Source organism: Sabethes cyaneus, chromosome 2, assembly GCF_943734655.1.
Source record: "Sabethes cyaneus chromosome 2, idSabCyanKW18_F2, whole genome shotgun sequence".
Taxonomy (NCBI): Eukaryota; Metazoa; Arthropoda; class Insecta; order Diptera; family Culicidae; genus Sabethes; species Sabethes cyaneus.
The window spans coordinates 173,139,071-173,210,980 of NC_071354.1; the positions used below are offsets into that span (position 1 = coordinate 173,139,071).

The 71,910-nt window shown below is 40.1% G+C and overlaps 6 protein-coding genes across 6 annotated transcripts; 3 read left to right on the top strand and 3 right to left on the bottom strand.

Annotated features, from left to right (window-relative positions):
- The first annotated feature begins 2,988 nt into the window (after positions 1 to 2,988).
- Positions 2,989 to 5,716, top strand: LOC128738768 (chitotriosidase-1). The gene is made up of 5 exons (XM_053834122.1): positions 2,989 to 3,990; positions 4,050 to 4,161; positions 4,219 to 5,189; positions 5,248 to 5,449; positions 5,514 to 5,716. The coding sequence occupies exons 1-5, from the start codon at positions 3,004 to 3,006 to the stop codon at positions 5,714 to 5,716; spliced, it is 2,475 nt and encodes an 824-aa protein (XP_053690097.1). The 5' UTR covers positions 2,989 to 3,003.
- Positions 5,717 to 26,216: 20,500 nt separating this feature from the next.
- LOC128736359 (mucin-5AC-like) lies at positions 26,217 to 33,082 on the top strand. Its single transcript, XM_053830835.1, has 2 exons — positions 26,217 to 26,460; positions 28,098 to 33,082. The coding sequence occupies exons 1-2, from the start codon at positions 26,217 to 26,219 to the stop codon at positions 33,080 to 33,082; spliced, it is 5,229 nt and encodes a 1,742-aa protein (XP_053686810.1).
- A 6,553-nt stretch (positions 33,083 to 39,635) lies between these two features.
- LOC128736360 (uncharacterized) lies at positions 39,636 to 40,351 on the bottom strand. Its single transcript, XM_053830836.1, has 4 exons — positions 40,288 to 40,351; positions 40,065 to 40,217; positions 39,841 to 39,995; positions 39,636 to 39,752 (listed from the first exon to the last, which is right to left on the bottom strand). The coding sequence occupies exons 1-4, from the start codon at positions 40,349 to 40,351 to the stop codon at positions 39,636 to 39,638; spliced, it is 489 nt and encodes a 162-aa protein (XP_053686811.1).
- A 12,840-nt stretch (positions 40,352 to 53,191) lies between these two features.
- LOC128737139 (signal recognition particle 19 kDa protein) lies at positions 53,192 to 53,907 on the bottom strand. Its single transcript, XM_053831704.1, has 2 exons — positions 53,586 to 53,907; positions 53,192 to 53,526 (listed from the first exon to the last, which is right to left on the bottom strand). The coding sequence occupies exons 1-2, from the start codon at positions 53,826 to 53,828 to the stop codon at positions 53,302 to 53,304; spliced, it is 468 nt and encodes a 155-aa protein (XP_053687679.1). The 5' UTR covers positions 53,829 to 53,907; the 3' UTR covers positions 53,192 to 53,301.
- An 11,048-nt stretch (positions 53,908 to 64,955) lies between these two features.
- LOC128733639 (terpene synthase) lies at positions 64,956 to 68,325 on the top strand. The gene is made up of 6 exons (XM_053827366.1): positions 64,956 to 65,214; positions 65,290 to 65,444; positions 66,791 to 66,935; positions 66,996 to 67,356; positions 67,425 to 67,552; positions 67,622 to 68,325. Exons 1-6 carry the CDS (start codon positions 65,134 to 65,136, stop codon positions 67,709 to 67,711), a joined length of 960 nt encoding a protein of 319 aa, XP_053683341.1. The 5' UTR covers positions 64,956 to 65,133; the 3' UTR covers positions 67,712 to 68,325.
- A 408-nt stretch (positions 68,326 to 68,733) lies between these two features.
- Positions 68,734 to 69,808, bottom strand: LOC128737862 (EGFR adapter protein-like). The gene is made up of 3 exons (XM_053832595.1): positions 69,563 to 69,808; positions 68,972 to 69,499; positions 68,734 to 68,907 (listed from the first exon to the last, which is right to left on the bottom strand). The coding sequence occupies exons 1-3, from the start codon at positions 69,806 to 69,808 to the stop codon at positions 68,734 to 68,736; spliced, it is 948 nt and encodes a 315-aa protein (XP_053688570.1).
- Between the last annotated feature and the right edge of the window lie 2,102 nt (positions 69,809 to 71,910).

Below are 71,910 nucleotides of genomic sequence, written 5' to 3' on the forward strand. Positions count from 1 at the left end.
CGAGGCTGTTCAGCGCAGGTTTGGGCGCTTTGCTCTTCGACGCCTTCCACGGAGGGCTTCCATTGTAACCGGAACCTCCTACGAAAGTCGTTGTCAACTAATCAATTTGGATACATTAGTTGTCCATCGCAATGCTGTCCATGCTATTCTCGTGTCGGGACGTCCTGACTGCTAGAACAGAGTGCCCAGCATTGCTCAACAGTATTCGCCTACAAATGCCACCAAGAACTCTGAGAAGTCAAAAATCGGCAAAATCGAAGCGAAAAGTGCATACCAAGCCCTGCCTGTTGAAAATAAATAAAAGATAACGATGACATATGCAAAGCCAAGAAGTAGGCTGCCCTTGGTGAAAATCATGCCTCTCGTTTTGATGCCGGCTCGTCAGATCAGCGATGTTGAACAGCATGCAGAATAAGTCGTCACCTTATTGCAACCCTCACCGCGCTTCGAAGCAGTGTTGAAAAATTCATAGCAGCAAAAAACTCAATGAGATTTCAAGCACCATGAAATTTCAACCTTGATCAGAAGCGCCGAACTCACATATGAATTTCTCTCGCTATTATACGCGATGTCTCTGTTGCTATGCGATGTGAACCAAATTCAGCTGTGAGCATTTTGCTTACTTCTTCCACAGCTGGCATTTCACACAACGAACTAGAGAGCGAAAGAGAATTAACCACCAGAGAAAACATCAGCAGCGAAAAAAGCTAACACACATTCATGAATTAAGACGGCAAACATATTGGCGGAATTTACATTTTCCCTTCGCGGGACTCGTCATTTTCTTAACTAGAAAGTAAAAAGCCTAATAAGAATTAGATAAACATGTAGTTTAAATGTGTGTTTTAGTTTAACTTTACGATTTATTTAGAGATTTATTCTCTCACGCTGCCTCGAAGCGACTTGAGCGTGTCCCTGAGATGCGCACTAAACACATCACTCGATCCAATGTAGCTTTGATCAGTCGCCTCAGTTTATTCGACAAACCGTGTTCGTGCATGATCTGCTATACCTAATCTCGTTTGACTGTATCGTATGCTGCATTAAAGTCAATAAAGATGTGAAGCGTGGGTACGCTGTGCCTCTGATATTTCTGCAAGATCCCGTGGATGGTAAGAATTTGGTCCGTAGTTGCGCGAGCCTCCATGAAGTTCGCCTGGTAATTCCTTACGAAACCTTGTGCTATCGGTGACAGTAACTTTTGAACCATCAACCGAATTGGCGGCGTATGCTCCTTGATCGAGGCGTCTTACGGAGGAAAAAGTCGGTTCAACTTCCAACTAGAATAAGTCGTTGAATCTGCTTACTCGTATTACTGTCGATGGTGGCCAGAGATCACAAATAGGTATTTATATGAACTCATCAACCACTTCATCGCTGTCAATAGTCCATTGCCCGGGAAACGTTGTTTTTACTCAAATATCCTCTTACTATAGATTTGATTCTCGACCCATTGATTTTTAGCGCAATCCTTCTAGTTTCCGTATTTAGTCTGGCGTAGATTGAATCATCCCAAAGTTTCTATTGATAATGTCGGGGTCGTTTGCGAAAGCGAAAAGTTGGGTACTCTTGTTGAAAATCGTTCCTCGTGTTTCGATTCCCAATCGCCACAACCATCTTTGCAAATCGAAGGGACTCGGGAATGTGCACATAACTCTTCACTCGGTCCAGGGTAGCTTTAATCAGCTCATACGTTATTTGGAAATCCATAATCGAGCATTAGCTGCTACCAAGCTGTTCAAATGATGCATGAGCACGTTGTACTTCCAATATTTCTAATCCGTAGTACCATGGGCCCCATAAAATCCGAAATAGACAACGTAACAAGATCTATGAGAGCAACTTGTAGCTTGCGTTAATTAGCGCTTTGTCGCGATGATTACAGCCCTTTTTGTAAATGGCACAAACCACACCTTCCCTCTACACCACCGGTAGTTTCTCTTTCTTCATGTCCTGGAAATTATCCAATGAAGGTCCGTTGCTGGTAGTACCTTACTATTTTTACAATTTAAGTATAGGTACGAAAAGTACTTTAAATTGATCATAACATGTCGCCCGTCTAGAAAGATCAAATGTCAAATACCGGTTTATGATTCATATCGAGTTCACACGTTTCCTTTTAGTTGATATAACACTGGTTTCCAAGCAAAGATATGGGTTTCTTTATTTCCTACTTCAATGCAAAGGTGTAATCAAGGCTGGTCGTTTTGTAATACAACTACAGTTGAAATTGCATCTTTACTACTATAATGATTAAAGATAATGAGTGTTACGTCTTTTACAGTTTAGAAAATTATTCAATGACAAGCTTTGTCATTTCGACCCTTCTAAGGAAGAAAAAGAAACAAATTATCAATAGGTTTGATCAAAGCAAGATGTAAAGCAATGTAATACTATGACGCAATGAATGTCTACTTTAGATTAAAAAAAAACTGTTGAATTACTTAACAGCGATAAACTGAAAACAAAACTCTTTTTTTCTCCTTCTTAGCAAAACGAAGAATACGACGGCCAACCAGTCTCAAGTCTTCGAACGCAGCAGCCAAACAGCCGGTTGAGGATAATCAGATTGCCACCAAGAAGGTCGCACAAGACCGGTCCGACCAGGCCCCTGCCTCGGCAACGAACCGCTTCCGGGTGCGGTCAAAGACACGCGGTGGTACGTCACTCGCCGCAGGAGCCGGAGCCGCCGTCTTGGCTGGTGCCGCCACCAATTCGCTAATCAGCAAGAAGGTGCAGGATAAGGATGGCTATAAGGTGGGTGACTAACTCAATAAGTGGTATGTTACACCATTATATTTTTTTCACTGCCCACAGATCGTTTGCTATTACACCAATTGGTCTCAGTATCGGACCAAAATCGGTAAATTCGTTCCGGAGGACATTCCGGCCGATCTGTGCACGCACATCATTTTCGCGTTCGGTTGGCTGAAGAAGGGTAAGCTGAGCTCGTTCGAGACTAATGATGAAACCAAGGACGGTAAAACGGGTCTGTACGACCGAATGATGACACTGAAAAAAGCGAATCCAAAGCTGAAGGTTCTGCTAGCCATTGGTGGATGGTCGTTCGGTACTCAAAAGTTTAAGGAAATGTCGGCTACACGATACGCTCGGCAGACCTTTATCTACTCAGCCATACCGTTCCTGCGCCAGCGAGGATTCGACGGATTGGACATGGATTGGGAATACCCGAAGGGTTCGGATGACAAGAAAAACTTTGTGCTGCTGCTGAAGGAACTGAGAGAGGCATTCGAAGCTGAATCGCAGGAGATCCGACAAACGCGATTGCTTTTGACCGCTGCCGTTCCTGTTGGTCCGGATAATGTACGAGGAGGCTACGATGTTCCAGCTGTGGCTAGTTACTTGGACTTTATCAATCTGATGGCTTATGATTTCCACGGAAAATGGGAACGAGAAACGGGACATAATGCTCCGCTGTATGCTCCTTCGTCGGATTCCGAATGGCGCAAACAATTATCGGTAGACTTTGCTGCCAATCTGTGGGTCAAAATGGGAGCTCCAAAGGAAAAATTGGTAATTGGTATGCCGACCTACGGTCGGTCATTTACTTTAGCTAATACAGATAGATACAAGGTCAATTCGCCAGCAAGCGGCGGTGGAAAGGCCGGAGAATACACGAAAGAGTCTGGATTTTTGGCTTATTACGAAATTTGCGAGTTGCTGTTGAATGGAGCTGCCTATATCTGGGACGATGAAATGAAGGTTCCGTACATGGTTGATGGCGATCAATGGTGCGGTTTCGATGATGAACGTTCGATTCGAAACAAGATGAACTGGGTGAAGACGAATGGTTATGCCGGAGCAATGGTTTGGACAGTCGATATGGACGATTTCAGCGGAACGGTGTGCGGTGGAAACGTCAAATATCCATTGATTGGAGCTATGCGTGAGGAATTGCTAGGAGTCAGTCGTGGCAAGGAAGCCAAGGACGTCGACTGGTCGACGGTGGCCGCTACTATTCAGGAGAAGGTATTATCTGTAATCGAATACCATGGAATGCGACGGTTAGTATTGAATTTTATTTGCAGGAAATTGAGAAACCAGCACCCATCAAGATCCCAGTCTCGGAGCTGCTCAGCAAGGTCCAGAAACCACAGAAAAAGATAATCAAACAAGGACTGGCTACCATCGAGAAAAATTGTGAGTATAATCAACATTATGTGAGGATACAATTTTAAACGATGCATTATTTCACAGCTCGCCCAGGTCAAGTATTCTGTTATTTAACCAGCTGGTCGGCTAAGCGACCGGGAGCTGGCAAGTTCGAGCCTAAAGATATTGATCCGAAGTTGTGCACCCATGTTGTGTATGCGTTTGCCACTCTGAAGGACCACAAGTTAACCGAAGCAAACGATAACGATCCGGATATGTACGACGAAGTGATCGCACTCCGTGAGAAGAATCCCGATCTCCAGGTTCTGCTGGCCATTGGAGGTTGGGCCTTCGGATCAACACCTTTCAAAGAGCTGACCTCCAACGTGTTCCGAATGAACCAGTTTGTTTATGAAGCAATCGAGTTTCTGCGTGAGTTCCAATTCAACGGGCTGGACGTAGATTGGGAATATCCACGAGGAGCTGACGATCGTAAAGCTTATGTAGATCTGCTTCGTGAACTGCGCATTGCTTTCGAAGGGGAAACTAAGACTTCTGGTCAACCGAGACTGCTGCTAACTGCTGCTGTACCTGCGTCTTTCGAAGCCATAGCTGCCGGCTATGACGTTCCGGAGATTTCCAAATATCTCGACTTCATCAATGTAATGACCTACGATTTCCACGGTCAATGGGAACGCCAAGTCGGCCATAATTCACCACTTTTCCCGTTGGACACTGCGTCAGCCTACCAGAAGAAACTGACCGTTGATTTCAGTGCTCGCGAATGGGTTAAACAGGGAGCTCCGAAGGAAAAACTGTTAATCGGTATGCCAACATACGGCCGTTCCTTCACGCTGGTCAATCAAACGCAGTTCGATATTGGAGCACCTGCTTCTGGAGGCGGAATGCCGGGCAAATTCACCAACGAAGCTGGTTTCCTCAGCTATTACGAAATTTGTGCCTTCCTTGGTGTTGATAATACTACCTTGGTATGGGATTCGGAGCAACAAGTGCCATTCGCTTATCGAAAGGATCAATGGGTTGGATTCGACGATGAGCGATCGCTGAAGACTAAGGTTAGTTGCTTAGAATCTTGTTTAGTTAACATCAGGTTAACATTTCAAATTCTCACAGATGGATTGGCTGAAAGAGATGGGATTCGGTGGAATAATGGTGTGGTCTATCGATATGGATGACTTCTCGGGACGATGTGGAAGTGGTAAGTTCCCCTTACTCAACGTACTCAATAGCGAGCTAAAAGACTACAAAGTTCTGCTGGAATATGATGGACCGTATGAGTCCTCCGGACCACGTGGCGCTTACACTACAAAAGATCGTAAGTATTTTGGCCAAATTAAATTTTATTCTGACTTGTCTAATTAAACCCAATTCTTATCCAGCCAACGAAGTTGTCTGTGCCGAGGAAGACGGCCACATCAGTTATCATCCGGATAAGAGCGATTGTACTCATTACTTCATGTGTGAAGGAGAACGCAAACATCATATGCCTTGCCCAGCCCAGCTAGTATTCAACCCGAACGAGAATGTGTGCGATTGGCCGGAAAATGTCGAGGGCTGCCAAAATCCGCAGACTTCAACCTAAAAATAAGTACTTTATTTTCTCCCAGGGTAATTCAGAAATTGCTAATCCACACATCGAAATATCAGAATTGACACCGTTGTTTTAGCGTCCGGGATGAAAAGTTTATTGCTGTAAAGAAAATTCTTCATGCGCAAAATACTCCTAATTTTGGTCGCTCTTAAACACTACCCCTTTGTGAAGTCAACTGCTTCAATTCCTCTGTTGTAAATATATTCTATGGCAGCCTAACTTGCATATTATGTTCAATTGACGCGATTAGATTTTTCCAACCGATACAAGAAAAAATGGAAACTTCGCCAACCCTAATCAAGTTTGCTAAATCAAATGGGGAGCGAATCACTGCCATCATTAAGTGTCCAGTTGGAGTTTGTTTTCTATCCAACCATTCCATTATATGTGTTCTAGATCTAGCACACTCAAACATAAACCAGCAAGAGCGACGCAAACTATTCGTAGAGCAAATCTTATTATTATTCTTTTTTATAATTTCTACGTTTAAAGAGTACTATTTATAAACAAAATAAGTAAGGAAAACAATTCCTTCCCTAATGTTAAGTAATGTATGTACGAATAATAAACACGAAACAAGTGAAAAAAGAGTAAAAGCACTGTAAGTAAAAGATGAATAGCGCTATTCATCAAATTATATAAATACAAGGATTTGAAGAGGGAATATCGTGACGAGAAAAAAAAGATAATCCAAGAGACGAACAAACAGCTTCTTAAGTTTTTTTCCTCTCAAGAGTTTTGTTTTCTAATTTGCAATGTCTCACAAACAGCTGATTCGTAAACTCTATGTAAATGTGTTTTTGAATAGATGTATAAAATCTGTGATAATTAAGTGTATATAAAAGCAAAAACAATCAACACCATCGAAAGAGAAGCGATCAAAACCTGCTAAAAACAAAAACAAAAAATGTCAAGATCAAAAGAAAGAGAGAGAGACAACACCGCAAAACACGGACTAAGAATCGATCTAACATTTGTCAAAAGTAGGAAGATGAATGAACTGCTCATTTTCTATTGGTAAGAAAATGGAGTAAGTAGTTGCATTAAATCTTCCGAAATACGACATTTTGTTAGACAGACAAATAATTAGGCAATAGATAATGTTAAAGGGTAAAAAATGGTGACAAAACGTGTTGGTATGATTTATTAAAGAATGAACACTGAATGAACAAACACTGCCCGTGGTGAGCAACAACAAAAACAATAATAATATATCAGATTGACCGAAGCACAAACAAACTGACTCAGCATGCAATGAAACGTTTGTAGTTTATAAAAAAATAACGCTACGATATTTTTTTCGAAATAAACATTTATTTAAAGTTAAGTGTTACTTAGCTTTGGTCATGATGACTTCCACCAAACATCGGAAGATTAGTCTAATTACCGACATTCATAGCCCATGCATTAAAGGGAAATTAATTTGAATGTTAATCAAATCACTGGCCATAATAATTAGTTTCATTCAATTAGGCATAACATTCGTTACGAATTTCACAACAGTCTTGACAGTACACCCCTAACGTGCGTAAAATCTGTCTCGAAATCGACCGGCCAGTTAGCTTCGGGGCACGATGCTGGCCTAACAAGCCAGTCGTCGTATGTTCTAATCTCGGTTGGGAGGTGCTTCTTAGAGAGTCAGTAGGATCGTTGCACTAGCCCCGTAATTGTCCTGTACTCTAATAGCCGGCTGCGAAATCTGTCAATAAAGAAGAGTTAAGTTCTCAACAGGACGTTTCTACCCTTGGCTTTGCTTTTTTGTCTCGAAATCGTCGGCTAATGTCAATAGCAAAATAATGGGGAATATCATCTCTCCTGATTGTTCCTCCGTTCACATTCAAAGGCCTCCCATGAATTTTATTTGAATCTTGCAAAATTACCAATAAAATCACAATAGCGAATAACAATCGGAGAATGAAATATTCGCTGCTTTCAACTGCCAATTGAATCAAACCACCAAAACAATAACAAAGAACAGGGCAGCCAGTTCATACAAGTTCCAGCATATTTAGGGTTACCAGTTGTTCAAATTAAAAACCAACCCATTGCCAAGATGCCGACCCGTACACGAGCAAGTACGAGAAGTATAACAACCAACCCTACGCATACAGTGTATCCCCGTTCGTTTGAACGATTCCTCATGCAAGCTAACGGGGTTGGTTTTTAATTTGAACAACTGGTAACCCTAAATATGCTGGAACTTGTATGAACTGGCTGCCCTGTTCTTTGTTATTGTTTTGGTGGTTTGATTCAATTGGCAGTTGAAAGCAGCGAATATTTCATTCTCCGATTGGATTTCTACACTAATCGTTGGGAAAACGCAATGTGAAACAGATTAAACACGCTAGATCAGTACAAACAAACGTGTTTATGTGCATTGTCTGCATAAGCAAATGATGTCATATTGAGAATGACATTTGAACCATTTTTAATTTGCACGTCGTGCATACCAACGGGGTTCAAACTAAAAAGTGTTCAGATTAAAAACGGTCAAACGAACAGGAGTCCACGGTACTACCCTGGCACAAGCATACGATAAACAACCGCCGTTGCAGTGTGCATACTTTCTGCTACCGACACACTCGCGAGCACACAGCCTCGTAGCGTCGTTTTGCGCAGTTCGCTCACGAAATCAACAGCTCGTGAGCTGTCAACAGCCTGCGAGCGCAAATAAGATGTATGGCTGCAGATTTTGCTTTACTTCTTCTTTTCTTCTCCATCTTACGCTCTCGTTTCACACGCGGATGTGAATGCGAGCCCTCGTGAGCATTCGGTATCAACTGCTCAGCCTGCAATGACGAGCGAGAGCGACAACCGCGGTTGATAGCTAAATACCAAAAAACTCGGCGCTGGGCATGAAAAAATAAGAATATGTTTATGCTAGCGTACACGTTAGAACAAGAAAGCGTGTATGAGAAAATTAGATCACACGAGCGCGGGCTTCGCAACACTGTAAAATAAAATACCAATTTATTTTTGAACTTTTAATGATTAGATAGAGCTTGAAACACATCATTCACAAATATTCGTAACTGTGGTTAAAAATTACGTTTACAGCAGCGAAAAGAAGTTGACACAGCGACACACGTTGGTTTCTTTTGATTAAACATCATTGGCCGATCCTTCTTATTTTCTAGCATCCGACTGCTTTTAGTTCTCATTGTTGCTGTATAGTATACAGCGAGACTGTTGTCTCTATTCTATTCATTACTATTATTCTGTAGTAATTAGAGATGTCTGTTAATCGTTCGATTAATTCAACTAATCGAGCAACATAAAAAAAAATAATCGTATAATTTGTAATCTAATACTGCCAGCACGAGTAGTAGAACTAATCGAATAGTTCAAAGGGAATAATATGGATGTGAATAATACCCATTAAAGCTTGCTTCATTTAGAATTGGAACAAACTTTGGCTCATTTTGTGGCGATCTTGGCGGAAGGATTTGGAAGTTCTTTGGGCCCATGTATCGGAAATTTTGTTAGCTTCACCTATGTATTTTTGACATTCCGCAAAAGGACTGTATTTTGTAAATAAACAACATGGAAGCCGAAAGAAGGGAAAAAATTGTGCGCAGCTATTTGGAAAATCCATTGTGGTCTGCATCTAGGCTAGCTAAACAGCTGAAATTCGCCAGGAATACCGTATGGCGCGTTATCAAACGGTATAAGGAACCGTTGATGACGATTTGGAAGCCTCAAGCTAATCATCGGAGTGGAATTGTCGGCCGGAAACTGCGTGGCAAGATTTTGAGACCATCAAGAGGAATCCCAATCTGTCGGACCGTGATTTGACCAGAAAATTACCCGGTGCTGCCCATGCCCATAGTACCGTGAGAATTCGACTCCGGGAAGGAATCAAGTCGTATCGAGCTAGCAAACAGCCAAACCGAACCATAAAACAGCATAATGTGGCCAAAATCCGTGCTCGAAAGCTATACGACCGGGTGCTAACCAAGTTCGACGGGTGTCTTCTGATGGACGATGAAACCTATGTCAAGACTGACTTCGGGCAAATGCCAAGTCAAAAATTCTACTTGGCAACGGCTCAGGGGGATGTTCCAAGTATAATTAAATTTGTTTTTGCGAAAAAATTTGCACGAAAATTGATGATTTGGCAAGGCGTTTGCAGTTGTGGCAGAAAAACGAAAATTTTCTTTACAAATAAGACAATGACGTCGGAACTATACCAAAAGGATTGTCTCCAAAAACGAATTTTGCCGTTCATTCGATCCCACTACCATCCCGTGATGTTTTGGCCAGATTTGGCAAGCTGTCATTACAGCAAAGTCGTTCAAAAAAGGTATGCAGACAAAGAGGTCCAGTTTGTTCCGAAAGACCTTAACCCACCCAATTGCCCCCAGTTCCGCCCTATTGAGAAATACTGGGGAATCATGAAGAGGAGACTCAAGGCAAAGGGAAAAGTTGTCAAAGAAATCAATGAAGACTTGGTGGAAAACGATCGACGAAGAAAGTGTACCCCGGCTAATGAGCCATATTATTACAGGAAAAGTTCGAGAATTCCTTCGAAACCGTGACAACTAATTTTTTCCATATTTTCTCTTAAAAATACGAAGAAAATGCTACATTTGTGTAAGAAAAGATCTTGTATTCAATAATAAATAACTGAAATACACGCAATGGTTTTCGTTCCAATACTATCTGAAGCATACTATCTGAATCGTTCATAATCATCCGACTAATCGAATTAATTACTCCAATATTTTTTAATCGAATACTATTAGGATGATTATTTGAATAATCGATTAGTGCAGATAACGCTCACCGATTGATCGATAAAAGAATAATTGAAAGTTTAGAACATCACTAATAGAGATTAACCTGATTATGAAATCCTTGTAACTTATCATTATAAAAATGTATCATTATAAAAAATTATCAAATATCTGACTTCATTAATAAGTCAATACGAAAACGAAAAAAAATGAGGTTGATCTAAAGCTCATTTGTGCTACTGAGAAGGAGTAAGATTACGAATTTGGCATTCCCAGATTTTGACTCGAGTAAAAATATTTATCTTTGGCAATATAATATACCACTCTTTCCTTAATCACGGTAATATGCTGACCACGTTCAACATCTGTGTTATTGAGGACTCAATGATTTTATGATAAGGATGAAGCGATGTTTCTAAGATGGTCGATTTTATAGCAAAGAGCTTGCATTTAATTTTGCATTTCAAAAAAAAAATAACGCAACAAAAACGTTTGGAATGTTGCAAAAAACCTTCAGAGATAATTATATGTCACGTTCGAATACTCTCGAATGCAGCCTCAAAGACGACACGAGACCAAAAAGAGTGCGTCAAAGTCGCTCGAAAATCAAGCTTATTTTCTTTAATTATCGCGGAGTTGTACATTAAGAATTCCTTTCGATTGGTCAAAGAGACAATATAGAATATTGTTTGACTGTTATGCGTCGTTTGAGAGAGAATATTGGGAAAAAACAACCAGAATTTATCACCGTGCGACCTCTTCCTGGTCCCGAAACTGAAATTATCACTTAGAGAGAACTGTTTCGAGACCCTAGCCGAGATAAAAACAGAATCTCTGTGCAACCGGAAGGACACACCAACAGCTGCTTCTAACAAATGTTTCCAAGAGTGGGAGAAACGTTGGCATAACTGCAAGAGCGATCTACTTTGAATCGGATACATTTAATTTTGATAATGAGTAAAACTTCTTCCTGATTTGAACACAGTACTGGAACTATCTGACTGCAGTAGTATCTCATTGAGTCACGTCAATCAACGCCTTTACGGGTCATGATGAAGTCTAATTAGTTTACGCAGTAAACATTACTATAATAAAATCTGGCAAGATTTGTATTTAAAAATCATTCCAAACTAATTGATCCACAAAGTCATCACACATTTTTCATTAATAGCGAAGATATGGTAAAATAAATGAGACTTCGATCAATATTAAATACTGGTTAAGGTCAACAAAAAAAATCTTCAGCAAACCTCCAATTAGTTTAAGGTAGCATTAATCGAAGCGCAAATAATGATATGTAAAACTATTCTCAATCATAGTATAATGAACATCACGTTGAAACCATCTTATAGATGCAAGTGTGAAAATTTGCCTCTATCACTGGCTAGAAGCCAGCAATTACAATTGAACGACTATAACTGCAACTAAAAATTATTAGATAAGTACAAGTTCTTAGGATTGCAATTTTGTGTTAGCAACGAAACGGTCGACATTCCGCACATACCAGCAATTCCCAAAACACCGAAAGGTGACCTCAAAAAGTGCAACTGTTTTGAAAAAGCCGCCAATGCAAACGACAACTGTCAACAAACAACAAGTGTAACACCGAAAATCGCCATGGCCCCAACGACGCTGGGTGCACGCTGGGTTGCACTGCGCCGTGCAGGAAACCTTCAGTCGATGCTGAGGGTGCAAACATGCGGCTGAACATTCCGCATCAAGGCATTGTGCACTCAGTTGGGTCCGACAGATTGTTTCCTTTGATATAAAACGTTACACTAGAAAAGTGCCCTGCATATCAGTACAGTTCTCGGAAAGATACGGATACGTCTCCAGCGAGTGCAGTGTTACGAAGCCTAGCAAGTGGTGCGACTTTGCGATGAAAGATCGCAATTGGTTGCTGCTGATAGTGGCCGCCTTCACGGCAACCCTCTCGGTAAGCACGGCCAACGTTGTGTACTATCCGCTGTACGATGTTCAAAATGTTCTAAGTCCTGCGAACCTCTGCGAACAATTATGCAGCCAGTGCGGGTGTTTGGGAATGTTTGTGGCAGAGGATGTATGCCAGTGCAGTTGTGGTTCGATGGATTACGACCCTGCCTGTGAGTATTGAAGTGTTTGATAGTTTTTCAAAATGTTCACTAACCGCCGTAAATCCTCAGATACGAACTGCACTCTTGGGATGATGGAGATGTGTGACGCATCCGATGTGGATTGTGAGTTTCCGGAACTCCCGGAAGTTGGCGAACGAGTCAGAGAACGCAGAAAGCACTGCTGCATGGAGTGCCACGAAGAGCACCACGATGACTGCGACCACGATCATTGTCATGATGATTGCCATCACGAGAAAAAAATGTTTTGCTGTAAAAAGAAGAAGTGTAAAAAACACAAATGTTGCAAAAAAGGCAAAAAATGCAGGAAAATTAAGCTAAAAATTGTGAGTATTATAAAATAATTAAATGGCTGGCAATCAATTGTAAAACATACTTTTTTTGTATTTTCAGAAAGGAAAACTACCCGACTGTTGCTATTTTAACCAGCATCATCACGAACCATGTTGCCATCCAGCTCCAGCACCAGAGCCTGAACCAGCTCCAGAACCGTCTTATGAACCACCACCACCGCCGCCGTCATACGAACCACCACCACCTCCTCCTCCGCCACCACCACCTCCACCACCGCCTCCACCACCAGCACCAGAGCCTTATCCAGAGCCAGCACCTCCCCCACCTCCACCACCATATGAGGAAAAACCAGCAGAATGCTGTGCTCCAATGAATCAATTCCATTGCGACAATTGCTATCTACAATCGCATCCTCCGTGTAAACCGGCGTATGGTGGTCCATCAGGTGGTTATCATCAAGGTCCGAGCAAGCCGGCCTATGGTAGCAAATCAGGTGGTTACCGTGCAGCAACCGATGAGCTAGATCCATCGCCACCTCCAGCTCCTGCGAAGCCAATCGAATCGACTCCAATGATTCCTGTTCATGTTCCGCTTCAACCTATCCACATTCATCTCCCTTCCCATGCATCCCCTTCTTCCGATCAAAACGAAGTACCAGCTTCGATATCTAAGCCAACTTTTTCTAAAAGTCCCAGCTCGCAGTCAGCTGCAGATGCTCCTAAGCTCAGAAGCATGAGCAATTACGGATATGTCGAACCTCATCCAGTTTACGAAAGTAGCAGTCACGGCGCAGACTACGGCGGGCATGGCGTTTTTAGCGGACACAACAGCGGCCACAGTTATGGATGTATGCATTGCGGATGTGGCGGTGGCTATCATAGCCAACCGGCAACTCATCATGGAGGTTACAACATGGAACACCAAGGCAGCTCTTACGATTGCCACTGCAGTCATCCTGTCCCCGAAGTTCATAAGGTCAGTATGCGTGCTGTAGATCTGACACCTCTCCCCACCGATAAAGTTCTCGATCGTTCAGATTCCGTGCTGCACCCGGTAGATCTTACCATCTACAATCAACTCGTATCTCGGGCTCTATACGAAGAATGGAAACGTGAGTTATACAGCACACCGCCGTTTCAACCTACTAAACGACCTCTAAGAGATCAACTTGAACCACCAGCGGAAGATACTGCTCCGATCGCTTTCGAAACAGTTGCGCAGCCTGACGGCTCTGATCAACCGTGCTGTACACCACCGAAGAAGGAAGAGGAAAACCTCTTGCCCATTACCCCAGAGCCAGGACTTCAAGTTGAACCAGTTTCGCAGATTATACCGTTTGCAAGTGAGGATAGTGGCCCCCATACCTTCGAAACAGTACCGAAAGAACCCGAACCTACGACACCACCTCCCCCGATGCACTATCTCTCGTTACAGGACGAATGGGGAAATCCGATCAAACGCCGGAAGTATCAAAACCACCAAATGAAAATAGAGCAACCACCAGTCGCGTATTTTGCCAAATAGGCAGAAGAATCAAAAAAGCAGAAATAGATGTACATATTGTTAAATAATTTAAACATTTTAGTCAATCGATTAATTGAAAGAAATTGCCGGCAATGGATTACGGTTAAGAGAGGAGACTTGTTTTCGTTTATGTTTCGAAAGTTTAACTTCATCGCTCTCAAAGTTAGTGCAGTTAGATAAAAACCGTAAAAGTATGGTAGCATTCAACATTTTGCATTACATTTTATCAACATCATATTAAAAAAAAATTTATTCCAGGAACATGTGCAGTTTTTAAAAGTGTGTTGATACCTATGGGACAAAAGTACAAAACCATTATCAGATTAATTTCTATTTCGTAATTTTTAATTACGCGGTTGTACAGTGTACAGGATACAAAACACTAAAACTGAAGTTATTTTTACAAGACGACTAATAGTTTAGTTCACCATGTTTGTTGTTAAAATAAATAAGAGAAAATATTGAGTATTTAATATTCGACAAGAAACATTGTAGTTGATTAAAATAACTAAGCACAGCCTGATTAAAATCGTTTCTAGATAATGCAAACTGTCACAATACGAAAAAATTAAATTAAAAAATTAAGAATATACGATTATTTTTAAATGAATGTTAATAGCGTCTCAAATCTTACTTCAGTATCAAACATTATTTACAAATATATGTATTTTGATATCAAAAAAATGTTACGTTAAAATGGCTTGTCTGTGCTGTCGGTTGAGAAATCCAAATTTTTGCATGTCGATAATTTTTGTTACATAGTTTTTTTCATTTTCAATATCGTTTTATTCATTTACAAAATGTTTTGTACCTTACTGCGTTATACTGAGTTGACAGTTAAATAAACATTGGCGTCACTACGGATTCCTCCTGCCTTGGCTTGTCCATCATTTTCGAAAGAAATTAATCTAAATGTAATGCTTGACTATTGAAACTATGTGGAAAACTGCAGGCAACTAACTGACGCAAAGCAGAAAATGAAACGTTCAGAGTTGCTCATTCGCTGAGAATGGCTGCGTTACGTCACATGGACAAATCTCGATCAACATATCAAAAGGTCTAATGTACAAATGAGAGATTCTCTTTGGGTCTCCTCTATTATGGTTATTACGACGGCATAAATGCATTTCAACCCGATTTTCCTCAAGGATTAGCTAGACAATAACGTCAGCAACCGTTTCATATAAAATAGACGCATTCAAATGCATTTATGCCGCCGTACTAAGCGTAAGAGAGGAGACGCAAAGAGAATCTCTCATTTGCACATTAAACCTTTTAAAATGTTGCTCGAAAAATATTTCTTCATCCCTATTTCCGTGTAAGACAATAGTTCCGAACAAATTCTTGCAGTACCTTTATGGATACAATCTGGCAAAAGGACAGGATTACCAAACCGCTCACTTTTCTATGACGTTTCACTTTCAGGACATCAATTTGGACTACATTCAATGTTTAAAGATAAACTCGGTTGAAGAAAAGGGATACCGTCATCCGGGGATACTTGCAACACCTTTGCGCAAGGTGCTTTTGACACTAATGCATTTGTTTGTCTACATAACCATTTGTGGTCAACGCCGTTTTAAAGAAGGGACGATTACCTATTGTTTAGGTAAGTCTAATCCATTATATCATTGTTTTGCTTGTTTTATATAAGCGAACAAAAGCAGCTTTGAGCTTTGTTTATAATTTGAACTTGGAGAAGAAACGATGAATTCGTGTTGTTACTTCCAATATGGCGCGACTTACAGCACTTGTAAAATAGAAAATTATCGTAATAGACAGTATGTACAAAGTATTTTCGCATCTGTACGATGTTAATTTGTCTACTGCCATCTCCAGAAAAATTAAAACTGAAAAATTCCACGTGCCTTGAAACGACAATTTGGAGTTCGCTGAAATGCTGTATTTCCACCGAATATCTTTAAAAAAGCGATAGACGAAATTGGGAAACAAAACATGCCTCCAATATCCCTTATTTTACTACAAATATACTCAAAATGTCTAAAAATAGTCATTCGCGATTTGAAATAAAATTTAAAATCATAAGAAATGCAAAATCAGAAAAGTGTTGCAAGTAACCCCGTTTACTCGGTAACTTGCAACACCCCTATTTTCGGTTCATTCTACAGATTTATTTAGCTGATATTTTTTCTCATAATCATAAATCAAAAGTACTGACCACTATACACGTTTTGGCTACTTACACTTGGACCTAAGCGGTACACTTCGAAAGTTATACCAAGTCAAAGTTCAAAAGTGTTGCAAGTATCCCCTGCTGTTGGTACTTAAACAAAATTGTTTACTTTCAGGACATCAAATTGGACTAGGTTAAATGTTCAAATGACAACATCGGTTGAAGAAAAGGGGTGTTTTCCCTCTGGTGTACTGCCGTAAGCACAGGTATCAAATTGGCAAGCATTCAAAAGGCGTTAAGAACAGAGATGGTTCGATCACTTTGACTCTTTTTTGATTCATTTGACAGTACCGTCTTAACGGGGCCATATATGACAAAGTTATGTATGGGACATTTGTAGAACAGATTATCATCTATAATTTTGATGAATAAAACTTCGCTGTATCTTTCGTAGTTACGGCGCTACAATGCTAGTATCTTATTAGTGACTAAATGAACGTTCATTTAGTCACTGAAGAGTTACTAACGTTGTACCACCGTAACTACAAAAGATACAGCAAAACTTTGTTCAGAAAAATTGTAGATTAGAACTAGTACTACAAATGTTCTATATATAACATTGTCATATTTGGCTCGGTTGAGACGTTACTGTCAAATGAATCAAAAATGAGTCAAAGTGATTGAACCATCCCTGGTTAAGAATCTTCTGCCTGTTGAGACGGGGAGTTACTGTCACTTTTTTGCCAAAACCACATCCAAACTTTGATGACGTCTTTTCCAACTAATCAGGATGCAAGGATTTCCAGTTTGACAATGCTTCATTATTTTAAATTTTTCAATAGTGATACACTTAAGAAATATTGAAAATCAATCGGGAAACCGCTAAGCTATTAGCATTCAAAACCTGACCACTTTTCGAGAAAGATTTTTTGGAATGACACTCTATCCAGCTATACTTTGCTGTTAGACGTAGTCCTACGTCAAAAACTTCGTTTTTTCAAATACAAGCAAATAAAATAAACGTCGTTCTTTACTTTTTTTGCATATCTTTTCCAAACTTATACAAGTTGACTCAAAGAGTTCAGCAAATGGTAACAAGCTGTCATGGCATACGTAGTACATTGCATGATTTGCATAGATCTGATTTCGGAAATTGTTCACTACACTTATGGTTCTGATAGCAAGAATGTTCAAAGAATTTGTGAGAACCGAGCTATGTCGATGGCTAACGTAGTAGATGTATTAAGCAAATGCATATTTTGGGTCTGAACACCACTTGTGTTATCAGAGTAGTAGCTCCGTCATACCCTTGTCCAACGTAATTGCCCATGGTCAGTTTTACCACTTCGCATTTTTTCAACAGTAGTCAAATATTCTGCTCCCTGATAATCAATCTTGATAAATCCGCTCTTACGACTACTTTCTGTTCCATAGTGAGTGTTGTTCTCTTCCAGAAACATCCTTGCACTCATCTAAATCGCACAAACTAAAATAACTTTCTACTTTAACGACAACTTCAATTTGAATATCTGAACTCGTGTACTTAATGGCATTGCGATAGCATGTGAGTAATTGTTCCTTTAATTGTTGATCTGCATTAGCGTGAAACCAGAGGCTAAAAATTTTCTTACTGGCACTATCCAATAAGCCTATGCACCAACCTATGCACGTTTAACATTCCAATGAAATTGTTTTGACTATTTTGATTAAATAATGCTTTATTTTTTCCAGTAGCGCAAAAGCTTTTGTAACAGAAATTTACAATTTACTGTATTGCTGATTCATAGAAATATTTCCAATCAACTAAAGCCAAAATTGGGAGATCAGTAAACCAAAAACAACCACAGACGTCTTTTCCAACCAGTCACGAAGTGATGATGCCAGTTAGATAATCCATCATTATTTTCAATTTTTCAATAGTGCAGCCTGAAGCATTAATATTTTTATTTATTTAGGCCGACGCGTAGAAGTTTTTAAAATTCATTGGTGCAAAAATATTGAAAATCGATCAGGAAACCACTGAGTTATTAGCGTCTATTTAAAAAATTACCCGATAAATATAAACAAGTCGTAAACAACTCGGAAAACCTACCTAAAGCCTGTCCCACATCAAATTGCCCCACAGAAGAAACGCTGTGAAAAATTACCTAAATGGCCGATCCTTTTCAAAATTTTTGGCAATAAAATATAACCCATTAGTAAGCTTTTGGCAGATTTATATCATTCAACTTCAATACCATAACCGTATGTTCGCACCTTACGCTTAACTCCACTCATAAGGTTCTGTGCAACATCTGGTTGCAACTTCCTCTGTACGGAAACCCACTTTTTCTTCATGTCTTCCTCAGATTTGACCTCCTTGGGATGCTTCCATAATGCCCGGTTCATAATAGTCTAGTATTTTTCAATGGGCATTAGTTCCGGTGCGTTGGGGGGCTTTATGTCCTTGGGTACGAAAGTAACCCCGTAAGCTTCGTACCATTCCAGGACATCCTTCGAGTAGTGGTACGAAGTTACATCCGGCCAGAAGATCGTAGGGCCCGCGTGTTGCTTCAACAGAGAAAGCAGACGCTTCTGTAGACACTTCTTGAGGTAAATCCTCCCGTTTAAATTCCCGGTAGTCACGAACGGCGCACGGCGTATTTTACCGTTCGTAACGATTCGGAGTCTTCTGCAGTTTGTACGTATGCAGTCCCTCTCGTTCATTGGCTTTCTGAACGAAAGACTTTGACAGATTGAAATTTTTGGTCGCATCCCTGACCGAAACATTGGGATTCTCCTTAAACGCTTCCACAACACGCTTGTGATCCTGATCACTAATAGAACATCCATTCTGGCCGAATTTCTCCTTCCGTTCGATACTCAGACTTTCGTAGTTACGTTTAACTACACTACACGTAACAGTTGAGTGCACGATTCCGAATTGTTTTCCCGATATCCCGACGAGATAGTTGAGAATTTGCCAGGTGCTTGCGCAAAATCAATTCGCGACGTTCCTTTTCGGGTGACGTCATTTTTTCCAATTTTCGAAAAACTGGCAGCGATAAAAATACAGTGTAAACACTCAAAACTACTTCTAACCAAGTTTTCTAGCGAAAATATCCAATGGGTAATTTTCTACAGCGTTTCTTCCGTGGAGCAATTTGATGTGGAACACTCTTTAAGCATATCCACGAGAGAGAATTTGGCCAAGTATCGACTAGCGTGGAATGAGTTGACCACGATCGTTAGGAGGAAAAATACCCCAGAAGGAGGAAAGAGATCAACGGCGATATAGCAGAAGCAGACGCAACGGAAATTAACCTCGGAGTGCCTACAGACGACAACAGCGTGTTGATTCCCGATCTCGAAGAGATCCGGCGAGAAATTCGCCATCTGGAGAAAAACCTAACCTAACGCCATACATATATAATATCAAGAATTCTTGAGTGTGCCTAAATCTATATGCATTAAGCATTTATTCTTCCCCAAGAGAAAAGTAATCCGACTGCAATACGGTCGATAAAACAAGAAAAATGAAAACAGATGTTATATGATGTTCCGCTCATGGTTTTAAGGTTTTTTAGTGATTTAACCTTTAAGCCGGAAACATTGTAAAAACGGTCCAATCATTCTAATGACTATTTTTATATAAAAGCGCACTCAAAAGAAGTCCTAGTTTTGATTTTCATGCAACAATTATTATGTATAGGAGCACCAGGAAGGAAATAGTCTAACTTATCTTTTTCGTTTTTCTTGTCTACCCTGATATTTTTTCAATTCAGATAACTACATTACAAAATTGAAATGCAGCATGTAAATTACTCATTAAAAATTTTTGAGGTCAACCGTTTTGTTCTAGATACCTTTTTTCTTCAAGAGTAAAAGAGGGAAAAGAGGGTTCTTGATTTTGAAAGATGTTCACGCTTGAACGCATGATCAGTATGTGATCATAATAGCAAAATGTCAGCAAAGCTGGGATGACATTACGATTCTCGTTTCGAGTGATTTTGGTTCGTTTCGACCACGTTAAACAAATGGGCGAAACGAACCAAAATCATTCGAAACGAGAATTGCAATGTCACCCCTGTTCTGAACACAATTTTCGTTTTGTTAATTCAAAACAAATTTCGTATGTGGCTCTGAAGTTTCCAAAAGTGAAGGTCGTCTATACGTCATTATGCCGTCGGACGGATAACTGATCATCTAGCACAACACCCAAATCAGAAATAACATGACTACGAAGCAGATGCTGGCCACAAATGTAGTAGTCAAAGATTAATGTTTGCGTTTGCGGAAGAAACTTATATCTGTATATTCCGGGATGCGACGATGACGATAAATATAGGGTACGGGAGGGTATTTTCAGCAGGTTTCTAAATTCAGCCTATATGTCTTTTCTTTCGCCAATACTTTTATTACTTACTTTGCGACATTTAACTTTAATATGTTATAACTATTTTCTCAAGACTGTAAGTAATCTACTATTTTTTATTCAAAGAACGTCAAAACCACCTGTTCTTTCACTAGAACTAGACCACAGGCCGAAAAAATAGATGCCATCGCTTAATGGGCCGAAAATACCCTCCCGTGCCCTAGTTACTGTCGCACCACTCCGCAAACATGTTGATCAGTCCTTGCAGTCTCAGGAAGAGTATTTCGGCGCGGATGGTTGGGAAAATTTTGACATCGTCAGCATAAAATAATCGCGAAATTGGGATAAATCATTTATAAACAGCGAAAACAGTAAAGATCCTATAGCGCTACCTTGAGGTACTCCTGGCCTAAAGCTCCGAGTTTATCGAGTTTAATTAACAAAATACCATGGTCGACGCGGTCAAATAAACGGTGTCAACCTGATCTAGCTGGTCCATAGTACGCAAGCACAAAGACGTAAAATCTCTGATCTCTGAGAAACTGATCTACCGAGAAAAATCCATGCTGTGAGGTGGATATAGTTCTCCACGTGAAAGAAACGTGTTAAAAACTCCCGAGAAATGTTTAGCAAACAATGTGACTTGTTTGCCTTACTTGTTTGACTTGTTTCTTTACGTTTTATGTTTATAAATCTCTAAAAGCATTTCGAATTGAACCGAAGATTTCACTCAGTTTTCCGAATATATATTAATATTTTTGTCTTTCCTACTAGCCGTGGGAAAACGTACCCAGCTGAAAACAGTTTTTGTCCTCTGATAGGCGCAGAAGGATCAAATTCTTCAATATTCAAAGAATTCTTCAAAGAAATTAACATTTCTAAGCAAGCTAACCATTACAGGCGTCACTATACTACAGTCACGTAAGACATAGATCATAAGGGTCGGATTTTCTAGGTATATTCACGATAAATTCTCATTGGCGACTCGGTTTAGAAACAATCATAGAACGATATAAGTCATCCGACAGTTTCGTGTCTAGTAAGATATGTTGACCATTCATCTGATCTACTTTCAAAAGTGTGATACCATCGAAATTTTCTTATCAAAACTTGAGAAGCGATGAAGCGTAATCGAGCATAAACAGCAGTCATCAGCATAAACAAGCTTACAGCCATTCTTAACGAGAAATTAGCCCTCATCATGTATTCATGACTACCCTGATTGCTTTGAGTGTGTTGGTAAATAGGTCTTAATGGCTCTTTAGTTGCAATTTTTTAAATGTAGTACAGTAGATTCGCTAGGATAAATGTTTATTTGTCTCACATTATCGATAATCTTTAATATGCAACTCAGTTCCATCGACAAAAATGCTTTTCTGATGAAAAAACTGCTTATGAGCACATGCCCTTCAACATCATCTCAGCATAAAACATAAAGCATAAAACACACACACAACACTAGCCTCATCGCGTATCGCATTTTCCTTGCATATTTTAAACAAAACCGGCCCTTCACTTCACTTGAAAAGCAGTAGTTGGAAACATTTAATTGTAGCACATCCATATCTGGCTCACTTTCTGTCAATATATCTCCGCAGCTGGCAAAAATTTACAAAATATAAAAGCACACGAGCAGCTAATCTACATTTGCGCATGCAAAAGACACTCTGCATGCACTATGAAAAATATGTATGTACAACTGGCGTAAAAACTTGCGCAGTTTTCATCCACCGAACTTTTCACCAACATTTTGCATTTTAACGACTTTTACTCATATAAGCCATTCCATATAAAAATCTGGCAGGTTTTATTTACTTTATTCTTAAACATAAGACGAAATGCATGCCGACTGCAAACCAGATGATTCCAAAATCATTCCGGTAAATGAGCGTATCGATTTTTCAGCGTGCATCTATTTCATGCGGCAGGGGGATTCTTGTATTCTTTCTTTTGTCTCTTGCTCGTAGTAACACAGTGGTGCCATACAAAATACTAAGATTGTGGCTTTTTCGACATGTAGTAAAGAAATCTAACGGAAGATATGGCAACATTACGTTGGGTAAAGAATACAGGCGAATTTTGTGTTAAGCTCTCGCGTGACTTTAGCTGAAATGTTCATCATATGTTATACAATACTCCCGTTTTTTAATAACATTTCTCGTCAAACTGCATGTACACACACAATGCGTTTGGTTATTTGTCGCTTACAGTTTCTATTCTATTCGCAAAACAATACAAATATAAAATGATGATATCTTAATGATCACTAATTTCACCTTAAACAACGGGGTGGCATCATTAGAAACAAGATGAAAAGCATCGGATTCAAGTAGCTCCTTCAGGAATCCCTAGTACATTGGAAAAAGGACTCAAGGTGCCGGAATTATCCTCTATCGAAGAGCTACGATTAAAGCCACGAAGCTAGCATTCCAGAAGCTTTAGATCGAGAAAGTTTACAGAGCTACTTTCGGTAGTTCATCTAACTATAAAACTAATCACCAAAGAGAATTGAAGGAAGAAACTATGCTGAAATAAAATAATATCAGAGACCAAAATATTCACTGTGACAGGCCCCTATATCAGTGTATGTCTAGCCGAAGCAAGAAATAAAAGAAAATATAACACATTTGCTAAAGTATTCGAGGAGTTAAAATAATTTATTACATAAATCTATCACTGACTGACTAGTTGGTTATGAGGCTGCAGAAACCGACGTCCTCGATGCCTACGGATGAACTTCTTTCGTTTATTTTTTCGAACGTTTCTCCATGCAGACCCTACCGGGGATTGACCGGTCGCATTTTCCACAGCACGTTTGAAACGTTCCAAAATCACTTCTCGGGTGGTGACTTCAAACTCCTCAAATTCTATGTGTTGTCCTGCGGATCGCAGTTCTTCCAAGCATTGGATATCTGATTTAAAAAAAACCGCATAGGTTATCACATGTTATTTTTTTCACAGGCCTAAACTGAGCATAACTTACGTTTGTCGTCTTCTGCTGCACAATCGCAAATGCAGTCTTCTCCTGCAAACGTTCCATCACAACCGCAGTAGTCACACAGCAGCAAACAGGATTCGTTTTTCCGTAAATCATTAGTATCAATCTCGTCCAGTCGTTTGAGTACCGTTTCGTGAAGTGTGTTTCCTTGCAAATCAGCCATAACTATTTGCACTATCATAATACTAAGAACGGATACTAAGAACCTCATGGCGTTTCCTTTCCAATCGTTGTGGGTAGTGTCGAAAGTTTTTAACTAGAACCTGTTAGTTTATACCCAGGTCAAAAGACTAGATTTTCGCTGAATCAACAGCGTCTTCAAATTGAAAAGGTCATCCTTGACGGAGGTCAAGTTAAGGCTGCCTGCAAAACTAAAAACTGCGACCGCTCGCACAGACATTATGTTTGCAAACAAGAACCTAGTGCTGATGTCGCGTCTAACGAATAACAGTCTATATAGTGCAACGTAACGATACAGTCCGTCGGAAGCTATCGTACACAAAAGGACTCACTAGGATTATGATCAAACTACTGCCGCTGATCGCAGTGGCAATCACGGTGACCGGTTGGTTCCAGGTCACCGGTGGCTATACACTGGAGCTGGATACCACGATGGAGAATCAGCTTAAGAATCTGACCTGTGTTTCTTACTGTGACCATTGTGGATGCACAGGTGAATTTATCAATAGGAACGACACGTGCACCTGCGACTGTCCGGAGGGAGCCGGAGGTAGTAGAGCCTGAATAATTTTGTAATAATCATCATATAGTGGTATATTTTCTCATCCCTTAGATGCCGACTGTATTGCTGAGGTGCTGGAAACCAAAAACCTGATCGGTCTGAACTACACATTAGAGCTGAAGAACGCCTCCCAGAATAAGTCAAATGTACAACACACCAGGATACGTCGGCAAGTTATGGGCCGAGCACGAGACCGTCGGCAGCAAAGGCCCCCCTACCGTTCGGGGGGTCGCAGGTACCGCTCCACGCTCACGCCTCGCGACCGTCGCCCATTTCGACGCGGTCGCAATCGATCCACCGAACAACCAATCATAGTCGTGGAAACTTAGACCTGTTTGATAGAGGTTATAAATTCAAGAGATTTCGAAAAAATGTCACTTTATCTAAATTAGCTGACTGAGCACTATTTGGCAGGCATATAATTCAAAATTATAGTTTTACTAACCTAAATTGTCTAGCCTATAAAGATTACTTAACTGAACGCATTTTGGTACAAATATAATTCAAAATTACAGTCCATACTGAATATAACTAGTGGAATCTATGAATCCGAAAACTAGGGAACCAATGTTTTTAAGGTCACACAAGGTGTGTACAGCGAAAAATAAAGCGATTTATATGGATTTTCAGAAAAAAAAAATCGGGATGCATTTTTATCTCTACACAAAACCTTAATCAATACCAGAAAACTTCGTGATTTGTTTATGCATTTCTCGTGGTTTGTCATAATTCAACTAATGGTTCTGCAATAAGCTAACCTGAATCAATGTATTTGGTTTAACTTAAATCATTACAGTTTTCAGAACAGAGAATGGCTGAAAATGGACTGAAAATGTGTAAATGTAGCAAGTGTAATAGGGAATTACACATCACAAACGAAACTTATCACTTCGATGAACTTAGTTAGATATTATATGGCATTTTACAGTCCGAACCTTGAAATAATTTCGCATTTTTCGACCAATTGTTCCCAACAAACATTTCTGTTGTATAACAGCTTGCCAAGCGCTGGTTTATTGGATTTTAGCTGTATAGCAGATGAATAATCTACTGTTCGAAAATAATGTTTATTGAGCTTTACGGTATGTGGAAGATGAAAAAGATTTCATCAAATTACTTTCCAAGGAGTTCTAACGCAATTCTCTATAAATTCGATTAGATTAGATGAAAAAACGATCACTTTGTTCTACTTTACTATTTGTTCAAAATCTTTTCTAGGCATTTCTCTAACGGCATGCCCAATAAGGATCAGCGCAAAAAGTTCTTAGCCAAATTGATTGATTGTGCAATAATCAAAACCAATTTAAACTGAAGTCCAACAACAACAGAAAAACATAAAATGACGATTCATTGTATTGCTACACGTGCAGATTCACTGGCAATGTTTTTATCTCTCACTGTACCGAACTTCACCGGCTGTGTTAACCACTTTTTGCGAAACGCAAGCCTCCATCTAAGTTCGTCGACATGCTGCCGATTACTACGTGATTAACCGGGAATACGACCAATTGCGGAACCTACGATCGACCGACACATGTAACTGTATGACTAAATGATGCGTCTGGAGCACGCTCCGGTGTCAGTGCCCCGCGGGAAACATGGGCGAACGGAGTACTAGAGTGGCCAGAGTGGTACTGGCAATAATCTTCGTCGGCAGCTGCATTTTGGATCTCGTGATCCTTGTCGATGGCTATAAGCTAGAGCAGAGTCCATCGCTTGTGAAACGCCAGAGGACATTGTCCTGTCGCACAAACTGTGCCGTTTGTGGTTGTGTAGGGGATTATTTACCGGAATCCAACCAGTGTGTTTGCAGTTGTGATGATACCAATGATAGTGAGCTAGGTTTGTGCTGTCTAAATTGCCTAAACTATGATATACTGACAAATTGCAAACTAGTGCTATTAGTGTTGTGGAATTAAAAGAAGAAAAAAACTTCATTGACTTTCTTGAAGAAAGTGGAATGCAACTGTATTTCGGTTCAAAATTAGTGTACATTTGAAAACGGTCCGTAATCGGCTGTTCGGCGAAGCTTTCGTTTGACGTCGAAACAGCAGCGTTGTACGGCCGTCATGTCAACTTTGCGAATGCTTCTCTTGATTCTACCAATCAACTGTTTACAATTTGTGGCTCTCCAGTTATTTTTGTACACCAAGGAACTCAAAACCCCGAAAAAATCCTCGATTGAGCGCACTGAAATAGATTTTTCGGGTCGTGGTTTTTGGGTACAAATGGGATCGAATGAGTATTCAGGAACGATTGTGTTTTTTGGCGTAATGCGATGATGCTCTATCCAGCCAAAACACGTATTGTCCATCTGCATAATGTTTCTGTAGAAACGGGAACAAAACTTTCTTTAAACATTCGTCTGGTGCATCTTAATTGATAGCCAATCCAGAGGGCTTGTTGGTGAAGAATAGAGAACGATGTCCTTCTGCGTCCATAATTTTGGCAGGTCTAACACTACCTTGCTTGCGAATAGTTGTTGCGCATCTTAAGATATGGTAAACAGTCGAAGCCGCAAAATATCTGCTTTTTAATAATGTTGTATCATATACTTTTTGCCGAGATTTCTGTTGCAGTTCGTAGAAGTGTACAACGCGCTCCCGAAATGCTTCTTGTTTCGACGCCATTTTTAGCAAAACTGGGCCAGTATAAAAAATATTAACAAAAAGAAGAGAGAGGCAGCTAACACATACATATTCTCATTTCCCTCTGAGCTCGTTTGTTGTTGAGCATAAGGGCAATCTTTCGTTCTTTCGTGACGCTGGCTTGACTCCAAATTTTGGATTGACACCCTGTTGTAAAACGTAGTTCTACGTCAAAAAATTTCAATATCTCCTACCATGTTATCTTGTTGCGAATAATCCTGAAATCCAAATAGCAACTACGTTAGCATGCATTTTGCGAATTTATAACTGTGGTATAGTGATCGGAATTAAAAGCAGAATAAAAGTTATGTTCATAATTCCAATCAATCACTTTAATGGAATAAATTCCGCAAATTGAGCATATTTTCAGCCAAATTTAATATAGAACAGTTATATATGTTTGTATCTACTTGTTATCATAGAATACCGATGAAGATAATATCAATATGTTTCCACACTGCTATGATCTTAGCAAATTTGATCGTGCGCTTAGCACTTCGGCTAAGAAAATACATTTTGATGACGTTTTTTGCTACCGCCTGTCGAATTTAATTGATTTTGAAGTGCATGTTGCCCCAAAGGCAGTCATTTTTCAACAACTGACACATAAACACATAGCACAATAACTGAGAATGCTCATTTATTGCAGATTTTCGCTCAATTTTCTAAAACTTAACTATTTAGGTTGGGTGATCGGATTTAGGAACTGATCGCAATTATGTGCGGTCACGGTAACTAAACGAAAATTCTATATCTACCTTTATAAACTAAAATTTTCATCATAAATATCAAATCATTAAACACGTTTTTAACAAAATTGCTGTTCAACAGGTTCATTATGCATCAAAAAGCAAATGACTCCCGGCGACTACAACATAACAATCAAACATGAAGAACCAGAGCCACCAAATCTTAGTGAAAAAGTTCACACTCGTGTTCGAAGACAAACGCTAATGCAACGCTGCGCTCAAATCAGACAACAAATGCGAGCAAACAGACGAGCTCGTAGACAGCGACGACGGCAATTCTTTCGAAATCTGTTTTCACCAACAACTGCCGCTACAACAACAACGACTGCAGTTACGACAACTACGCCCGAGACCACAAGCACTACCGCAGAAACAACTTCTACTACTGAAGCAACAACGGCAGGAGATACCACTACCACTGAAGAGACAACAAGCACCACTGAGCAAACAACTTCTACTACTGAGGTGACGACTTCTACCACTGCAGAAACAACTTCCACCACAGAAGAGACAACCTCTACCACCGAAGAGACGACTTCCACTACTGAAGAAACAACTTCTACAACGGAAGAAACTACTTCTACTACTGAAGAGACGACTTCTACCACGGAAGAGACAACTTCCACCACCGAAGAGACGACTTCCACCACAGAAGAGACAACCTCTACCACTGAAGAGACAACCTCCACTACTGAAGAGACGACTTCCACTACGGAACAGACGACGTCCACTACTGAAGAAACAACTTCTACTACTGAGGAGACAACTTCTACCACCGAAGAAACGACTTCTACTACTGAAGAAACGACTTCCACTACGGAAGAGACAACGTCCACTACTGAAGAAACAACTTCTACAACTGAAGAGACAACTTCTACTACTGAAGAGACAACTTCCACTACGGAAGAGACAACATCCACAACTGAAGAGACAACTTCCACTACGGAAGAAACAACTTCTACTACTGAAGAAACTACTTCTACAACGGAAGAAACAACTTCTACAACGGAAGAAACTACTTCTACTACTGAAGAGACGACTTCTACTACGGAAGAGACAACTTCCTCCACCGAAGAGACGACTTCCACAACTGAAGAGACAACTTCTACTACTGAAGAGACAACTTCCACTACGGAAGAGACAACATCCACAACTGAAGAGACAACTTCCACTACGGAAGAAACAACTTCTACTACTGAAGAAACTACTTCTACAACTGAAGAAACAACTTCTACAACTGAAGAAACAACTTCTACTACTGAGGAAACAACTTCTACCACCGAAGAGACGACTTCCACTACAGAAGAGACAACTTCCACTACTGAAGAAACAACTTCTACAACGGAGGAAACAACTTCTACAACTGAAGAAACAACTTCTACTACTGAGGAAACAACTTCTACCACCGAAGAGACGACTTCCACTACAGAAGAGACGACTTCTACGACTGAAGCAACAACTTCCACTACGGAAGAGACAACTTCCACAATTGAAGAGACAACTTCCACTACGGAAGAAACAACTTCCACTACTGAAGAAACAACTTCTACTACGGAAGAAACAACTTCCACAACTGAAGAAACAACTTCCACAACTGAAGAGTCAACTTCTACTACTGAAGAAACGACTTCTACTACGGAGGAGACAACGTCTACTTCTGAAGAAACAACTTCTACTACGGAAGAGTCAACTTCTACTACTGAAGAAACGACCTCTACTACTGAAGAAACAACTTCCACTACGGAGGAGACAACTTCTACTACTGAAGAAACCACCTCTACTACTGAAGAGACTACTTCCACCACCGAAGAGACGACTTCCACAACTGAAGAGACAACTTCTACTACTGAAGAGACAACTTCTACTACTGAAGAGACAACTTCCACCACTGAAGAAACGACTTCCACTACAGAAGAGACAACTTCCACGACTGAAGAAACGACTTCCACAACTGAAGAGACAACTTCTACTACTGAAGAGACAACTTCCACCACCGAAGAGACGACTTCCACCACAGAAGAGACAACTTCTACGACTGAAGAAACAACTTCCACTACGGAAGAAACAACTTCCACTACTGAAGAGACCACTTCTACCACTGAAGAGACAACTTCTACAGCTGAAGAAACCACTTCTACAACTGAAGGAACGACTTCTGGCCAAGAAACGAGTTCTACTACCGAAGAGACTTCTACAACTGAAGAGACAACTTCCACGACTGAAGAAACGACTTCCACAACTGAAGAGACAACTTCTACTACTGAAGAGACAACTTCCACCACCGAAGAGACGACTTCCACCACAGAAGAGACAACTTCTACGACTGAAGAAACAACTTCCACTACGGAAGAAACAACTTCCACTACTGAAGAGACTACTTCTACCTCTGCTTGCCCTATTTGCCCGATTTCTACCACCGAAGGCTCGACTTCCACTACGGAAGAGTCGACTTCCACTACAGAAGAGACAACTTCCACAACTGAAGAAACGACTTCTACTACTGAAGAAACGACATCAACTACTGAAGAAACGACTTCTACTACTGAAGAGACGACTTCTACCACGGAAGAGACAACTTCCACCACCGAAGAGACGACTTCCACCACCGAAGAGACGACTTCCACTACAGAAGAGACAACTTCCACAACTGAAGAAACGACTTCTACTACGGAAGAAACAACCTCTACTACCGAAGAGACTACTTCCACAACTGAAGAGACGACTTCTACTACGGAAGAAACGACATCTACTACTGAAGAGACGACTTCTACTACGGAAGAGACAACGTCCACAACTGAAGAGACAACTTCCACTACTGAAGAAACAACCTCTACTACTGAAGAGACTACTTCCACAACTGAAGAGACGACTTCTACTACAGAAGAAACGACATCTACTACTGAAGAAACAACCTCTACTACTGAAGAAACAATTTCCACTACTGAAGAGACAACTTCGACTACTGAAGAAACCACCTCTACTACTGAAGAGACTACTTCCACAACTGAAGAGACGACTTCTACTACAGAAGAAACGACATCTACTACTGAAGAAACAACCTCTACTACTGAAGAAACAACTTCCACTACTGAAGAGACAACTTCTACTACTGAAGAAACCACATCTACTACTGAAGAGACTACTTCCACAACAGAAGAGACGACTTCTACTACAGAAGAAACGACATCTACTACTGAAGAGACGACTTCTACTACTGAAGAAACAACCTCTACTACTGAAGAAACAACTTCCACTACTGAAGAGACAACTTCTACTACTGAAGAAACCACCTCTACTACTGAAGAGACTACTTCCACAACTGAAGAGACGACTTCTACTACAGAAGAAACGACATCTACTACTGAAGAAACAACCTCTACTACTGAAGAAACAACTTCCACTACTGAAGAGACAACTTCTACTACTGAAGAAACCACGTCTACTACTGAAGAGACTACTTCCACAACAGAAGAGACGACTTCTACTACAGAAGAAACGACATCTACTACTGAAGAGACGACTTCTACTACTGAAGAAACAACCTCTACTACTGAAGAAACAACTTCCACTACTGAAGAGACAACTTCTACTACTGAAGAAACCACGTCTACTACTGAAGAGACTACTTCCACAACTGAAGAGACGACTTCTACTACAGAAGAAACGACATCTACTACTGAAGAGACGACTTCTACTACTGAAGAAACAACCTCTACTACTGAAGAAACAACTTCCACTACTGAAGAGACGACTTCTACTACTGAAGAGACGACTTCTACCACGGAAGAGACAACTTCCACCACCGAAGAGACGACTTCCACTACTGAAGAGACAGGTTCTACTACGGAAGAAACAACCTCTACTACCGAAGAGACTACTTCCACAACTGAAGAGACGACTTCTACTACGGAAGAAACAACCTCTACTACCGAAGAAACTACTTCCACAACTGAAGAGACGACTTCTACTACGGAAGAAACGACATCTACTACTGAAGAGACGACTTCTACTACGGAAGAGACAACATCCACAACTGAAGAGACAACTTCCACTACTGAAGAAACAACCTCTACTACTGAAGAAACCACCTCTACTACTGAAGAGACTACTTCCACAACTGAAGAGACGACTTCTACTACAGAAGAAACGACATCTACTACTGAAGAGACGACTTCTACTACGGAAGAGACAACGTCTACAACTGAAGAGACAACTTCCACTACTGAAGAAACAACCTCTACTACTGAAGAAACCACCTCTACTACTGAAGAGACTACTTCCACAACTGAAGAGACGACTTCTACTACAGAAGAAACTACATCTACTACTGAAGAGACGACTTCTACTACTGAAGAAACAACCTCTACTACTGAAGAAACAACTTCCACTACTGAAGAGACAACTTCTACTACTGAAGAAACCACGTCTACTACCGAAGAGACTACTTCCACAACAGAAGAGACCACTTCTACTACAGAAGAAACGACATCTACTACTGAAGAGACGACTTCTACTACTGAAGAAACAACCTCTACTACTGAAGAAACAACTTCCACTACTGAAGAGACAACTTCTACTACTGAAGAAACCACCTCTACTACTGAAGAGACTACTTCCACAACTGAAGAGACGACTTCTACTACAGAAGAAACGACATCTACTACTGAAGAGACGACTTCTACTACGGAAGAGACAACGTCTACAACTGAAGAGACAACTTCCACTACTGAAGAAACAACCTCTACTACTGAAGAAACCACCTCTACTACTGAAGAGACTACTTCCACAACTGAAGAGACGACTTCTACTACAGAAGAAACTACATCTACTACTGAAGAGACGACTTCTACTACTGAAGAAACAACCTCTACTACTGAAGAAACAACTTCCACTACTGAAGAGACAACTTCTACTACTGAAGAAACCACGTCTACTACTGAAGAGACTACTTCCACAACTGAAGAGACGACTTCTACTACGGAAGAAACGACATCTACTACTGAAGAGACGACTTCTACTACGGAGGAGACAACGTCCACTACTGAAGAGACAACTTCCACTACTTAAGAAACCAGGGAAGAAACAACCTTTACCACTGAAGAGACGACTTCCACCACTGAAGAGACAACTTCCACTACTTAAGAGACCACTTCTACTACTGAAGAAACCACTTCTATTACTGTATAGACAGCTTCCACTACTTACGAGACGATATCTGCAGCTGAAGGTAAAACGCAGGCCGAAAGCCTAAATTCTGAAACGACAAGCACTAGTCATGAATCGCCTTGTTCTGCTGAAGAAGCAACAAGAGAAGATGATTCAACCACAACAGAAGAAATGTCTTCTACAACCGAAAATACCACAACGAAAAAATTTGCTGCTACCACTGGCGTTAATACAACAGAGGAAACTACTGCTACTGAATATTTAACAGCGAAAGCAGATACTACAACGGAATATGCCATAATAACAGCACAGATAAACAGACATAATTCTCGGAAGAAAAATCGAAAAAAATATTCGCCACACATATTTTGAGTGCATACTAGCATAATTTTCAATCGACATTCTCGAATATTAACCTACAACAGGAGTAAATCTCGTTTAAGTAAGTGTTTAGCAAATGACCTTTGCCTCCTTCCGTTAAAATGCGCCCCTTTAACGAATACAGAGACTTTTCCAACCAAAACCAAATTTGAAAGACTGTTACAGCGTGCGATTGACTAGAACAGTGAGTGTTATGTCTGTTTATTGGTCGTAAACATTTTTTTGATAAAGTAACAAATCCTTTTTTTACCTAAAAATAAAAATAAGAAAACTTATCCAATTTAATTCTACTATGTGTATTTTATTCAATGACAGATACGTATTTCGCCTACGACTTGCAGGCTTCCTCAGTGTCTGTTAGTCGTAGGCGAAATACGTATCTGTCATTGAATAAAATACACATAGTAGAATTAAATTGGATAAGTTTTCTTATTTTTATTTTTAGGTTTCGTATTCTACTAAGACGCTCAAAAAACTTCAGTAAATCCTTTTTTAAAAATAATTTATCGTGTTATAACCAGATTTGAATAAACCATAATTAAAATATTGAATAATATTTTGTAAAAAACGTAACCAAAAAGTTAGCAACTGTCAAATTAGACTGAAGAAAATAAAGCAAAATTTTTGTATGCAATACATTATTCATTTTTTCGAAAGTAAGCTTAAAAAATTTGCAGTGAACAAAAATATAATTTTTGGTTGCCGAGCCACATTTAAGAGTACAATTTTGGAAGCTTTAACCACAAAAGTATTAAGGGTCAAAGTGTCAAGTTGACGAGAACAGAGTTGCCACAAGCATGTTAATATTTTCGAACATGCATTATTGTGTCCGACATTAAGGCCCGCGAAAGGGTTGATTAGCTAGGTGTTATATAAGCTTTTATACAATCTCATGTACCCATGACATATGTTTCATTCATGTACACACCCACAACTGCTTGTATGTCTGTGCTCTGCGGTGTCAATTTGTAATCTATGGATTTAAAGGTATTATATGTGAATTAATACGTGAATAGTAAACTTTTCACTTTATTCAATTAAGTCAACAACATATAATAAAAACCCACAGGTAGACCAAACAATACACCAATTGTTGTTCGACCAGCACATAATGCGTGCTCCGAGAAAAGTGCTCACCATAACATAACTTGTAACATTGGCGGAAACAACGGAATGCTACGTGTCTATTGCAATCTGGATCGTCGTTATAAGAACGTTCATCAACGCGTCGCGTAGTTTTAACTATCGTGATTTCAGAATGGAACAAAATTTCAAAACCTTTATTCGACTAGCGATCGTTGCAGCACTAGCTGCGGTAGTTCATAGAACGGATCTAGTCTATTGCTCCAAGGTAGAATTGACCACACGGTCTGTAGCTAAACGTGAGTGCTTGTTCAAGTTACGCAGGAACATATAGCTTAAATTGTTACATCCAAATCGTTGCTGCAAACAAACTAGTCATTATGAAATATATTTTTCTTAGATACTGCAACAGTTACTGTCCCTTCGCAAACCCAAAGTTCCCACCAAAATCAGAGCACGACCCATAAACCCACAAGCAGTGTTACCGCTCCGGATAAAATAAACCCGAAACGAAATATCGATGCAAGACGCAGTCCCGGCGCAGATATTCGGCGTTGTGTCAGCAAAGTGGGACGAAATCGGGTGGAAAGTCGGTTGGAAAATCATCGTGCCGCAATTCGAGCACGTGTCAGTGCTGCTAGATCAAGATGTGCTTCAGTACGCAGTAATCGACGTTCAAAATTTACTACAGTGCCCACCGAGGCACCAATCATTGTTACACCCACAAGCCGACCCAATCGCATACGAATTATTGAAGTCGATCTATCCTAAACCTTAAACTGCGTGTTTTGTGAAAAACCGGTGATCGTTCGATATTATTGAAAGTAATATTTATGTCACATGTTGTTCTAGACCAAAAATTAAAATTACTAAATTATTGTATTAATATTATTTAGCTTAGTTACAAAAAACTATTCTTGATAAATTCTTACATAAATTATTCACTTGAGCTTGAACTCATCGACTAACTGGAAAGTAGGAAATCTTTTTGCAAACGATGACATACAGAGGGTTGTTTATGAAACAGCAAAGTGATGACAATCTGCATTTACTGTTATTAGCAATATATTTCCATCCAAATTGCAAAATACAGAATCTACAGAAATACTCCTCCAAACTCATATTTAACCCAGCAATACATTGATGATAACAATATTTGAAATTTTGACTGTTGAGAGCTCACAGCAATTATATTTACGACGGTTGCACGACGACGGGTTACGACGGTTGAAGGTCGCATAATCAACCCTTTTACATGCATTATGAGACCTTTTGAAAACTGATTTGATCGTAGCCGTACTCTTATATGGGTGGGTGGGTAGTAGTACTTGATAAGTTTCAAGGCGAAGCACTGATTTGATGGATCAACATGCCCCATTCTACCCTGTTGGCTTGTTAAGTTAAGTTAAGTTAAGTTAAGAGCAGAGCAGAGCAAAAAAAAAATTTGGTCCGTAGTTGCGTGAGCCCCCATGAAACCCGCCTGATAATTCCCTACGAAACCTCGTGCTATCGGTGATAACCGGCGTAACAGGATCTGTGAGAGTACCTTGTAGGCGGCGTTTACCAACGTAATACCACGATAGTTGCAGCAGTCTAGCCGATCATCCTTTTCGTAGATGGGACAAACCACTCCTTCCATCCATTCCTCCGGTGGCTTTTCCTCCTCCCAAATTCTCGAAATAACCCAGTGTAGAGCCTTTGCTAGCGTTTCTCCGCCATGTTTATAAAGCTCTGCCGGTAGGCGGTCCTTCCCAGCGGCTTTATTGGTCTTCAGCAGCCCGATTTCTCGTTTGACTTCTTGGAGATCAGGTGCTATGACATTACTAACTTCCTTGGGCGCTCCTAGGTTAATTTCCGTTCCGCCTCCTTCTGCGACTTCGCCATTGCGGTGTTCATCGAAGAACTGCTTCCATCTGTCGACCACCTCGCGCTCGTTTGTAATTAGATTCCCTCCCTCTCTGTGTCCTCCTTTTGGCGCGTTTTCTTCTTCAGGCTCGTGGTTAACTGGTTCCTAGTTCGTCGGTATTTGGCCAGGTTCTCAGGTGGTGCCTCATTCAGTACTCGCGCGTATATTCTACCGAGCGCACATGTGCTGCTACTAGGTAATGGTCAGAATCAATATCTGCACCCCGACGGGAGCGTACGTTCGTGATGTTAGAGAAAAACCGGCCCTCTATGAGAACGTGGTCAATTTGGTTCAATGTACGTTGGTCAGGTGATCTCCAGGTGGCTTTGTGGATATCCTTGCGCGGGAAAAAGGTGCTTCGGGTCACCAGGCCTGGGGAAGCTGCGAAGTTTATACATCGTTTGCCGTTATCGTTTGTGTCGGTGTGCAGGCTATGGAGCCCGATCACCGGTCTATATCTCTTCCTTACCGACCGCGTTCATATCCCCGATGACGATCTTGATGTCCCGTGATGAGCAGCTGTCGTACGTTGCCTCCAGCCTCGCGTAGAACGCTTCTTTCTCATCGTCGGATCTACCTTCGTGCGGGCTGATGCTATAATTGAAGAAACGGCCCTTTATCCTCAATACACACATTCTCTCGTTGATCGCCTTCCAATCTATCACGCTATCCTGCATTCCGCCCAACACTACAAAACCCGTTCCCAGTTCGTTGGTAGCGCCACCGCTCTGGTAAAACTGGGCCTTTCCGCCACGGATCTTTCATACCTTCTCTCCTTTGCGGCAGATTTCCTGCAGAGCTACGATGCCGAGTTGGCGAGATTCAAGCTGTTCAATCAGCACCCGCTCGCAACCTGTGAAATTTAGCGATCTACAGTTCCAAGTACCGAGTCTCCATTCGTCGTCCTTGTTCCTTGTTCGCCTAGGTCGATACCGAATATTCCGCTCCGAATTTGCTTGAATTTTGTTAGTTGTAATTTAATTTAGGTGTGTAGCCGTACTGGGGCAACACTACCGAGTCTCGCGATGGGGCTGCCATCTTATAGTGCCGAGATTCACTATACCTCCTTCCCGGTTAGTATACGACCTTAGTTTCCACCGGGGTTGGTTACCCGATCTCCGCTAAGGTTGCTCGTATTCCGGCTAGTACCACGAGGAGGTCGGGATCGGGGTTGCTGGATAAGAGGCTAACGACCACCAAGTTTAAAATGCATGGTCATATTACTTTTAACTACTATTTTTAGTTGGTTTACATAAAAATCTACTTTGCGGAAAATATATATAAGAAACTAAATGTGACATGCCTTCCTTAACAAAACTAGTTTAGGTACATCACAATCTGAATCAATCATAATAATCTGAACGATTGAAAAGAAATATTCAAGATCCAGGATTGTTCAAACTAGGCAGTGCTAAATAAAGATGCTGAAACTAAGCTTAGGGTCGATAGTTTGGCCTTAAATCACGTAACATCTGTTTAACCAGACAACATCATAAGATGAATAAGTAAATCTAGTTGTTTAGAAAATACCCTGTGGTTGGTCGGGCGAGTTCCGGAAGCAGTTAGTGGGCTAACGGAAACCGATAGTTTTTTAAACAACAAACTCTTTCGTGCTGCTCGTGCCGAGACCTATGGTTTGTGATCAAACCAGCTTCTGCCAGTTGACAGAATTGTATCTAGCAACAGTATCCGTTAGATAGCAATAAGAAGAGGTCACAAAATATGTCTGTTCTACACGAAGCGTTTGGAGTATTATGGATTTTATTGCCTGCAATTGTCTTTGGCCGTAAATATATATTTCTGCAATTAAAAGTATAATTTATAAAATAAATATTTTTCCACTACAGAACAAAGCGACTGCAATTTCAAATATAATCTGGGCGGTTGCAGAAATAACGAGTTAAACTATCAGATTGCCATGGACGGGCCAAACGGGGATGTCATTCTGTTGGAACAGCGAGTAAAGCAGCTACCGTCTTCAACCCGATCAGGCTGGGGCCGGCTGGTTGCAGCTCTGCAGGGTAGAGGACCTGTTCGGCAGTGGATCAGCACTGTGGCAAATCAGCGAAGTGAAAACCGTATTCCGATGCGTCGCCGACGAACGGGGCGAACTGTTTCGGACGAGCAACCCCACAACGTCCCAGGCGGTCGCAAGCAGTCGCGACCAGTAGTGGCAGCGAGACAACGAAGAAGAAGGATATCGCGCGCCAGAGCACCAATGCAAAGTCCAATAAAATCCGATAAATGAAAATAGGTTCTTGATTTGCATATGGACCCCATAGGTCTATGAGCTGCATGCTGTTCATGTCTCGTTTAGCTTTTAACAGATCAGTTTTTTAAGGAATCACTGTTCTAGTTTTAATGTGTACTATCATAATCGCAAAATTCGGCCGCTCATGAAGAGATATTGGCTACGATGACTTTAACCCATAGTTGCTCCAGTCTTTGAGAAATCAAAGGAAGGTCAATGAACAAAAGCATCCATAATATCAAAAACCTTGCATCCCAGCGTGGAAGGAAGAGTTGCAGTGCAGCTCTCAAAATCAGAGATAATTACGGTTTCGAATATTCTGGCATTGCAATGGAAGCTGGGTTCAATCGAGAAGTGAGCATGATCCGTCGAATTATGGGCGAAGAATGGAGGAGTCATTATAAGTAAACGAGAAATTTTGCCATTTAATTCTATTGCTGATAGTATATTTAAATGGAAACACCTTTTTTTCCTTATTTTGACTACCCCCAAATCTATGCGGCCCAGGCTTATACGATAATTTTGGAAAATGGCCGAAACAGTCACACGTATGTTTGTATTAGGCTTGAAAGTAAAGTTTGAATCTTATTTATTAATTTCAAGCTCCGTTTTCCGTAAGGTTGTAACGAATTCATCAAAAAATCACGAGGAATCTCAATAATAAAACAACAGTTACAATTAATCTTCTATTTAAGCTCTTTTTAAATAAACATGTGAGCCAATCCACATTGAATAATTTGTACAATCAGTCTAAACAGTAATATCCAAACCAAAACAGAATAACTTAGTAATTCTATCTAGTTAACTCCTTCGGCCAAAGCATCGACCAGTGCTTATGCGTTCAACTGCACCGCGAATCGTCTTCCCTGCGGGCGGCGATTACCTTTTCCCGTCCAGCGCTGCAGCGGGGTCTTGGTGAGATGCATCGGTAACTGGATCAACTCCAACACCTGTCAAATGAGCATCGGGAGCGGATTTAGTGACGATACCATCCGGCGATGATACGAGCCGCGATGGACCAAAGTTTGAGAATAATACCTTCCGGAATGTAGCCTCGTCGTCGATGGTTATCTTCTTGCTGGGAGACGGACTTCGTACCTGGCGGGTTCTACTCTTCGGCAGCTGGATCAGCACATCGTACAACAATCCCATTTTGTCACTGTTTTCCTTAATCTTGCTGATGCATTGAACGTCTGATGGAAATAAAACCATACCACTTTTAGGACAGATTTTCAACTTTGAATCAACCTATTTAAACTCACGATCGTTGGCATCCTGGTTGCACTCACAGATGCACTCTTCGCCACAGTAAAAACCATTGCAAGACGGACAAAAACCGCACAAATCACTGCAAGATTTTTGCTGTGCCTTGAAGTGGGCACTATCTTGATCAAAAAGGGCCGCTGATTCGGTAACTGAAATTGAAATCTTGTTTTTATTTCAATCAGCAATTGGCAATCTGAACTGTTTCAACTTGTTACTTACATTCAACGAAAATTGTAGCACCCAAAAGGACCGCTATGGCCAGACGTACAAGGAAAAGCTGCATCGCGAATGACTGCCAGGCGTGGAATGATTTCAACGCGCGCTAAAGCTCAAAACAGCTGACTGCTGTCCACCCCGATAGTAAAGTCCCGTTTTCCCAGCCCAAGGTTACCACCCGTTTGACCGTAGTTCACGTTTACGGTCTTGTTTACGTTTCGGAAGCGATGGGCAGGTAACTTAAATTCGCACTAACCTTTTGCAAGGGTAAACAGCGGCAATGGAGCTTGGTTTGAAATTGTTGTCGGTTTGTTTGTTAAACTTTGAGTTCTACGGACGGCTCACTATCGTGAGAACGTGAGCTAGGGTTTTGGCGTGTATAAATATTAAAACGAAAAAACCATTGCGGAATCGATACTCGAAAAAACTGTCAGTATGTTTTATTTTTACTTTAATTCTCCGCTATAGTTACTCGATTTATTTTAACAATTCATTTGAGCATCTATGCAAATAATATAACTACGCCACAAGTCAATGAAACTTTAACCACATATCTTTGAACTGGTTGTATGACTGAAAAATATTTAGGATTTTGTCTTTGGTTTGTTAAAACCTTTGACAAACCTTTAAAACTGAGTGCCCATGGATGCATAGTTGACGTAAAAACCAAAATGACCAAAATATACTTTTTCGGTCCTACGCACTCTTAACTACAGTCAACCAAAAAAGTATTCGGACAGCAGCGCATAAATTTTTCTTTTAGTAATTCTGCGCATTATTTTTGCAAAGAATGGTAACACATATTTTTTAAAACAATGTTTAACTAAAGCATATTTAGATGCACAACAAAAATTCGGGGAAAAGCTTTCCGTTTTGAAGATAGAGTACATATAATTTGAATTGCCTAAAAATGCAGCCAAAAAAGTATTCGGACAGTTACCTATTAGTTGAAATAAATGTCCTTTCTCGCTCAACCACCACCTTGTAGGACCATTTACATTCTTGATGACCTGTTTTAATCTGTTTGGAACAAAATTAACAATTTTTCAAATATCCCTCTGTGAATTGCTGACCATTTTTTTTGCAAGAGCTCGGTTTAAGTCATTTTGATAAGAAATCAAATGATTTCTCATTATCAGGGCCCAACCTCGTCGAAACAAATAAATGAAACTGACTTTCTCTTACCTTCGCTTCATACATGAAGTGACTTGCTTCACTTGTTGAACAGAACGTTTCAAGCAAGCTTCAGTTGAAGTTGGTGGCTGTTTCAATTGACGACGGCAGAAAGTCAGGCACGATTTGTCGACATTGACTAGATTAGCTTTAATATGCGTTGCATTGTAGGAAATGTTACTCAAATTCAATTCATTTGCATTCAAAGTTGCTGACATTTTCTGAATATTTGATAGAAAAGTACAAATGAAAAGTTGAAATCGATAGTCATGATGAAGTGAAACCCGTTTCGCTGACGCTGACGGAAGCCAGTTTGAAACTGAAGCTGTGCTGCTTCTGTTGAAACCGAAGCTTCACTGCTTCATTGTAGAGTGACGCTATGCAATTGAAGGTGACGTTGTCGGGCGCTGCTCATTATAGAAATGAAATTATCTAAAAAGATGTTCAAAAGGGTTCAAATCTAGACTGAATGCTGATGTTTCGATAGCGCTAGGACAATTGTATGGTGCCTACCGCTTACAATTATCGACAGTATGTTTAGATTCAACATCCCGGTACAATATATATGTACCACACAATTACAATTTTGCTTTAATTTCACCTAAAATTGTTCAAATAATTGAGCTTACACTTAGTTCTATCCAAAAATATATATCTTTGCTACCTCGGAGCTTCTATGCATCCCAACAAGGTATGACACTAACCGCATTGCATGTTTATTTGCCGACGAGTGATTTTCCTCTTGTAATCCTTCTCTTTTAGTTATTCTTGCATAAGGGTTGGTGCTGTCGTACCTTACTGGGGTGTATGGAAAGCTCCGAGGTAGCAAAGATATATATTTTTGGATAGAACTAAGTGTAAACTCAATTATCTGAACAATTTTAGATGAAATTAAAGCAAAATTGTAATTCTCTGGTACATACATATTGTACCGCGATGTTGAATCTAAACGCACTGTCGATAATTGTAAGCGGTAGGCACCATACAGTTGTCCTAGCGCTATCGAAACATCAGCATTCAGTCTAGATTTGAACGCTTTTGAACATCTTTTTAGATAATTTCATTTCTATAATGAGAAATCATTTGATTTCTTATCAAAATGACTTAAACCGAGCTCTTCTGTTTCTGTTTGCAGCACAAGGTGGGGCAGTTGGAGCCAAGTCTGTCTAGGGCTGAGATAAGGTGGTTGTGATAATGATAAAAGAATCCGTACGGATTACGCTAGCGCCATAATGTGTTGGTGATTATGGATTAATGGGCGGAAGAAGAGCGACAGAACTTGGCTCGTTATAATTGTGTGCTTGGTCAATATAGCATAAGATGGCTTGTACTTATCTTGTTTTCTCCTTCCTTTGTTTGTTTCCTCATCTTGTTCGTAGTCAATCTTAATTAAACCTAAAGCAGGCTCCACGCCGGCCGTCCTCTCCATCGTTGTCACCAGTGCAATCATCTGTGGCTGATCTCTTGCCTCCCCTCACGACAACATTGTTGCCGTGAGAAGAAGCGATAGAGATCAGGCAGAGAAAGAAAAGAAAAGAAAAGAAGAAATTTTTAGTCAACATGTTGATCGCAATTTTCGAGTTAGTAATATCACGAGAATTCTATGTCTGTCCATCACCTATGCTACTACCTACTAACTACTCGCTAGGCTGGACGCTACTCATCTCCCAAATACCCATGTCATCACGATTGACCCAGCGCTGTTCAACAACCTATGCTCATTAAAAGCCACAGCCGCCTCTTTATCTACCATCTTTGCAGTATTGTAGCTGATGGCGTAAATTTTCGAATATTTTGTGCGGAATATTATTCAAGAGCAATATTATCGCTCAGAACTATCGAAAAACTACTTGAACTTCCGAAAAATAGAGCAGATGCGATATAATGGGGACTGGTATTCGCTCGTATTATTCCCGGTGGCATTAATTGCATATTTGTAGCGGTAGTCAACCGATTTGTCGGTATGCTCTTCAGACCGTGGTCAATTGGAATGATTCTGTAACTAAGAAGGGATGAGGTGGATCAAAAAGAACTTCACTTAGAGATATGTATATATGCCGTGTTAAGTCTTAAGTGCAAGCTGTCACTGAAGCAAGACTTAATAAGATGTTAACGACGTTGATAATTCTGTGAGGATGGTATTGAATCGAAAAAAAAAATCCTCATACCATGGCCATATATTATGTACTATGACCCCATTTTAGGAAGTGGGAATGATGGTATATTGAGGACAGCCCTTCGCTATCGCTTGAATCAGCCAGAGAATCGAATACTTGTTTTTACTTGAAGAAGTTTTAACTCTAAAAAGATTTAGTTAGAAATGGAATTTCAGTTGAAGTCTGCCAGCATTGGGCAATGGACAGAACAAAAATATATATCGAGGCTATAAAGCTTTTCGAGAGATCCACTAAGTCCGACCGCGACGACAGCCGCAAGAATGGAGAGGAGCAGGCCGCCGGTGAGTTGCCACCGTTCGACTTGATGGACTCTCCGACAGAGGCTCATCAGCATTAGGAGGGCCCTTGGGAGACAAACAGCGTCATTCATGATCATTTTATGTTGTTAGTTGAATACCGTTAACGCGGTTAGTCACAAGACATGCAAATCATTCTAATAAAGGAGGGAAATAAGAAAAAGAAATAATTATATTAATTACACCCAAAACAATACAATAGAGGTGACAGTAACAGTAACGATAGCAATATTAGTAATAATAGTAATAACATAGGAAACTGACACAGGAAACACAGCTACTGACTATAACTTCCTGCCCATTAATAATTGTAGTTTGGCAGCATAGGTATAAAAAGAATTTCCGACTCATCATAGAACACTCAAACATATATTCATTCGTACCTATACACCCATGCACACTCATACATGCATACACATGTATACATGTACGTGTGTGTATATTTTTCAGTGCTGTGCTGTCCATAATCGCATAACAGCCACAAATTCTATGGCAATCTCATCGAAAATGTCTCGATTACGCAAATAAAGACATCACATCATTTTTGAACACTCGTTCGTTCTAACTAGCGATAAATTTTAATTTTCATGAGAAGTCAAAATCTCATGAATGGTGGGTAGGATTTGGTTTCAGTTTTCTAGAGAAATTTCTGTGCATACCAGCAATTCATCTAGGGAACTGAGTAAGCCCTCCCGGTGCTTCGGCCCAAACGGATTGAATTTAAAATCAAATCCGTTCGATTTCGCTCCATTCCGCTTTACGAGACACATGCTACAGGTAAAGGTAAATTATGCAATACTACATACTACACATATATCCAACTTAAACTATATTACATTCTACATGCGGAACTAAGATTTTTAGGTCGTTTAGCCGAAGTACGCGTCAAACCACCTACCCATGGGAGGGCAAAATGACTTAAACCGAGCTCTTGCAAAAAAAAATAGTCAGCAATTCACAGAGGGATATTTGAAAAATTGTTAATTTTATCCCAAACAGATTAAAACCGGTCATGAAGAATGTAAATGGTCCTACAAGGTGGTAGTTGAGCGAGAAAGGATATTTATTTCAACTAATAGTTAACTGTCCGAATACTTTTTTGGTTGCATTTTTAGGCAATTCAAATTATATGTACTCTATCTTCAAAACGGAAAGCTTTTCCCCGAATTTTTGTTGTGCATCTAAATATGCTTTAGTAAAACATTGTTTTAAAAAATATGTGTTACCATTCTTTGCAAAAATACTGCGCAAAATTACTAAAAGAAAAATTTATGCGCTGCTGTCCGAATACTTTTTTGGTTGACTGTATGTTGTTCACATGCCCAATACTCAAACAGCATATGTTTGTTCGAAAATATTCGAGAAATTTAGGAAAATTGAGCTACTCTGCTATCCAGCTTTCCACGAGAGATAATGGCGGATATTGAGCACAAGTGGGCACAATCTTTGGACATTCATTGGAGAAGCGTCGAGTTCGCCCTGACGGAGTTACTATGGATACATTCATGATTGTTTGTTGTTCGAGTGTAAAAATGTAAACATTGTAATTGTAATTGTAATGTATTAGAGATACGTTAACCACTTAGTTTAGAACTTTGTTTAATTTTGCAGATCAGCTGAAGTGGAACATAACAAAACGGATTCAAACTTTTATAGTGGTTTGCGGTCATAATTTGCTGAAGGCACTGGCTCAGAATACTTTTTCACAGTCGTACGAATTAAACATTCGAAACATTACACATTAACGCAAACATTAACTTCATGTTGGTCGAGCCGTTGTCAAGTTTGCTCTCGAACAGCGTCTCGACTAGATAAGAAACTTTCCGTTGCGTATTTGGACATTCTCTCTGAAATTTGCGAAAACTGGAAAGCCACAATCCATAAAACTTGTTGTCCGTTCAATCATGTTCCTCTTTAGCTGATCTGCAAAATTGAACAATGTTTAGGTACATTTTTACATTCGAACAACAAACAATCATGAATGTATCCATAGTAACTCCGTCAGGGCGAACTTGACGCTCCTCCAATTAATGTCAAAAGATTGTGCCCACTTGTGCTCAATATCCGCCATTATCGCTCGTAGAAAGCTGGATTGGTTTCACGTAATGCTAATGGTTGACGTAATTCCCTGCATAATCAATCAGCATAGCAACCTATTTGTTTTTGTAGCTTTATGCCAAGTTATGTGAATAATCGTTCAAAAAAACAGTCTGTTTATTCACATAAACTGGCGTTCGCATTTTTAAACACAATAAATGACGAATGAATCATAAAACCCCATCAGTCCTGTTTTGATTAATAAACTCTACTAAATTGACAGATTATTCGATTGAAAAAGTTTATAGCAAAGATTATATGGCTTTAAACGTTTTCACGAGAAAAATGCGTTTTCTCAACAATTATGGTGCTGGTCGTTACGTCGACTATGCATCCATACAGATACAGCTAGTTTTTCTCACATACAACATACTATCTTACGCGGACATGTAGCGGAGACGAGTCATATTCAAAAATTTGACTTCTTTTATAATACTCACCTACACTAGTCAAGAGAAGTTGACTTGTTAACGGATCTGGATTACATTACTTCAATGTCAGTAAACTGTTTACACAACATTTTTGAGACGAAATTGCGGTTAAAACAGCACATACTTGTTCCTCATACTACAGATCGTCGATGCACTCGGAAATTGAGGGCACTGCATTAAACTAAGTTTTCAATATGTTTGTTGATGTATTCTTTCTCATTCCAATTGAATCCTTATCAATCGACATAACCTGGCAGACGAAGGCGTAAGATTCATCCACAAAATTTGGTCAGGAGTGTCTCGAAACGTAGTGACAAAGCTATTATTGATGTAATGAAATAAAAATTATCATCTTCATCTCAAACTTTTGCTTGTAATTTGAACGAATAGGTTGATGTCTCAATTTGAAAACAGTTCAAGATCTTCAACACAGTATCCACATTTCGAGAGACAATACGCGAAGAAACGCTGTTGAAAATTACCTAATTAACCGATCCTTTTCAATTTTTCAGACAATAAAATAGTAACCTTTTGGCATATTTATTTCATGCAACTTCAATACCATAACCGTATGCTCGCATCTTACGTTTAACTCCACTCAAGTTGGTACGGAAACCCACTTGTTCTTCGTGTCTACCTCAGATTTGACCTCCTTGTGATCCTTCCGTAGTACCTTCTTCATAATAGGCCAGTATTTTTCATTGGGCCTTAGTTCCGGTTCGTTATGGCAGCTCATTTCCTTGGGTACGAAAGTAACCCCGTTGGCTTCATACCACTCCTGGACATCCTTTCAATAGTGGTACGAAGCTAGATCCGACCAGAAGATACAGGCGCTTCTGTAGATACTCCTTGAGGTGGATCGCCCCGTTTACAGTCCCGGTAGTCACGAACGGCGCACTCCGTTTACCACATGAGCAGATCGCTTGCCAAATCATGTATTTCTTGGCAAACATTGAAAGTTTCTGCAACCTTGCTTCCTCCAGAACATCAAACTTATGCTGGGCAGCAGGCTTGGCATACACTTTTCGCTTCGATTCTGCTCTTTTGATTACTGTACTTCAGTAAAACAGAATTTGAAAAAGTGATGTATGGGGCATTTCTAGAGCTAGTAATTATCTATAATATTGCTGAAGAAAGTAAAGCTTTATTTTTAGTATTTACGGCGCTATAAGGCTGCTACCCTGTGGGTAGCAAAAACAACGCTCTTTTTGCTACCAATGGCGTTGGAGCCCTACAGCGGCGTAAATATTAAAGATAAAGCTTTACTTTTTTCAGCAATATTATAGATAATTACTAGCTCTTCAAAATCCCCATACACCTCTTTTTCAAATTCTGCAGCTGCAGTAATCAAAAGAGCAAAATCGAATCGAAAAGTGTATACCAAGCGTGCTGGGCGGTGAAGTACAGTAGCTCCGGAAGCTGCCGGAAGTCCGCCTTGACGTAAGTCTCATCATCCATGATGAGAGATTTGAGAATTTTCCAGGCGCTTGCGCAAAATAAATTCGCGATCCAGCCGCAGGCTGAAAACCTCTCTAATTTAAAATTTAAAAAAAATCGCGACGTTGCTTTTCGACGCTATTTTGTCCAATTTACGAAAAACTGACCGCGATAAAAATACAGTGTAAGCAATACACTCTAAGCTACTTCTACCCAAATTTTCAAGAGAAAATACCCAATGGGTGATTTTCTACAGCGTTTCTTCCGTGGTGCAATTTGATGTGAAACACCCTTTATCAAGTAGTCCAATCGTGACTTTAACCGTTAAGACCAGTGGTGCCCAAGCATAGGCATGGTGCGGGCCGAATCAGATCGCCCATGAATGCCGCGGGCCGCAAGAATTTCTGGCTATTCATGTGCATAACAAAGTTTGAAATAAGCGACACCAGAATCATTACAAGATTTAAATTGGATCAGAATCCACAACATGCACGAAGCATTACGACTAAACTGCGGGACCCCTATGTCATCAAAAAAAACTCTCATAAGTCCATCATCTTTCAAATCAGTCCACGGGCCGCACAAACCATCTCAAGGGGCCGCTGTTTGGCCATCACTGGTTAAGACTATCGATCTGTTAGCCATGGTAGGGATCAAAGTCAACCTCTCAAATCAGCTCTATGAGATGCAACTACGCTGTTTGTCTTGATTGCAATCCAGTTACAGTAACGCCGATATAATTTGTTCGAGTCTTTGCTATATAACGCTTACATTTATATATTAATTTGCCACTGTGCCGCTGTGACATCTGTATATCGTTACCTTATGAATGCTTAAAACAAAAGTTAAAAAAACTAACGACAATTTTGTAACAACGGTTATAGGACTGAGGAGGAACTACCTACGAACTGGTTGGAAAGTCTCATATGCCCTATTTACAAAAAGGGCCATCAACTCTAATGCAGCAATTATCGAGACATTACTCTCCTCAATCCTGCATACAAAATTCTCTCCCGCATCCTGTTTCTCAGACTGAGGCCGTTGCAGGAAACCTTTGTTGGCGAACACCAGTGCGGTTTTCGAGAGGGACGCTCCACGACGGACAAAAAATGCTCACCTTGCGACAAATCCTCGATAAATTCCGGAAATTCACATGCACACTAGCCATTTGTTTAGAGACTTCAAGACGACGTACGATTCAGTTAAAGGAAATGAGCTATGGCAGATTTATTATGCTTGAACATGGTTTTCCAATCAAACTTATAAGGCTGATACGTGCTACCCTTGATGATTCAAAATCAAGTGTCAGGATAGCGGGTGAGCGGATGAACAGAATAACAAATCCAATGACATCAGACAAAGAGTTCTACTACAGGCCCTTAAAAAGTGTCAAAAACACGATTTAAGAACACCAATTAAGAAGGGGGAATTCGTCCTTCCAGGAACAGCCTTCATTCATTGACCGAGGAGAACGGCCTGAGAGTAATAAATATTGCCTCGATTAGAAAAGTCATCTCTAGCACCTACTTTCCCGGCCGGAATGATCCACCAAATCGTATTACAGATCTTGACCAGACTACCCTCCGCCAAGAACGCTAGCACTTAGGAGCGCCAAATGGCACAAGAACTTGTTAAACTTATGTTACCAACCAATTAGACAACCTAACCGAATCCTCAAACAACAGTTCCAGCCAGAATTCGGGCTTGTAACCTGGCTTGTAAACCTTATGCGAAAGCCGATTACAACCAAATCCCGGGGTCAAGGGTTTCTACTCGCGGCTAAGTTCCTAGCAAGTTCAGTTTGTTTTAGCGGATAAGTTCTGTTCCGGCGTGGCAAGAAAAACAGCATTTTTGTGACGAATAAGACCATGAATTCGGAAGTATCTCAACAAACGGATTTCACCCTTCTTAGGTCCCATGATGGTCTAGTAGAGTCCTATACTGCCGGTGGAAGCATTACTATCTCATTGTTACATTTTGTCATTTTCGACATTTTGTTGTCAAACGTTATAATTATATATGTATTTTTATAATATGAATCGAAAATATGGTGTTTATATTAGAAAACCTCGAAAAAATTTGAAGACAATTTGTCCCACTGGAAAAATGGACGCATATTTGTCTCGCTGCATATACCATTTCATACCTATAAAATGTTTTCAAGTTGTATACAAATTTAGTGAAATTTTTCAACATTATCTCAAAGAGGGACAAACAATAACATCAAAACTAAATAATTTTGCAATTTTCTCATTTTCGTGTTTTGTAACATGAGACAGATATGCTTCCAGCGACAGTATAGAGAAGTATAATTATACGATAGCCGAAGAATTGGCAGAAACTCCCTGTGAAGACCGTGATTGAAGGAGGTGTGCACCGACTGATCATGACATCAAAGGGAATTTTTTCAAAAGGGGGTTGTTAGATAGAATTTTCCTTAAATAAATGGGTTAAAAATATACGCATTAGAAAGTGCCCCATTGTAAATGATCTAAGCTTTAAAATTATACCCATTGACGGAACTAGCGCTCATTACTAGGAGGGGCTATAGCTTCCGGCATTTTTTTCGACCATTTTATTTGGTCGGCCAACTCCATTTTTCTAGGGGGGGCTAAATCTCTCCTATGGGGGCTTAGCAAACCCCCTTGCCCACCCCCCACCCCCTAGTTCCGCCAATGATTATACCATTTATTTTAAATTATTATTCACATGATAAACATGGAAAGAAAACTGAGTTTAGAAACGAGGGACGCCAATTTGATCTTTGCCAAGGGCGCCAGAACGCCATGCTGCGGCTCTGCGGATCTGAATAAGTGTATAAATACCGGAGGACTGTTTAGAAGACATAATTTCCTATATCTACCAAGCGTGCATAAAAATGGACTAATTTCGGATGGCGCTGAAAAAATTTCAAAGCACGAAACGATAAACATAATAAAACGATAAACATAGTAAAACATAATTTTCTATTTAAATGAAATTTTCAGACTATTTTATCAGTTTATTAGAAACATATTCCTTTTTTTTACTTTTTTAAGTTGCAAACCAATTTAATTAAACATGATGGAACACGTACAAATGTAATTCTTTTTAGCATGTTGACTGATTAAACAGAAATGAGTTAATAAGCGCCTTATTTCGTCTGTAACCAAAACCAGACCCCTATCAGAACGTCACGTTTTCGTAGCAAGAATCACAGCTCACTTTCTAAATGTATTACACAAAGCTGTAACTACATGTGCACTTAAACGACAGCTGGTGCGAGCACCTCACGAACCATCTCTTATCCGAGGCAAAATTTGCTTTGGGCCCGATAAAAAGTTTGTGTTGTAAACCTAACAATATTAGTACATACAGATGTTAGCGCCCTGATTAAACCACCAGCGTGGCGCGGAGTGAACGAAGAGTCAAACCAATTATGCCAGATTGCAGTCAAAACAAGCATCACTAACGTCGTTGCATCTAGCGTTAGAGGTACATTTAGGCGTTTTGGTCATACATTCCAGTTATCTACGTTATAGTGAATCTAGATTTACAGCAAAAAAAAATTTTTCGTCGAAGTTACAGAAAATTTGGTTGAGTATTGTCAAATGAATCAAAATTGAGTCAAAGCGATCGAACCATCCCTGCTATCACTACGAAAGTGACGTCGTTTAGCATAAAGCTTGTGCTTGTGCTATTTCAACCCTCAATTCAACTTGGTCCTGGGCAACTCGTTACCAATTTCCCAGGCGTCTCAGAAGTCGCAAGCTGCTTTCGACGTTGCCAAGTCATTTTCCATATCAGACCTCTTTGCGGTAGGTAGGGTCTTTGAAGAGAACAGTTTTTTTAAAGTCTCCGGCTTACTTAAACTTCAAGATTTTAGCCAAGTGTAGATAACAAAGATTGTTCGCAGCTTCTTACGCTCGAGCACGGCATGTCGTTATGGTTTAAAGCCCATGAAAAGCTTCGTACGGGTACGGCGGTGTATGCTTTTTGATCATAACTCTCTGGTGTTGTTTTTCTCGATCAACAGCGATCTCAAGTGGACAAATTCATTTATCACTACTAATCCGTCGTTGTCAATGATTACCATCTGTTGGAGGCGCAAATTCGTTTCCTTCGCGGCTGTACTTTCCAAGATGTATTTGGTCCTCGTTGCAATTATTTTTGTCCTAACCCTCTGAGTTCCACTAGGCGTGAGATGCAAATTATGTCGATTTCAAAATGTGACTTTCTGTTTTTATTCAACAGACTTCGCAGCTAGCGGCTTTCAGTACAGCACAATTATCAAGCTAGTACAACGATCCTATTTTAACTACAGTATCTTCAGTATTCAAGCATACGAGGGCCGACTTGCAAGACCGGTGTTGTGCCTCGAGGTTGGCTTCGCGTGGAATTGCCTACGTGTTTACTCTACATTCTGACGAAACATTGTAATTAAAAGCAATTAAAAAGGGCTATCACTATTAGTTGTTAAAAGAGTCGGGCATAAAAATTTTTTGTGCTTTCATTTTTTCACGTGACAGGAAAATAATCAGTACACTACAATAAGAACTTGCTTTGCAAAAATTCCTCACGAAGCAAACATGCTAAAAACATTGATAAGCTTATTCAACCCAACCACAGATTAGATGTTGAATGCTAAACAACACAACTAGTCACGTTTGAAAAAAGTTCAAATATATAGGAAATTGGCGCAGTGTACGCATTTGGATTGAAGAGTTTTTTAGAGTATGGCGACCAGCTGGAACACGTAATAATGTCTATTATATAAGTTTGACGTTGAAAAGGCCTGTACAGTTTAATCATGCACTGGGTGATTCTTGTCTTGCTAGTGGTGGCTTCAGTTTGCATTGCCGCCGAAGCGCTCCCGTCAAAGGATGGTAAATGTAATTGCTTTCACTGCGACGGTACAAAACCATGCGGTTGTGGTTGTGGTAGAGGGTTAGAACCGAAAGTGAAAGAAGCTCCTACCGCAGAAGTTGAGGTTATTGAGATTGCCCGAAGCCGAGTTCGGAGGCAAAATAGTAGATTCAGAAGACGACGACCATGGAGGAGGGCACGTAACAGACCAAGTTCTGCGGCCGGATCGGAATCAATGGTGGCTCAACCAGGAAGTTATGTTCCAGACGGGCCTCAAGGACCATTTGCAATGTTTAGAAATATGGTATACTAATCTTAAGCAAGTTTACAATATATGAATTATTACTTTAGCTTGGTCCCTTATTACAGCAACGGGGAAGCAGATTCAACAGCTTTTTTTAGGCGTTCGAAGAACCGTTCTGCGTTTATCCGTGAAATATTATAATTTTTATCCAGTTGAATGAAAATAATCTATTTTAAGACATTATTTCCTCAATACAAAAAAAACAGAAAACCAGAAAGGACTCACCGAAAGAAATATTTTCAAAAACCAACTTTTTCCTATCGCCTTTTTCCTTTACCCTTTTTGTGAGATTGTCCACCAGAGCCACTGGATGTGGCTTGCTGTTGAGTGGGCTCCGTCGATTTTCCCTGTCTAGTTTTTAGTTGTGGAATCATCTTGCCTATGTATAACAAAAGACTATCTCTGGTCGGATAATCCTTCTGTATCGAACTCCCGTCGTTGTTTTTCAACTGAACACGAATCCTTCCTCTAAAAGCAAGTTCCTAAAAGACAAAAAAAAACAATTATATAGAAACATGGAATACAACGTTACCATGTTCACCTTAGACTTTTCCCGCGAGTACTGTTTGTTTTCCACTATCACACTTAAACCGAGCACCTGTAGTACGTCACGAATTTCCTGAATAGATGGATTTTCTACGCAATTGTCCTTCGGAATACGACGACCTTCCTGGCGAGTTTTCTTTCGGTTCACGTACGCTGGGTAGATACAAATCCAGCGTTCTCTGTCGCTATGTTGGAGAGCGGAATTCCAAGGGCGTAAAGGAACCGGAGCAGAGGCCATTTGCGTACTAGTTTAAGTTTTTAATGTTATTTTATCCAGATACGAGACTTCGCGTAATTTATATTGCATTCACGCTTACGAAAACATACACGATACACGTCCGAAAGTAACTGTCAAAATTTCCTATCATCAACATGATGACATATTTTAAGGTAACATAATTGTCGCATTGCACTGAAAATAATTTTATGTGGAAGAAGGTTCGTGGAAAAACATCCCATCAAGAAGACTGGCAACTCTGCCAAAAGTCGAGCGACAGTGGCAGCAATGCTATCTGCCGAGTTAAAGTTGAACTATCACATATTAGTATGTGTACATTAGAATATGGATGTAGACAAACACGTATGCAATGCATTGCCACGCTCGCACACATCTTTTCCTACCAATATTGTGCATTTACTTAATCGATGGATTCCGAGGGGAGTTCAGGTACTGTTTCAAACGTTCCAAAGGTAAAAAAATGACTAAATTGGCAACACAGTTCGTAATGTTTTATCGCCATAACTGGCAACACAGGCTCATTGCGTTTCTGTCGCAACCTTAATCGTGACTTCGTGTTAATCATACAAAAGCATTAAACAAATTGTTACCCAAGCAACCAAAAGTTGAAATTTCACTTAAGGAACAAACTTGAAAGTTCATATTTGGTTCAAAATTAGTTCCGCAGAACTTTCTTGCTGAACAACCAGGCACTACATTTGTAAACCGAACTTCATTCTCATTAAAGTACCGTTAATATCTGTAGCAACTTGAAAGTCCAACACGCAGCCTGAAAGTTCAACATGCAACTTGAAAGTAACTTAGAGTTCGGATAATGGTGTCTAAGGAAGGTTAAAAAGCTTTATGTCTATGGAGCTGTTGCTTGCTAAGCAGCTTTGCCTGTAATTAACCGAACTTCAAAGCTTCCTTCAGCTCGCTGCATAGAGCGCTAAGCAGCTTCTGAAGAAACTTTGGCAAAAGTTTATAAAACAGCACTTGTAGTTCTATTTTTATACTTTTCCATTTTCTACCTCCGCCTCCTCCTAACTTTTGCAAAGTCGGTTCATGCGATTAAGATAGACCATTTAAAAAAAGCCTAACTAACACCGACCGCTACTGGATTTGAACCCGAGCGTTCCTCGTTGCAAGCCTATCCTGATGCATTGCGCCATCTCTGACGCCGCTAGTGACATGAATTTTGCCGATGAGTTGTTCTTAAAAGTAAGTTCGTTTCGGGGCTGTGGTAAATGAGAAATTAGCACATCGAGTAAAAACGATGCAAATGGCATATTCCAGCAACGGAGCAGTGGTATGCGTCTAAGTCACCGAAAAGAAGTACTCGAGTTCAAATCCCCGAGGTTTATGTTGGAGGTGTGTGGTGTAAGTTACAATAAATTAATATTTATAAAAAAACAGTCAATAATTAACCGAAATTAAATACCTTAGTTAATGAGAAATGTCATGAATCTGCAAAACAGGAAGAAGTGGAGAAATATTCCCCCAATCTTTTTTATTTTAAAAATTATTGGAGTTTCTTTTTGGGCTGAACAGTGTTCTATATAGCGACTCAAGTGAACTTTTTGCGAACTTTCTAGTTCTGTTAGAAGTTACTTTGTATTCCCTTCGAAGTTGAAACATCAAATATGAACTTGAAAGTACGGTTAATTACTTAAAAATGAAGTTGAATAGAGTTCTATTCATGATCATTTCGTTGGCTGATTAAGCCAAAAAATCCCCTTTTATCGGAACTTTTGGTTACTTGGGTATTGCTTTATTATTGCTTGTTTGGATAATGAAGGATAAGCTACGCTTTACTCACTATAGAGCTTGCTAATTTGTGGTTGTGTTGGTGATTTGTTTTCCCCCAGTTTGAAAAACGTCATAGAAAAACCAACAGCAGCAGCAACAAATCGCGTGTACGTATACGCGGCATAGTGTGCGTACGGTAGCTGTCAGCAATCTCAATGAAATTTCGGCAAACCGGCGTTGAAAATACAAATTCATTTCATGCTGAATTTCATTCCGTTTCTTCTGATAGAACCGTAATTCCTAGGTTTATTTCACCCCATCGGCATGCAACCATGTTTTCGCCGCCAACATCTCGTGTGTGTGAAAATGAGATAGCATGTCAGCACTGCGTTTCACTCAACTGGCAGCAGTCTGATTTGAGCCCGCTGTCAAATTTTGAGCCCAGGACATGATGTCGCTGACGTTCACTGCAGCTCGATATAGAGATGTCGATGGGGTGGTTTATTTACTTTGCTCGATTGGTTCCAATAATGAAACAGCGATGATGACACAATTTGACATTTTATCTGTCAAAAGCTAAAAACGACCCTTTTTACGACCGTTCAGAAACACGACTGTTTCAACCATCGTGTCCAGTAAGGGAATGCGCGCACAATACATGTACACACAGCTTCAACTTTTGTCGGGAGGGATGCGCTGTTGCTTCTGTTGCTCGTCATTTGTATGGGCGCGAGGAAGAGATGCCAGTCTTCTTGGTGGAATGTTTTGGGTGGAAGGCACGAGTCGTTGGGTTCGAGCACGAAATTTTTAGCAGGTATCGGGTTCGGGTTTGATGAAAAAAAAATATTCGTGTTCGGATTGCATTTCCGGAGGCACACGACTTGAGACAATTTTGGCTAATATCCAAAATAAATGAGAAGTTGGCTAATATCCGTGATGCTTTCAAACTGCAAGCGCAGCACCCGATGTGTTCTTCTTTCGGATTTTTCCATCACACATTCAAACGGATCATGTGGTGTGGTGGTTTCAGGCGTAAGGCTAGAAATCGCTAAGTTTTTGGATCGAATCTTGTTATTTTTTTTCATTGCCACGACAGCCTACACGGCAGGCTTCGCAGCTCCCATTAAAGACGGCATATGATGAAGCTGCTTGCTTCTACCTTCTAGTTCCAAGCGCTTGAACCTCACGCTTCATTGGCAACTTCTTCGGATGCATGGATTAGATGCACTGAGAAAACTTTTCGTATATAGTTTATATGTGTCCCACCTGCAGATTTTTACAATGTACCCAGTAAATGATCTTTATGTCCCAAACAGTTATCATTTATGTGCAAGCGAAAAATTAGCACATACTATTCATATGCGTATAATTTTTATGTGTATTATAATTGCACATATTATTCATACGCGTATAATTTTTATGTGTGATTTTGGAAGGATTGTATTTATATGCGGCTCATAATCGGTAATCATATGGAATTTCATATGGAAATTTACTATTAGTTATGTACTGTTTTAAAAAGTTTAAAACCATTTTGAAGACTCGCCAGCATAAGATAATTGACAGCGTATGCACGTTTGCCAAATTTTGCCAAATGCGGGCTGATATGACGTCAAAAGGCGACAAACGCAAAACGAATTTAACTAACCATTTTCACAGTTTCATGTACTTCGCATCAATTGCCTGCCTGGCATTGGCTTTGTGATGCTAAGCCTATAGGCTAAAATCAAACTAAAACCGGTTGTCAGCCTGAGCCCATCTATGAAGCTGTCAGCTTGGGCCCGTTCTATGTTGGCTACGTTTTTTTTGTACAGATATGGTATAGGAAGTGTCATTCCCGTGTTTTTGAGTGACAGCACCTTTACTCATTTTTGCGTACCCATGGTTTTTCCAAAACTGAATACTTTTTTACTCAATTTTGAGTAGCCGAGGACGCTGATTATCGCGAAAGCGCTTTACTCTCTTTGTTAGTTATTCTCCAGAGAGTTGCACGACCTGTGAAAAAAAGCTTCTCAGATCAGCTTCGATCAGCTTTGCGGTTGAAGCTATTCGGCATATTTCGCTTTTTCATGTTCTTCGTTCTTCTCTGAATTATCGCCTGCATGGCAGGCAACAAGTATTGCTCACTCATGAACTACGGGTTAATGCGATTCACAAAGCAGCCTTCAGCTAAAGAAGCATTCAATATTGAGCGATATCATCTACATTCTTCATGAAGAATATTTTTTGGTTCTTCCTCGCGAATGAATGAATGATTTTAGGAAACAAGGGAAACCAGTTATTCATGTCGAATGGCAAAATTCGTTGTGATGGTAAACAGAATCAGAAGATTTGTTGCATTGCGGCTAGATAAACCTAAAACTTTTCCTCTTAATTCTATTATTTGGTCGGCGTTAAGTCAAACCGAACCTAGTAACAAAACTTTGATTTCGAGAAAAACGCGTTCAAAGTTTGCTGCTCTGTATGGTTTATAGCTATGAATCGTTCGAAATCTTCTCATAACTCTGGCTGTTTTATGTAGTCTGATTAGTGTAATGTAGCTTAGAAATTTCTTGATCGTTTGCTGTCATTAACTCATTTTATTAAATGTTGCGACTTGGGCCGGTCGAAGTCAAAGTCCAAGTTTGCTACTACTGTGTAGTTTAAAGGTTTCAATCGTTCGAAATCATTTCGTATCTTTGGCTGTTTAAAACATTTATGTATTCTGATTAGAGTGAATTGTCGCTTTGGAAATTCTTAACCGTGTGTTGTCAATAATTTAAATTATTTAAATTTTGCGACTTGGTCCGGTCTGATTTGAGGGGGTGAGAAGGAAAAGGGTGTAAGTGACAAAATTGGAAAAATCGAGATAATGGTAGGAAAGGATACTTTGAGTAAGGTTTTATGCATGCCAGAAAATTCACGTCAAAATTTTACCGTTTAATGACTTTTTTAAAAACATGAAAAAAACGAGCAAAATAAAAGTTGGTTTTCGTTTGGAAGGAAAGGGGTGTAAGTGCACTATCTGAGCAATTCTAACTCAACTAACAAAACGGTTTGTCTCGAATATTTTTTAATGAAATGAAAGTTTGCTGATATGTTAGATGCCACACAAGGATTCATTTTCTACGAAACTTAATTATTTTCGTCAAGAGTAACTTTTCAAAAGGGCGTATTTATAAATGGGATTTTTTTAAATATCGTATCTCGGAAACCACTTCTTTGTTAAAAATGACGTCAACGGAAAAGTTATAGGAAATTAAGTATATTTTCGGAAAAAATACACTGAAAGAAAAAACTTTTCAAAATCAAGACAAAAATCATTAAACTTGAATTATCAAAACATGTCCCCTCAGATTTATCTCATTTTTATTAAAGATAGCTTAAAACATGTTCTAAAATGTCTTTCGATTTTCTTTTAAATCTGATAAATTTTTCAAAAATATCCAAATTTTCCTTTTTTTGTAAAACCAGAACAAAATCGAATGCTACGCATTATCATGTTATGTCATTTTAACTTTTTTTAGGCCCAGCCGTTCTCAAGTTATGCCACTGTTTGTATTTTATGAAGTTTTTGTCCTTCCGACGTGAGGCAACTGAAGGGGGAGGGGGGGGGGGGGGGCAATGTGATTTTTTTAATCAAGTAAAACAATTTTACATACTATCGGCCAGGCTGCTATTACTCAAACTATTTTCCCGAAGAAAGTAATATTTTACCATGATATATAAAGTACAGTGGACCCCCGTTCGTTTGAACGATTCCTCATGCAAACTAACGGGGTTACTTTTTAATTTGAACAACTGGTAACCCGAAATATGCTGAAACCTCTGTGAACTGGCCGCCCTGCTCTTTGTTATTGTTTTGGTGGTTTGTTTTAGTCGGCAGTTGCAAGTGCGAATATTGCATTTTCTGATCGAATTTCTATCTTAATCGTTAGGAAAACGAAATGTGAAACCGATTAAACACGCTAGGTCAGTACAAACAAATCGTGTTTATGTGCATTGTCTGCATAAACAAATGATGTTATATTGAGAATGACATTTGAACCATTTTTAATTTGCACGTCGTGCAAACCAGCGGGGTTCGAATTAAAAAGTGTTCAGATTAAAAATGGTCAAACGAACGGGGGTCCACGGTATACAAATATACGCTAGAGCCGACGGATGAGAAAATTCTGAGCTTCTAGCACGAATTCGAACAATGGAATTTCCGAAAACCATTCAAAAAAAATTTCCCTCGGTTTTGTCGTTTTTCGTATATTTTTGCATAGAAAATAATAACGTACATATTATAAGCAAGAATAGATTCGGTTTTCATGTTTAAACCTTAAATAAAAATTCTTAAAATCCATGTTTTTTTTGCTCGATTAAAAAATTCACTTTGTTTTTTTTCGCCCCCCCCCCCCCTTCAGTGGCCGAACACCGGAAGGACAAAAGCTTTATAAAATATGTATTTGTAATGGCCTAATTCAAGAATGTGCTAGGTGCAATTGTGATATTTCTCTTCCTGGGGTGCGTAAACATTTCTTAGCGTCACCCAGTTAATTTATTTTATCAACACCTTTATTAATTTTAAATATATTCGTATGGTTAGGAAAATATATCACATAGATGATCATTTTTTCAGTCCTCTATGAATATATGTAAAATATCAGTAACTACGGAAACAATATGAAATTGAATGAGATACATAATTGTTTGTCCAGTGCAAGTCTTTGTTGATTGCAAGAACGCAAAATTTGTTTGAAATTTGTATAGGAAAACTAGTTCTTGCTATTTTAATTCTACGAGTAACTATTTCTATAAACCAGCTACAGATCAAACCGATTTTGGCACGTTTCACGGATTATTTTTAACACGACCGTATTCGAAAATCAGTTTTATTCTTTTTTAAAAACAAAACTGACATCTCAGAATATTTCTTCGAGGCAATTCTGAAGGCTTAGCGGACAATTCCCGGTTCGGTTTGGCGAATTCTGCGCGAAGTCACAAGCACACGTACATACACCACAAATACACACATACTCATATACATACATGCAAGCACACATACATACATCAATACATAAAATCGACACTTGATAGATGTTTTGGTTATCCTCGTTTTGACGGTTTTATATACGTTCCTAAGTATTCAAGTTTAAATATAGTTTATTTTCGTTTGATAGGTTTAAACAGAACAGTTTTCAAATAACGTTTGCTTATATACTTATATAAAATTCAATAGTGATGTTTCATTTGTCACCAAGATCATCCAAATCTGTCTATCGACTCTGAGAAAAGTGAGTGCAAAACGTTCTTAAGTACACACATACGTACACTCGCGCATACGTACACTCACACATACATACATACACACTCAAGGGGTCGGACACTCAGCACATAGTGCCCCGGCACTGCAGAGATATTAAACGGCACACCTCTAAAGCCTTATAAAAATAACATTTATAGGGCTTTATACACCTCCGGTTCAATTTTACATATGAAATGGGAGCACTGCCAGTTGTCAAAATCATCTCGCACGGTTGCCAGATCTATCAGATTTTAACGAATTTAACAAATCTTGCAGTTCGGCACTTTCGGTACAGCACTGGCACAGTTCGGTTCGTTTCAAGTCGCCTAACATAAAAACGGCTGTGCCGAGTGACCGACCCCTTGTACACACTATTTTCTAAGGTTTCCAAAAATAAAATACGGAAACAGTTTGCTTTTACATTTTATCCGTTATCTGCAGCCAACTAAACTAAGCTATTAATCATCGCCTCGGTGATAAATTTTTGTTCGCTTCTTCATGAAGATCGAAGCATTCGAAGAAGAGTGAAGAATATCATGTACGCTTCGCACTAGGATTGGGCAAAATTCCCGAAAGTATCGATAATTGAATATCAATATCAAATCCGCCGCTTTATCGATACCGTCGATATATCGTTCGTTAAGCATCGATATTAGATTTATCGATACTATTCAAGGCGGCATTCTGGGATAAGGAAATGCTACACAAAAAAGGATTCATAAAAGTTAATCAATAAAAAACATGTTGAGCTAAGAGAGTGCCCCCAAAACACGCACGCAACACATCACTCGCTCCAGTGCAGCTCTATTTTGGACACGTCGCTTTGTACGGGAAACCGCACCACCTATTCGCGCCCGACTGAATCGTATGCTGCCCCAAAATCCACAAAAATATAATGGGTTGTACTCCCGACACATCTGGATGATTTGCCGAAGAGTAAAAATTTGATCCGTAGTAGCACTGGCCTCCATAAAGCCCACCTGATACTTCCCTACACACTCTCCTGCACAGGGGATAGACGACGCAACAAAAGCTGGGAGAGCACCCTGTTGGTGGCTTTGACCAACGTTATGCTGCGGCAATTGCAGCAATCTATCCGATCGCCCTTTCCGTAGATGGGACAAACCACACCCTCAAACCACTCGTCCGGCAGCCCTCTCCCAAACCCCTGAAACCATCCAGTGAGGTGTCGTTGCTGGCGGTTATTGACCATTCCTGCAGAATTCCACCGGGAGTTGCTCCTTTCCGGTTCTAGCTCTTTTCGATCTCTGTCCCACCTCTGTCACTTTTACCGCTATTATGGCGTGTACAAAGCTGGAAAGTCTTTGTTATTGCCGTCAACGCCCAATAATACTTTCTGTGCTCTCGGATCAGTTCTGAATTGTATAAGAGTCAATTCCAATAAAGTAAATTTGAGAATTAAGCTTAGTAGATACCTGAAAAGAAAACAGCACGAGAAAAAATTCTGAAAATATTGCTCTCTTGAGCATTTCCTGGCCTAGTTTTAGCCTATATTTTTTTAGCTGCATATCCCGCTTTATCAAAACAGTATCGGGATGAAATTATCGATTTAGCATAATATCGACGTCTTAAGTATCGATGAAAAATATCGAAATATCGGCCTTCGAGTATCGATATTGCGGGTATCGATACGGTATCGCCCAATACTACTTCGCACCGCAAACGTAGAGTGACTATATACAGAGTGGCGACAATGTCAAAATTGGAATGATAATTATCTGTCAGTGTCATTCCAATCGAGCAGACAACCTATCCAACGCGTATGCAGGAAAGAGAAAGAAAAACCTAGGATAAACCGCATTGCATACATTTGGGATGACTTGGCGCCACTCTGTATATAGTCACTCTACGCAAACGGACCGAAGGCGAAGAATAGAAAGCGCAAAGATAAAACACAAATGTTCGGCCTATGTATTATTCTCTCGCAAGTCACATCGCTGCAAGCTTTGTAGTGTTATTATTATCTTCATTCTGGAGCAGTGAGGCGTTAAGGGCTGCGCACAATTAATACTTTATGGTAGCGTTGGAGTTTACGGCTGGTTATCCGTTTGATCCGTTTTGTACTAAATTTAAAAACGGACGCAAAACGGAAAGTGAACACACAATCAATCCGTTCGATGACACCAGAAAAGCAGCATTGCCATATCAGCAGATTTCGCTTAGATTTATCAAAGTTTATTAATGAATTATTCCTACAGGTCAAACATGAAACCCTTTAAATGTATATACTATATTATATTAACCTCGTAATTGCCCTGTACGCTAATAACTTGCTGTGAAGTCTGTCGGTAAACAAGGGTCCAGTCTCAAAGGAATTTATATCCAAGGCTTTGCTTTGTTTATCGATTGATACCATCTAAATTCTAGATGTTTTCCTCAAAAACGAAGTGAGTTTTTGTTATTTAACTTGATAACTTTATCTCTATACCTCTACCTTTAGTCAAACAGCGTGAATCGAATTTTTTATTTCTGACTGCCTGATTGCTCGATCTTACTCGGGGCCCCTTTGTCTCTCAGTTACTTGTACATCTGTAATTGTAACCACTGACGAACTGACAGGACACATAGAAGAAAATTTTTTAAAAACCATCGTCCTACACATTTTGCTTGCACACTAGCACCCTCTGTTATGCATGTTGCGAAGTAGCTTGCATTTGCAGGGTTTTATGCTGTAGGGTTTTTACATTTGTATGGTTTTATACTGAAAACTCGAAGCAACACTCGCGCGCCGCGGTGTGGCCATGTTGCTAAACATGCTTTTTTGAAAAATGAGTGATTTTTGATTGGTCGAAGGAATTAACGCGAGTGTCTCGTCTGTTTGTCTTTGATGTAACGAAAATTGTCATAATGCAAGAAACAAAACGCTTTTCTTGTCTACTTCCTTTGTCAGTTTCCTTCATGTTGTCCCTCAGCCACTTGTAAATCTGTCTTCTTCTCGGAAATCCGTATAAATCGACAAATAGTCTTTTTTATGTTTTTGAACCTTCCCCTTGTTAATGGCCACCGTATTCCATCTTTCAGAAATCCAGCCACTTGCCATAACTGCTTTCTCCCCCTGTTAGGGATCCCCCTTATTGCAAACCCCCAGTGCTGGTTCCCTTCTGTCAAGAAACATATGTGCCAAGTTTGATGAAGAACCGTCCAGGCGTTTCGGAGTTAGGGCCTCCCCCTGTTAAGAACCCCCCTCTCTTGTCAACCCCTTCAGTTCTGATTCCCTTATGTCAAGGTATATGTGTGCCGAATTTGGTGGGGAACGGTCAAGGCATTCTGGAGTTATGGTGGAACATACAAACATACAAACAAATATACAGTATTCTCATGCTCAATTTTATATATGTAGATAAAAACAGTTTTATCCAACAATCACCGTGATATATTTAGATAAATCTATCATTTTGTATTATTTTGATAAAAAACATGATTTTCATCATTTCGTTTTTTTCGTTTCGTTAATCACCACGAACAGCAAAAGAAACGGCAGCACTTTTGCCGCAATGTTACACGCAATATTTGAGACGTTTCAAATCTTGCGGGTGACTTTGCGGTAAATGTTGCGTTAGTACAGTTTAGTACTCAGCCGCAAAGTCAATCCGGATACATTGTGGGTTGTTCCATATGATTCCATGCATTTAAAGTAGCTGTCAAAATGCCGCTAACGCAAACGTACGTATTCTGCGCCGGCCTTTATTGAATCTTCGAATGCGTTCCTGCTTGAAGACTAAAAATAGGCGTTATGATGCGATTATCAGCAAGCCTGGCCGAGGTTGAGCGTGTTTGGACTTGGATGCATTCAACCTTGCAGGGGCTTGCGATGGGTGCCATGTTTTTGTTGCCAAAATCTCAGCATCACATCTCGACAAGGTTGGCAGCAAATTTACCTGTCAGACGGGCGCTTTTCTTGCAATAGCGCCCTTCGTTAAGTCGACTGTCAAACACCGTGCGACATTCGCCCCTTTGCTAATTCTATCTAGATTTAAGCATTCAACGATGCATTCTTCTCTTTTTTTCAGTGTAACAGATCCTGAAGCGCTCTACTTCTGGCAACTCTATTGTGTGTCTCTTTAAAAATGACGTTTTCTTGGCCAGCCACTCAGCCAGAAGAAGTAAAGAGACGAACCAGACACGGCAAGGCCACGGTTACGGTACGGTTAGTCATTGTGTTTAGAGGGTTTTGAACTTACCGGAGCTGGTAAGCTGCTTGGTGAGCCGAATTGTATTTCGTGGAGGCTCTATATCCTGTGCACAGTTTAGTTACGAGTAGTGGCAAAAGTATAGTGTAAAACAATGGGTAACTTCAACATGGATGAGTTCAACGAAATATTGGAAAAGTGTCGGGATCAGTCGCTGCAAAAGGAACAGGATGCTGTAAGACAGTTTGTTGATTTTTGATAAACCCGCATGAGTATTTGGATTTGTAAATAATGTTGGATATGTTTGTAGATTCTGTTGGAACCGTTCACATACATCCAGCAAATACCCGGTAAACAGTTCCGTTCGAAAATGGCTCTGGCTTTCAACCACTGGCTCAACATTCCGGCGGAGAAACTGGCCGCTATCGGCGAAGTAGTTCAGATGATGCACAACTCTAGTTTGTTGTAAGTATTTCGTTCTTTGTGATGAAGGTTCTTTGGTTCATTGAAGGAAAGCAGATATGAGCAAGCCGTGTGGCTTATATCGTAAACAGTTCTTGGTAGTGATACTCAGTTTCAGTCGTAAAGATAGGAGATAACTACCGTGCTGATTCACTTGGAATGAGTCAGTTTCTCAGTTAAAATATTCTGCATACTATTTGCAATGAAGGTCTATGTTTTGTCTATCGATGGATGCCTCTAGCAATCTTTCTCCTTGTTTCTCCTGTTTCAGTTGCCTGTAGCAAGCGTCAAGGTGAATGCGTAATGTTTGTAAATAATCTACATTTTACAGCGTTGTGCAAATTCGTTTTGTACGTGCATATCAAGTTGATCCATTTGAGTTGAATGGAGGACAGAGAGCCGAAACTCTAGCCAAGCTTGCAGGTATATAATTGCTCTGCAAGGGCACGAGCTTGATTTTGAATATCTTGCTGCTAAATTCTAGAAGTGAAACAGTGGTTTTCTGTATCTGAAACCAGAGCTGTGTTGCTCTGTGTGTACACTGGTCTTACTTATTTTTATTTATTTGATCGGACAACTTTAGCCAAGGAAAGTTATAGAGTTTATATAAAATTTATGAATTAGGTATTGCTCTATATCAACATTCTCGATTTGATAGTGACAAAAGATGCCCATTAGGTACCAACTCACCGGTTGCCTGCTTAAACATCTACAAAAATTATCTCATGATGCATCTACATTAACCAAATTCAGGTCACAGAAACAAATAATAATCGAAATTGAAATAACCATGTAAGTACCCTTAATAATGCGATTGTGGATGCATTATCTTACATCAGGAACGATGATATTTTCCGCTATTGATTATGATGCTATTGCCGTTGCTTAGAATGGAGATTAAGTAAGCAATCACAACCATCAATGGGTATTAGCGGTACGTAAACTGTGTACTACAGTAATCGGGACCTGCGACAAAAGATGATCATTAAGACTATCGCGGTGGCCTTTTAACCCAATGCCCTTCTGGAATACAAAAAAAGCAATCACAAATTAAATTGTAAATCGCTATTTTGTGATACTTAGCTTAAAGGTAAAGGTATAAGCTAATACTAAGAAATCGTTTATTCTAATGGGATTAGTTCCTGAAGACTCATCTAATTTATTTAAGGCAAACAGACACATATAATGGCCAGAGACAGCTTGAACTTAACCCTTGAACTTAAATTTAGTTACTAACTGTAAGAAGCAAAGACCCATCATTAACCGGCAGTACTTCGACACCATTCTGCGTTTCTCTTTTTTCTCTCTGCACCTTTTCGTTACTTTCCGGGGTTATTCACACGGTCCAGAATCGATGATATCGAAGATAACTCTATCCTTCGTAGAGGAATTCCGGTGGCACATAAGATCTACGGAATCGCGAGTACGATCAACGCCGGCAACTACGTGCTGGTGTTGGCACTCGCCAAGGTGCATGCGTTAGGCCATCAAGAGGTGAGTTTTTTTTATTTCAATTTTCTTAATTCAATAATTATGTGGTTACTTTTACGATAGGCCCAGGAGGTGGTGACGGAACAATTGCTGGAACTGCACCGCGGCCAAGGGATGGAAATTTACTGGAGGGATAATTTTATCTGTCCAACCGAAGCGGAATACAAGCAGATGGTGATACGGAAAACCGGGGGCCTGTTTATGCTGGCCATTAGACTAATGCAACTGTTTAGCGATAACCAGCAGGATTTTACTAAACTGACGGCTATCTTGGGATTGTCGTTCCAGATACGAGACGACTACTGTAATCTTACTTCTAAGTCCTACTCGGATAACAAAAGCTACTGTGAGGATCTGACGGAGGGCAAATTTAGCTTTCCAGTGATACATGCTGTGCGAAACCAGAAGGATCGACAGGTGTTGCGTGAGTTATGACGGATTTACCAGCTGCTTGGTTCAGGCTGTCTAACATCGAGTTTTGTATTATTGTAGATATCTTACGACAAAGGACGCAAGACGTGGAGGTCAAACGGTATTGTGTGTCTTTACTTGAAAAGCTTGGTTGCTTCAAGTATACCGAAGAAGTCCTGGAAGCACTTGATAAAGAGGCTAGGGTTGAAGTAATTCTATTGTTACTTATAATATACTTGCAAATATTTAGAATTCAACGTATTTTTTTTTAAATTCAGATCGAACGTCTTGGATCCAACCCAATCATGCTGGCACTGCTGGATGAGTTGCTGAACTGGAAAGCCGACGACACGTATAAAGAAAAATGAGTATCTGCCCAGATCCTTTAGGCATTTCGTTTCGTTTGTTTTTTATAAAGAGTTTCAGTTTGCACGAGAGCACGCAGTCTAATCTCCCTTAACCTAGGCAATGAATGGTGTATTATAATTTTTCACGCTAAGTTCTAAACTTAATTAGTCAAAAGTAGTCGCGCCGATAAAATGAGTTAGTATCATTAGCATTTAATGACAAAAGCAGAAGAAAAGACGAATGGTTTCCTTAGGAATATATTTTGTAAATTATTATAAAAATAAACTTTTGTCCATATATTTTGAAAGACACATTTAACCAAAGTGAGGAAGAAACACTAACTAGGGCTACCGGTCGCCAAAAAAAGTGGCCCCTAGCTCCAAATTTGAGAGATCTAATGTTTTGGTGTAAAAGTACAACAAGAGTAAAACGTTTTTGTTTTCCATCGAAAGCACGTTCCGTAAATTTCAATCTCCTATTTCTACAAAATTAAGGATTGCACCGCCTCTGAAAATCTGCAATCTTAACGCACTGACTATAAGCGAGCTCAAAGCTCAACATACCGGCAAGTACGGTGAAACATAAGTGTTTTTGTGCACACTATTTATGTACCGTATGTGAGCGGGAAATATATACAGATGAAAAAAAAAATGGACGCAGTTTTCTTATTTGATCAAAATGAAAAGGGATTCAAACGCCATGCACTCGCTAAATCATTACATTTTATTTATCTATAATTGTTCAACATTTAATCTATCTTTCGATTGTATAATTGTACAATGTAGATGATATTTTCGAACTTTATGAATTTAACATTTGATTACATTTTAATCTTCCAATAGCCCTAGCTCGAAGCTAGCCATATCGATTAAAGCCAAATTTGTTTGTCTATATAATTTCAACCGGATAACACATTTCGTAGTATGTTAATGGTTAGATGACTAGTTGAACTATTTTATAACCAGAATATAATTCGCATATAATTATTTGTTAGATCTCATATTTATAATTTCCACAGATTTAACTTCACTAAAGTTCAGCTCTAATCTTCTAGTATCTTTTGAAATTCGTTCAAAGAACCGTACATTTCCGGATCCTCCTGCCGTTGGCCCACCTGCGGGGGACGTGGAAGCGCTAAGGGAACGGGAAGCAGCTCCGGCATCACAGAATGGTGTGTTATCAGTGCTCTCAGCGAGCTAAATTCCTTGGTGAAGCCCTGCAATGATCAGCAAATTCATAAAATGTCTTATTCTCTATCACGGTATTCTATTTTATATTACCTTAATTTTATAACCTCGTATCGTCCTTAAAATTAAATAATGCGCTACTTTTGGTGCCGGTGGTGGTACTCTGAGAGACAGAGCGAAACAGCCTGGTTTAGTGGTGCTTTGGCGCACCAGAAATGCTCCCGGATTCTGTCGACAGAGAACTTCCAACGAGATCTCGCGGGGAATGCCAGCCTGGAACCAGGGAGCACCTTTCAGTTCATGCTGTTCCTTCAGGCTGAGGCTGTCGTTGCGCAGGGAGATTGGCGCGCCAGGCTGCGGATATAGAGCAACCTGGCTGTGGTTGTAACGCGGCGATCCTTCCGCGCCGATCGGTTGGGTTGCGGTCAGCGATCGCTGACATGAATCGCCAAATTTGTTGAACACATTATTCGCCTCCGCAGTGTCGCCGCATATGCCCTCGTTCACATAGCCGTCGGAAATGGTTTGAGATGAGCTGGAAGAGCTTGACGGTGACGAACTGTGAACCAGTGGTCTGCTGTCTTCGGCCGGCCGCAGAATGCCCATGGTGAGGCGTTTCACCTGCAATAATCAATATAAAAATTAGCATACGTAAGCATATGTAAGTCTGCTTAAATAACTCACTAAAGGTGGTTTCTCTGCTATCCTCCGGCAGCTGTTCAACTCCGTCGGGGAGTTTTCCTCTTCGGAGTTGTTCGGTCGGGACACATCTAGCAGATTGTTGGTATGGTGAAAGAATATTCCCGGACTAGGTGCCGATGACACCGGGATCCCGACGGTGTTTCGTGCGACAGCCGTGTTGACTGTCAGCCGGGGATGATTGTTGGGAGTCGTTTCGATTTGGTTACTGTTCAATGCGGTGCAGTTCATATTCGTACTATCAGGACATCACGAGCCGTCGAAGATATAGAAAGAGTAGCGATGCAGGTTTGATGGAGCTAAAAGTAAACATTTAAGAACAAAACTGTTATTAAAACCATTGTAGACGTGAACTACAAAACATAGCATGGATAAAATTAATAGAAAGTTTGAACGTAGAATTTATAAAACATATGGCTTGAATCGCTTGACTCCACTGGGCTCGGGGATAATTATGTTACATTACTAATTGAACTGACTGCGAATAAAATGATATACCAGACTGCTTAAGAAATGGCGGATCCTGGGAATGCAAGAAACACTGGCTAAAGCAGCCATGAAACCACAATTGATTTACGAATATGATGGAATGACGCTGCGGCATTCAAAGTACTGGTTGGGTTATTAGACATAAAAAAGCAACGAAATTATCAACTAGCTGTTACTCGAAAACATCCTCTGTAGAACTCTCGAATACCGTCAAAGTATTATAAACTTGAATATGCTGGGACGAAATAAACTTATAATATTAGTCAGTTCTGGACAAACAGCCAATAAAATTCAGCCAGACAAAGCACTATTATTATCACTAGTCGAAGTCTAGGAAGTCGTAACATAAGTTACTGTTGACAGAACGCCAGATGAAATCCTGGAGAACATGTTAAGCAGTGAGTGACGAGATTGTACAGAAATATCGACAACAAGAAGATTCCAACTACACGAATTAGAGTAACATTCAGAAGCAACAGAAGTCGGAATCTTCTGCTGCAACAACTACTTTAAGCCGTTTATGAACAAAGTGGTGTTCGGCTCCAAATGCCTAAGATAGAACCACAATACTACTAACGGCGAATCTTGACAGCGATGTGGAATGTGTACCCATTTCCATGATGAAGACAACTATAATGGATGCGACAGTGCAGAATTGAAGGACAACACCAAACCGGAGACTATTGCACACGATGCGGTGTAACTACCACTTGCCTTTGGTTTGGTGTGCACTCAACTGCAAGCTAGGAATAGGAAAATAATCATGAACTACTGATAGGTATCAGTAAGTAATAATACCACTATGTATAAGTAAGGTTCCGCTGTTATTGCCGTTTACTAATACAGTTACGTCGTCCCGTTAGAAAAATCAGTTAAATTAAACATAGTCGGTACGTAGTTGCATGCGATAGGACACGATACGATGACACAATATGTCGTCAGCAGCCTCGAGCCCGGGTGGCTCGTGGTGTTTCAAGCAGTCGTCTCTGTTCATCTCGATCTTGAACCACTGACTTTCTAGTCGTCTCAGAGGTCGCAAAACACTTTCGACTTGGTAGAGTCATCTTGCACGTTGAGTCCCCTTGTTTTTGGTACCGGTGGGAATGTTGAAGAGAACTGTTTTCGTCGCGCTGTCGTCCGGTATATTTACGTCGTGCCCGCTCCACGGTAGCCTACCGACTTTCGCCAAATGTACGATGGGAATCTCTTCAAGCAGTGCAAGAAACTCTTGGTTCACACGCTTCTGCCACTCTTCGCTTTCAGTTTGTCCTCCGCCAAATATCGTCTGCAGTGCCTTCCATTCGAACATGGCTTTAATTTTATAAAAAACTACCGTCTGCCGGGGTGAGATTGTGCCAAAAAAGCATAGGCGTTTGCTATTTAGCTTGTTATACACACAATTTAGCGATTAATTTTGATGCAAAGCCTGTAAATATATACTTCAATGTTTAGTTAACAATTCCTGGCTGTGATAGCAAAGTCATCTGTAAAGCTTGGGAGTTGGCTACCCTAGATGTAAATCATGCCTTTCGTTTCGAGGCACGCTCGTCGGATCACCGTCTCAAGAGCGATGTTGAACAGCATGCTAGATAAACCGTCACCTTATCTTAACCCTCGCCGCGTCTGGAAGGGGCTCGAGAGTGTCTCCGAGACGCGCGAAACACTTTACTCGTTCCAATGTAGCTCTGATCAGTCGCGTCAGCTTATCCGGAAAACCGGTCTCGTGCATTATGTGCCGTAGCTGGTCTCAACCGACTGTATCGTATGCTGCTTTGAAATCAATAAAGATGTAATGCGTGTGTTTGTTGTATTTTCGATATTTCTGAAAGATCTGTCGGATGGTA

Coding starts and splice junctions, on each gene's coding strand:
- LOC128738768 (XM_053834122.1), top strand. CDS start 3,004: ATGATGACACTGAAAAAAGCGAATCCAAAGCTGAAGGTTCTGCTAGCC. Junction 3,991..4,049: donor CCGCTACTATTCAGGAGAAG/GTATTATCTGTA, acceptor TTTTATTTGCAG/GAAATTGAGAAACCAGCACC. Junction 4,162..4,218: donor GGCTACCATCGAGAAAAATT/GTGAGTATAATC, acceptor ATTATTTCACAG/CTCGCCCAGGTCAAGTATTC.
- LOC128736360 (XM_053830836.1), bottom strand. CDS start 40,351: ATGCAGCTTTTCCTTGTACGTCTGGCCATAGCGGTCCTTTTGGGTGCT. Junction 40,218..40,287: donor TGCTACAATTTTCGTTGAAT/GTAAGTAACAAG, acceptor TTTCAATTTCAG/TTACCGAATCAGCGGCCCTT. Junction 39,753..39,840: donor ACGAGGCTACATTCCGGAAG/GTATTATTCTCA, acceptor CTCATTTGACAG/GTGTTGGAGTTGATCCAGTT.
- LOC128737139 (XM_053831704.1), bottom strand. CDS start 53,828: ATGGCCTCTGCTCCGGTTCCTTTACGCCCTTGGAATTCCGCTCTCCAA. Junction 53,527..53,585: donor ACTCGCGGGAAAAGTCTAAG/GTGAACATGGTA, acceptor TTTGTCTTTTAG/GAACTTGCTTTTAGAGGAAG.
- LOC128733639 (XM_053827366.1), top strand. CDS start 65,134: ATGGGTAACTTCAACATGGATGAGTTCAACGAAATATTGGAAAAGTGT. Junction 65,215..65,289: donor TGCAAAAGGAACAGGATGCT/GTAAGACAGTTT, acceptor ATATGTTTGTAG/ATTCTGTTGGAACCGTTCAC. Junction 66,936..66,995: donor ATGCGTTAGGCCATCAAGAG/GTGAGTTTTTTT, acceptor CTTTTACGATAG/GCCCAGGAGGTGGTGACGGA.
- LOC128737862 (XM_053832595.1), bottom strand. CDS start 69,808: ATGAACTGCACCGCATTGAACAGTAACCAAATCGAAACGACTCCCAAC. Junction 69,500..69,562: donor TAGCAGAGAAACCACCTTTA/GTGAGTTATTTA, acceptor TGATTATTGCAG/GTGAAACGCCTCACCATGGG. Junction 68,908..68,971: donor TACGAGGTTATAAAATTAAG/GTAATATAAAAT, acceptor TGATCATTGCAG/GGCTTCACCAAGGAATTTAG.
- LOC128736359 (XM_053830835.1), top strand. CDS start 26,217: ATGGGCGAACGGAGTACTAGAGTGGCCAGAGTGGTACTGGCAATAATC. Junction 26,461..28,097: donor TACCAATGATAGTGAGCTAG/GTTTGTGCTGTC, acceptor GCTGTTCAACAG/GTTCATTATGCATCAAAAAG.